Source organism: Lontra canadensis, unplaced genomic scaffold (assembly GCF_010015895.1).
Source record: "Lontra canadensis isolate GAN:19392208 unplaced genomic scaffold, GSC_riverotter_1.0 scaffold18, whole genome shotgun sequence".
NCBI lineage: Eukaryota > Metazoa > Chordata > Mammalia > Carnivora > Mustelidae > Lontra > Lontra canadensis.
This window is the reverse complement of record NW_022631012.1, coordinates 7945934-8006881: the sequence shown is the minus strand read 5'-3', so window position 1 is coordinate 8006881 and position 60948 is coordinate 7945934. Positions and strand designations below refer to the sequence as shown.

The window sequence follows — 60948 nt, the reverse complement described above, 5'->3', positions numbered from 1 at the left end:
TATCTGGTTTCTGCTGGTACATGATTGGCATATCGGATTCAAGGGGGAAGAAACAAGAAGCTTTGCTTGGGTTTCTTGGTCTGAGTCACATTTTCTAATCTAGCTCAGTTTTACCATGGAGAAGCCCTGTATGTGGAGGAGTGACCACCACCTGCCCAGCGATGTGTAGAGCACCACGTGACTTCCATCCAGTTAGTGTTCTCTGTGGCCATACTCCCTTGAGGATACCACAAGCAGAGGCAGGGGAAATGGTAGGATCAGGGCACAAAACCTTACCCAAAGTCCTTAACACCGACAGGTATTAAGTTTTCTTTACAATAACATCAAATGGGGAGCTGACTTTGGAAACAAGCAAGTTAGTAACAGTTTTGAACCATAATGGTGCAGAAGCAATGAAAGAGCATCTGAAAATTTCCTGAATTTTCAGAAAGTAATTTGTACTGTAAAAGCTATTTAAACTACAGAGAAAGCACAGAGATCAGCAGTTTTTAAAGCAACTCCTGGGCTCTCAAAAGTTCCTAATTGGCATTTGTAAAAGATTCTATTAGCTTGAAAATATATGAACATATTGGTTTGACTACTACTACTTTAATAAAGACTATAATTTTTACTTAAACTATATAATTATATGGTAAAAATATTATGCTTTCCTTTGAAAAATCCATTTATTCAGGCCACATCTGGTGTCAAGAAACAGAAACCTATTCCATCTGAGTTAAAGTAAAAGTGTGATTTATTATAAAGATAATTATCCCAAGTAAATCCTAGAAGAAAGAATACACAGCCAGACTTTATGAAACTGGTGAACCTGACCAGCTCTGAAGACCTCTCTGAAGAACTGTGTGGCTCTTTCTAAGTCACTGCCTTTACCATGATCCAGACACCAACTTATTCAGCCATTTTTCTCAGTGCAAGTTGTTTGACACCATGAGAGAAATCTAAATGGTTCCCCTTGAGTAAGGTGTGTTCATTCTAGCCCAATCAGTTGAAACCAAGGTGGTGAGAACAGCTGAGCAAAGATGGCCGCTCTTGTCCGTGCCTTAGGCATCACCTCTGGGGGGAAGGAGGCTGTCTTAGAACCATGTACAGGCAAGGATGCATTGACTGACCATTGTATTTTAATGTAGTTAAAAAAAAAAGACAATTGACACCAAACTATATGAGAAAATAGGACAATAAGCAAACCTGTGAATGGATTCAGGTAACACAAAATGATTGAACTCACTTTTTTGTGTGTGCACTGTCACTGTTATTGTCTAGCATAACATTATCTAAGGTGGAAGCCAATCTTTTAAACTATTCTTGCCTAAATACAGGCATTCATGGGTCTTTCCATATGTACTACAACACCGAATATCTTTATGGTTGGTCTAATTTATTTGTTACTCTTCCACACGTTTGTTTTCAGAATCTGTAAAAGGAGAAGAATGAAAAGGTGTAACTATTTAAAAATCCATTAGTAACCTATGTTTTTACTAGATTTACATTTGCTCTCCTCTTTCTCCTGTTTCCTGGTTTCCTGCTTTCAATCTGATTCAGCTGAGGGAGTGTGTGTGAGAGGGTTTCTATCTATGAGGGACATCAAACCACAAGACTATCGTTAGATCTTTTACATAAAGCAAAACTGAATTCTGGCCTCCCTCCTGTCCTTAATCTATTTCCACATGAAGTGTTGTTTGGTTCCTTTGTTTCCCATTCTGAATCTTGTAGCTACATATTTCCATTTGTTCTCTTGGCCCTGCTTCTTGCCTATGTACCAATTCTAATTCCCCATAGTTAGCCCCACGCCAAAGCCCATTATTCTATACATTTTCAGAATGGAAGGTACCACGGATTTGTTCATTTTATTGGATATTCAGATAAGAGTGTTGGAGCCGTGAGTGAATATCCTAAATGGGCAATCCCGAAGAAGTCTGTATCAGCCTGATTTTCCAAATATACCATGACAACGAAGCTATAGACTTTGAAAATCTAGAGTTGCAGATATATCTGTTTCCATTTCCTTACTTATTCATTCTGAAGGAAGGATTCAGTTGCCATTGACATAGCCCTGGTTATAAATGTAGAAAGGGAGGTTCCAAAAATGTCAGCAAGCAAAGCTGGGGATGAGGGTTGGGGGGGAGTCTAATTATATCTGGGGGACATTTGATCTCTTCTACCCAATTCTATTAATAGAATAAGAAAGGACTAGTTGATGTTTTGTTTCCCCACCTACCATTTATGGCTTCCGGACCAAATGGCTTTTCAGAAGTGGGCCGAGGAGTCAAATCTACAAGATTCACTGCTGTAAATAGAGTAAGGGCAGAACAGAGATTTTAGGATCTAAAGTACATTGATTTTTGAAGTTAGTGTCATTTTCTCCTATCCTGTTCCTTCCACGCCAAGTTCTTCTGAATGTCTTGTTCTTGGGGAGCTGCAAGAAGCCCGATCACTTGTATATGGAGTTTTGAAAACTGGACTATGTTCATCTGATGACAACATTATTCTCTAAGACTGGACAACATGAGTCATGACATTAGCACTACAGAGATGGTTTGTGATTCAAGTGACTTAGTGTCTGACATAACCAGGATCTTTTTCTGTCATCTTTGATTAGATCAGAACACATTCTATCTTTATATTCTGAAACCAAAATAAGCTAAAACATACTGGATTTAGAATATAACTAACAACCATGAAATGTTCTAGGTCAGTGTTTTTCAAACTTTACTGACCATAACTCACAGTAAAGAAATGCATTTTACGGGAGCACCCGTGTGGCTTAGTTGATTAAGCATCTGCTCAGGTCATGATCCCAGGGTCCTGGGATTGAGACCCACATTGTGCTCCCTGCTCAGTGGGGAGTCTGCTTCTCCTTTTTGTTCTCCCTCTGTTCTCTCCTTCTCTCAAGTGAATAAATAAGATCTTTTTAAAAATGCATTTTACATTATAGTCCAGTATGTGCACTTGTGTGCTTACAATAAAACAGAAGAAGTCACATGAAATAGAACTTACCCTTTTCTTATTTTTTCTACTCATCTTTGTTTTTCTATTGTATTTTAGTGCATTGGGAAAAAAAATCAGGTCTTCTCACTTTTTTCTTATCACTTTTATTCCAGTTCAAGGAAAAAATGCCAGTTGCTAAACTGATTTCATCACCTACAATTTTTTTTCTTTTGCTTTAATAGGCTCCATAACCAGCATAGAGCCCAACATGGGTCTTGAATTCACAACCCTGAGATCAAGACCTGAGCTGAGATCAAAAGTGAGATGCTCAACTGAGCCGCCAGCCGCCCCACCCACAAAATTCTTTTTATGACCCACTGAGCCAAGTGTGGAAAGCACTATCAAGTGATATTTGAGTCTAATGCTCATTCAACATGCAGCCTCTCAAACAACCTGAAATCAGCCCCATTTTCTTTACTTTATTACCACTAATGTTCTTGAGTCTGTGTAAGATTATGTCTTAGTAGAGGGTCTAAGAATCTAACATTTTAACTAACTACATGGATTGTTCTGATGCTAAACTCTGGAATACATACTCTACTTGGCTCTTTTTCAACCATGCTAGAAAGATGCCAGTCACCTTGGTCATGACAGATCTGACAGTTTTTTCTCAGTTCTCTCACCAGGGCCTTGGAGCCCTCAGTTGAGTATTGCTCAATACCAGCTGGGCCAACTGGAACAACAGTGCAGCCACCCAGATACCTAGAGATACTGTCTGACTGGACCTCTTTAAATACCTATTTTGTCTGGGACTGAGCTCAACACAGTCCTCCAAGCAGTGATTTGGGTGACTCCATCATCCTCTAGGGGGCCAACGAGAAAGCAAGATTAGTTCTCTAAGCCTGATGGCATCCATTTCATGCTTGTCTCACAACCTACCAGCCATTTTGTTGAGCTCTCAAGCAACCAAACTGGATGACCTCCCCATGCTTCTTCCAGTCCTAGTCATCCTTTCAGGATCCTCTGTTCTATCCCAGCTACTCCATTTATTGTCTTCTCAATACAACTTTAGATTGCCTCATGTTCACACCTCTGGCCACCTGAAATGCCTCCTCTGCCATGTCTCCTCCTGGTGGGGCACATTTCACAGCTTTTATGACTCCTCCACCTGTGGGCTTCTTTTCCACTATGACATGAGTAATTCCTACTCATCCTTCCAGACTCAGCTCCCATGTCTCTTGTACTTGAAAGCCTTTCCTAACCTTGCTGTCCCTGTCAGGAGAGCCCCAGTGTGGTTCAGTTATACCTGGACCTCTCTCTACATATCACTTCTTTCTCAACAGGGTAGGGGTTTTGTTTGTTTGTTTGTTTTTAAAGATTTTATTTATTTATTTGACAGACAGAGATCACAGGTAGGCAGAGAGGCAGGCAGAGATAGAGGAAGGGAAGCAGGCTCCCCACCGAGCAGAGAGCCCAATGTGAGGCTCGATCCCAGGACCCTGGGATCAGGACCTGAGCCGAAGGCAGAGGCTTTAACCCACTTAGCCACCCAGGCGCCCCTGTTTGTTTGTTTTTAAAGATTTTATTTATTTGTCAGAGAGAATGAGAGACAGAGAGAGAGAGAGAGGCAGGCAGAGGAAGAAGCAGGCTTCCCACTGAGCAAGAAGCCCTATGTGGAGCTTGACCCCAGCTCCCTGGGATCATGACCCAAGCTGAAGCAGATGCTTAACTGACAGAGCCATCCAGCATACCTTTAAGGAAAAAAAAAAAAAAAAGATTTTACTTATTTATTTGAAAGAGTGAGGGAGAGAGAGAGTGAGTGAGCCAGCATGAGTAGGGGGAGGAGGAGGGGGAAGGGGAGGGGTAGAGCGAGAAGCAGACTCCCTGCTAAGCAGGGCTCCTGATGTGGGCTTGATCCAGGACCTTGGGATCATGACCTGAGCCAAAGGCAGATGCTTAACTGACTGAGCCACCCAGGCACCCCTAAACAGGGTAGTTTTTGCTTGGCTTTGCTGTTTCCTATGCTAGATGGTGAGCACCTTGAGAGCAAGAACAATATTTGATTTCCATTCATGTCCCTAGGACCTAGTGCTGTTTCTTTCTTTCTTTCTTTCCATTGTGCTAAAACATATAACATGAAATCTACCTTTTAAACATGTTTTTTCAGTGTATAGTACAATACATTGTACTGTATATGTATGTATACATTGTTGTACAATAGATCTCTAGAATATTTTCACCTTGTGTGACAGAACCAGTAGTTTCTGAATAAATAAATGATCACTTGATTACCTTTAGCCATCTTACGTCCCAACTAGATCTGAAGATATGACTAAGTCTTCTCCTTCATATATTACAAGGAACTCTCTTTTCCTTATGCATTTCTGTATGATTTATTATATATTCTCTTTCCTTTTGATCTGTCTTGCTTTGTTTTATTGAACTTTTTAATTCATTGTACATCCTGGCATTTACTTCTTCGTATTCTCAGGGCTCCTTTCTCCAGACATGTCTTGTGGTTATAATTCTGTCATTGTGTCCCTAATGTCTCTCACAGTGATCAGCATACAGAAAGTACTCAACGAATATCTGGTAATTTCCTTCAAGATTTTAATAGATTTTAAATATGACCTGGTTGTTTAATATAGGATGAGAGTGATAAAAGACTTAATTCCTAACTTGTGGCTAATAGATGGTCAAATTCCTTTCTTTGAAACTTAGTGTTAAGCTTTGGATTAAAAAGGACATTTTTTTTTTCAATTGATATACCTACCATCTGAGACTCTTTGATTTTCCTGGTCATTGTATGAGGTAGGTAAGGTGGTCTTTTCATAGCTTTTGGCTAAGTCAGTCTCTTAAAGTCAAGAAATTAAGTATTAAATTAATCAAAAAGATTAAACAAACCTCATGCATGAATCATCTCATTGATATGCTAATAAGCAGAGATATCCAAACTGTGCAAAATTCTGATAATTTTCAATGCTGATCTTGGAATCTCTGGAACAGTGCTTGGGCAAGGTCTGAAGTTGACAGAATCAAGATCAATCGATCTATCTAGCTAGCTAGCTAGCTATGTAGGTATCTATACCTTGACCTTTGTTAATGAAAATAGCATAAAATCAGGTTATTCTTTTTCATCAAACCCTCGATAATGCAAGTATTATGGAAAATTTAGGATTAACTACCAGTCAAAGGAGTCAAATTTAGACTGACTGCTTTATAGCCCATTCTCAGAAAAAGGAATTTGCAGCTCTCCTCTGCAAAAGCAGGAAGCCACACAGAGGGCTTCTAAACTCTGGGGATAAGAGAGTTCCAGTGAAAAACAACTGCTCTTCAGACTTCTGTGTCTGTGCCCTTGGATTCCATGCTGCTTTGGACTTTATTTCCTTTGGCCCATTCCCAGTGAGTCGACCACTAGGCAGAACAAGATCTGAATTCCCAAAGCCCATCCTCTGCCTTAAACATCTTTTCCTCGAGGTCTGGTCTCTCTGCCCTCTCCACACTGCCATATTTGACCTCACTTAAACCCTCTCTGGTCTGGACCAAGGTCAGTCTGCTGTCTCCAGGTTCTTTTTACCAGTTAATTCATTCTGCAGCAACTTTTTGATGGAGTGGAATCTGTAACATACTTGTTAAATATTTTCAATATTTAGAGATTAAAGAAAGATGATAGCACTTCCTTATGAGTTTAGGATTAGAGAAAGTGCCAGTGAGAAAAATAAGCTTATTAAAATGTATTTTTTTAAGTGATCTAAAAGTAAATGGAATGTTGTGGGTTGCATTGTGTTCCCAGAAAGATGTGCTGGAGTCCCAATCCCTGATACCTATGAATTTGACCTTATTTGGAAATAGGGTTTTCGCAGATTTAACCAAGTTATGATGGGGTTGTACTGGATTGCGATGACTGGTGTCCTTTTAAGGAGAAGAAACAAGACACACACAGAGAGAAGACCGGCACATGAAGACAGAGGCAGAGACTGGAGTGATGCAGCCATAGCCCAGGACACCAAACACTACCAGCACAAGAGGCAGGGAAGGGTGCTTCCCTAGAGCCATCTGAGAGACCATGTCCCTGCCAACACTTTGATTTAGGTCTGCTAGTCGCACCTGTTCACTAGAGAGTAAGTTTCTGTTGTTGAAGCTACCCAGCTGGTAGTCATTTGTTACAGCAGGGCTGGGACATGAATACATATGTTACACATACATTTATAGGGTCATTGTGTTTTTAAGAAGGGATTTCTTTAGCATTCTTATGAGATGTTTTATTTTGAAGGACACATTGAACTTGGCAGTTTATTTTGTCAGTAATTTCATTTAAAAGTGGTAAAACGTGGATTATAGTTATCAATATTCAATAGCAATTCAGTTTTAACATTTTTTTAAATTTTTAAAATATTTTATTTACGTATTTGAGGGAAACAAGATCTTAAGAGCGAGAGAGAGCACAACATCGGGCGGGGGGGAGAGGGAGAGGGAGAGGGAGAAGCTGTCTCCCTGTCAGAGGAAGCCTGACACGAATCCCAGTACACTGGGATCATGACATGAGCCAAAGGCAGATGCTTAATCGACTGAGCCACCCAAGTGCCCCAACAAATATTTTAATAGTCTTTTAGTAGCAGCTCAATAAAATATCACATTGAAAAGGTTACCTGATTGATAGGGCTGAAAATTGATCAAATCTCCAAGTGCAACAAGTTTTTCCTGTTGAAAAATTTTAGAATCAGAGAAGTAAATGACCACAATTGCTAACTTAATCTATCTTCAATAGAAAAACATTTTGGGTCTTGATTTTTAAGTAACCAACAAATATTTTTAACATGCCACACATTATATAATGTAATGAGTAGGGTCTTCTGTTGATTTCTTCAAGCTCCTATTGCCTCCTGATTGTTTTTAGGAAGAGGATATAAATTGAACCCACAGAAATTCAGTGTATGCCTTAGCCCAGAGGAATCAGTTTATGGTCATTATCAAAGTCATCACTCTTGTATCTATTTGGACATTACCTGAATGAGATCACTTGTCATTCTGGTCATTATTGGTTCACTGATTTCAATATCTTTGAGATCTGTAAGAACTACCCAAGCTCCATTCTCAAATTTTACAGGCATAGAAAAGACGATCCCTTCAGGAATACCGAACTGGCCTATAGTGAGCAAATAGAAAGCAAAGCAAAACAGAAGCGCTCAGAACAATAAACCCGTCATGTAAAGCATTGTAGAAAAGGACAGAGATGATACATGATTTTTACTGGTAATGGTGAACTAAATTTTTGAGAATTCCTTTCCCAGGAGGATTGAAACATTTAACCTAGAAATATTGCCTGAGCATCTCTCCCAGTTCGGACAACTCTCTCCTTTGTTACTCTCTGAAAGAAGAACTACTGTTCCCTCTCGTTACCTCTTCTGCCCCCTCTCATTTGGTTCAGACCCCCTGCCTCTACCTCGGAGGCTCATGCAGTCTTTCTCTTCCATTTTGTCTGGACTCCTTTTGTCTGCTCCCTATGGCCTTTCTTTTCCCCCTCAGTAGCCTAAGACCCCAAGACATTTGTCCACCTGGCCCTGTGTTCTTCTAGCCCACTGTTGCGGTCCCATAGCTACAGTGTGAGGCTGGGGTGGGAGAGAGAAGGGGTTGGGGAAGTTGATGATTTCCCAGCAGCTTCCAGGGCCCAGTTTGGATGTGTTCCAAATAAAAAGATGGACAATACTTACTACTAACTATGTAAAATTCAGATAAAGTTGCCCCCCACCGCCTTTTGTGCCTCAATCAAACAAGAAAATTATTCTTGCCGTTTTAGTCATCTAAAATGCTGTCAGTAGAACAAAAATGTGAAGATAATGAACAAACCAGGACCTAAAAGGCCTTTCCTTAAAGGGCTTCTGTGGTTCTCTGCTCACTCTCTTTTTTATCTATAAAGAGCCAACTTTATGGGTGGACAGCATATGACAGTATAACTACACGGTTTCAGGGAGACAGGGATTACCTGCACTTCACCTCCAATATTGCATTGTTTATTGGTAAACTACTACAGAGATTAATTAAACTGTTAGCAAATAAAGATAAGGTTTTAAATGCCTATTACACTAAAAAGGTAACATACTAATTTGATTCACCTTATTTATTAAAAGCACACCCATATACCTTACTGCAACTGAAACAAGATTTGCTGAGTGTCTAACTGTGAAGGAAGACCCAGCCAAAGCCCTGGCCCCAGGGTGTATGCACTCTAACGGAGGGGACTTACACAAGGAACCACACCACCAATAAGAGGGCTGGAATGTGCTCCCTGACAGAGGAACAAAGTGCTATTCATGTACAGAGGAGAGACAGATGACTTCTGACTTGGGGATTTGGAGAGATTTCCTTGATCTGCACCGTTAGCCCTAGAATAAAAGGCAGGATGGTGGTTCCACTAATAACATAAGGAACACAAGAGGTGGATTGAATTGGAGAGGAAAGACAATGAGTTTGGTTTGGTGTATGTCAGTCTGAGGTGACCACATGATGTTCAGGTGGCAGTGTGAAGAGACGCTGAGGCGGGAAGCTTTAGTGGTGAATGAGTTTACACAGGGAGAGAGTAAAACATACTGGAAGAGATGTTTTAGATGGAACCCAGAACCCAGAACATCATCTCTTCTCGCATTCCTGCGCTTCAAAAACAGTTGAAGTCCCCTGTAATAGTTTTTAGCAGATGAAAGCAGTGAGGCTGTAAAAATACCTCTCCAATGAAGACATACAAATGACTATCAGACACATGAAAAAATGTTCATCATCACTAGCCATCAGGGAGATTCAAATTAAAACCACATTGAGATACCACCTTACACCAGTTAGAATGGCCCAAATTAGCAAGACAGGAAACAACGTGTGTTGGAGGGGATGTGGAGAAAGGGGAACCCTCTTACACTGTTGGTGGGAATGCAAGTTGGTGCAGCCACTTTGGAGAACAGTGTGGAGATTCCTTAAGAAATTAAAAATAGAGCTTCCCTATGACCCTGCAATTGCATTACTGGGTATTTACCCCAAAGATACAGATGTAGTGAAAAGAAGAGCCATCTGTACCCCAATGTTTATAGCAGCAATGGCCACAGTCGCCAAACTGTGGAAAGAACCAAGATGCCCTTCAATGGATGAATGGATAAGGAAGATGTGATCCATATACACTATGGAGTATTATGCCTCCATCAGAAAGGATGAGTACCCAACTTTTGTAGCAACATGGACGGGACTGGAAGAGATTATGCTGAGTGACATAAGTCAAGCAGAGAGAGTCAATTATCATATGGTTTCACTTATTTGTGGAGCATAAGAAATAACATGGAGGACATGGGGAGATGGAGAGGAGAAGGGATTTGAGGGGAATTGGTGAGGGAGATGAACCATGAGAGACTATAGACTCTGAAAGACAATCTGAGGGTTTTGAAGGGGTGGGGAGCGGGAGGTTGGGGGAGCCTGGTGGTGGGTATTATGGAGGGTGCATACTGCATGTGCACATACAGCACTGGGTGTGGTGCATAAACAATGAATTCTGTTATACTGAAATTAAATTAAAAAAAAAAAACATATACAGCATTTGAAGCTGGAGAGCAAGCTTTCCATGTTCCCACTGGTGCCCAAAGGTCTGCATCCTGATGTGCCCTTCACATCCTGACCCCACACCTTAGCCACAGTGGTCCCTGGGGTATGTTCTTCCCACACTAGTCTGTCAGGTGTGTGAATGAATGAATACGTGAATATATAACTGTGGAAATCCAACAGCTTACAGACCAGGTAAGGCAGAAGGCGGGGACACAGAAGCAGGAGCGTAGGTATACACGGAGGTCTGAAAGTAATACCAGATAAAAACAAACCAACCAACCCAGATTTACCTTCACTTAGTACTCCTAAAGACACAATCTCCCCAGGTGGTGAGCCATGGTACCAGTATTTCAATGTAGTAGCTATACTGTGTGCAGCTAAGATGGCTCCAAATTGTTTTCCTGTGGCTGTCAGCTTTTTAAGAGTTTCTACATATTGTCTGTTTACCCACTCACTGTAAGGAAAGAAAGAAATGATTTTACGATGGAGGGAGGGATGGGAATGAAACAATGCTCCTTGGGTCAATGGATCTCAGTATAAGAAATCATCTCCATAAAAGAGAAATATGACTTCCTGTGCACCTTCCTTCTTCAAGCTTCTTCAATCCTGTAAAAGGTCAATCGAAAAGTAATGAAATATCACAGAAAGGAATCCTAAAGTGCCAAATGATAAACAAATGAAATATAGGAACACAGAAAAAGTAGTCAGACTGCAAGAACAGTTACTCTCATTACAAAGAATTTATTTTATGCAGATGTTATCTTGGAACCAGTGGTATCCTTTATCCTAAAGAAAATGATATCCTAACACATTGAATTATGCACACTGAGAACTGGGGAAATAACTAAGTCTTTGTTATCATCTAAAGTTCAAATTCAGGGAGTAGTCCAGCTGATAAAGGGCTGTTCCTACTAAGCCAGCGCCTACAGCTCCAGGAGACACTGCCTTTACCCAAAGGAAACAGGCACCAGGAGGGTGGGCTTGGGGGCACACCATTTCCGAGCATGGATGAAGTATCTCTGGCCTGAGGCAGGGGCAATGGAAAGGAAGTGTTACAGCTGGAAAGGGGCTGCAAAGCTTAGAAAGAGGCTTCAGAGCCGCTCCTTCCCTTCTCTCCTCCCCAGGCCTGTCATAAAGATAGTGCTGACTGCAGTGGGGGGAGGGTTCTTGGGGCTGTACCAAGCCATTTCATCTCCCTAACGACCCTGTAAGACTCAGACTATGAGACCATTTCTATTTTGCAGATGAAAAACCTGAGGCACAGAGAGGTTACATAACATCTCTAAAGTCACACAGCTAGGAAGTAGCTGCTTGAGAATCCCAACCCAGGCGGCTTGGTTCTAGAGATCGTGCTTTTTCCCAGTCCTCGGTCCTGCCTCTCCTGGGACAGAACGTCCTATGGCCAGGGCCCGCTCACTGTCTTAATTCCTTATTCTTGAAAATGTTTCCACCAATTTCAATTTGGATACATGTCTCTGTGTGTGTGTGTGTTAAATAAGACTCATTTTGCATATGCTTGCTTTAGAGATAAATTTAAAGGGCTATGTGAGCTACTTTAGGGATACTCTGAAATATGCAAATTCATAATTGCAAAATCAAATAAATTGGGCGTGGGGATTGGCCAGTTGTGATTCCGTGGAATTTTCTGTATCTTCAATAGAGCACGTAAACAAAGGTGAGTATGAACAATGCCGGTGTCACATCATTGTTGTACAAAGACTTCTAAGATGATTTAAAGAATTATAACAACCATTATATCCAACATTGTCAGTATACCTCACTTAAAAATATACCTTACCTATCAAAAACCAAGCTCAAAACAGGGCGTGAGTAGTTAGGAGGTCCCCAAATAGCACTCTCATATCTGTAAATCCTGGCTTTTCTCAGATCAATGTAGTTGTTTCCACTAATATTACCCCAAACTATCACGTTTTTGATGCCTGTGAAGAAAAAGAAATTTAAAATTAACATAATAATGCGCATGAATAGAAACAAATGGCCTGTACTCTATTTTTTATTTGTTTTAGGGTTGATCTTTTTGCTATAAAATGATCTACGTTTATGTTTCCCCCGAATGTACAAATGACATGGATGATTTCTTGGATCATCAGGGTTTGGCAATTCCTAATCATGCTCATGTGTAGACCATATAAGTGAGTTCAAGAAATACTGAAATGCTCCCTGGAAGACATTGCTACTGAAAATTATACCACTGGTATGGTCCTAATGTAAACACTCTGCTTAGAGTGTTTAGAACTTTTTATCTGCTTTGGTTCTGACAAAGAGTTCTTGATTCTAGACTGGAATAGAAATTTGGGCAAATCGCTTAACACCTGGATGGGTTTCATTTCCTTGCAGAAGGAAGACGTTATAATGAGAGGACCCCAGGAACATTCTAATCAATAAGTAATTGAATTAGATTCTGTGTGTGAGGCATTTTAAGTGGAAGGTTTAGAAGGAAACACATCACCCCAAACCCTTGCAGCATTCTGGGGGTGGAGGGGAGCAGGTAAGAAAGCAACTACTATACAAAGTGATATGTACTGTGAAGGAAAATAAGAGGATAGGGGTTAGACAGAAATAGGGATTAAAATCTCTATGATTCTAAAGTTGTGGATCTTCTAGGAATGTTGTAACTGAAGTGAAAATAAGTAATTTTATTGGTTTATTAACTTATTTGCTTAAAGACTCTCCAAAGTCTAACCACTTCCTACGGTGGAGATTAAATTCTCTACTGTTATGCATGTGGTAAGATTGCTGTGTGGTTTCAAGTAATGAAATATCCTTTCTGACTTGGCTTATCTAGGAGTTCACTTTTCTCAGACAATAACAAGTTGAGGTAGGCAGTAACACTGGTGGTTGCTCAGCAGCTCAAAGATGCTATTCTCTTGGCCTGCCCCTCATGGTCCTAAAACAGCTGCAGCAGCTCCAAGTATCACATTCTCACATGGTTGTGTTCAAAGGCAGGCAGTAGGGAAAAGAATTTTTCTTATCAGACTTCAGGCTCTATATAGCTCTGCTAGAGAAAATCATAGTGGACATCTGCTGTTTTTCCTCCTAACATTGCTTCCTACTGTTTTTCTTTAACAGCATCCCGGTTTTCCTTTAAATAACTACCCTTTCTCAATTTCAGTCCATATGGCTTGGGTGGGGCTGTCCTTACCCCTCAGGTCTATCAATAGGCATGAGTCCCAGATTCCAGACTCCTGGCCATGATGGTTGATTTGGAGATGGGAAAATGGCCCAAGCCTGGCCAATGAGATATTATTTTGCTACTTTTGTACACTCGAAAGAGCAAGCCCTCTTTCTCCAGGGGTAAGCTCAGCTATGAATGTATGAGTCTGGAAACACCAGTGGCCACTTTGCCACTTTGTACAGAGAGCCCGACTGAGAATCAAACCAATGCTGAGGAAAGTAGAACAGAGCAATAGATCGAGAGCGCAAGTCAGTCCTGACATCGTCAATGGAGCCTCAGCATCCACCTATGCCTGAAAAAAAGCCTCTCTCTGACTAGCCTCTTTGAGTGGACTTGCTGTCACTCGAAACCAACCCAATGCACATGGTCTGATGTCACACATAACAGGGTTACGTGTGAACAAAACTCAAGGGATATCCTGGAAAGATCTGTTACCTTCTTGGGATCTGGGCTCTTCCCTGACTCTCCTTGATGTCAAGGAGACATCACTGGTGTTAGTTCCCCTTGCTCAACTGGCGGTGTTGGCTATACTCTGCAGACCATTCCCATTGACTGCTGTCCCTCCAAAGTCTCTCTTTTCTTTACCCAACATTTCTCCATTTCTCTTTCTTCTGCTTCTCATATGCTTATTGGCTTTAGGTATAGGAGAACATACAATTTATGGCACCACCAGGCCCATATGAGAGCAGCTTTCTGGTTGAAAGGCCCCACCTTGTTTTAAATTTTGTAACACTGCCTCTTCTTGGCACTTTGATGTCATATCAGACATATCAGAAATCTTTTGTCATAAAGCAGTGTCTACATACCTGTATGTAAGGTTGGCACAGAGATAAAATGATTAGAAAAAAAACTTTTTTTTTTCCTACTGAAAAATTTTATAGTAATTTGGCTAGGGTAATCACTGGTCCTGGGGGTGAGGCACTGAAGATCTGTATGTGGGAATACCAGAAGAGATGGTTCTTGGGCCTCACTGCAAAGCGATGGGTGAAACAGTTCTTGCTATATAATGTGTTAGGGGCTCCCTGAAGCCCTTTATAGCCCTGAATTAGAGCATGCCAGGCTTACATTTCATTGTCTCCCCACTGCCTGCATTCTCAATGGGCTTTTTTGCACCTGCTCCATCTCAAGGCACCGACACCTAACATCTTTGTTGAAGATGATAAATGTTTTCCAATACAGCACTCCCCTTTTAAATACAATAATCCATTTTCTGATCTAGTCTCATCCTCATGAGGTTCTGATGTCTTCCAGTTCCAAGACTAATTGGGGGCAGAGGCTGATCAGGTAGCAGGACCCTGCAGACAAGTTTAATAACCTTGCAGATGTTACATGGGTGGGGAGTGGGGTGGGGTCACTTAAACACATCCCTGATGATTTTTTTAAACACGGATTACCTTAGTTGATTATTGTTATGAAAAATTGAAATATTAGGTTTCAAATTATAACATGAAAAATAGAAATCTTATTATAGTAAACACTTGTTTAATTTTTTAAATGATGGACAAAGTCAGCCTGTCAGGAAAAACTGTAAGAAAAAAATGTTTGCACCGCAGGCAAATCACACAGTAGGGAGTTCTTTGTATCTGCTTCATAATTTCTATTCCAAATATCTAGAATAATCCTAAGGGGCATGGTATTCTTCCTAGCAGATTTGAAATCACATTGTTGAAAAATAGAAACAGGGGACACCTAGGTGGCTCAGTGGGTTAAAGCCTCTGTCTTCGGCTGAGGTCATGATCCCAGGGTCCTGGAATCGAGCCCCACATTGGGCTCTCTGCTCAGCAGGAAGCCTGCTTCCCCATCTCTCTCTGCCTGCCTCTCTGCCTATTTGTGATCTCTGTCTGTCAAATAAATAAATATAATCTTAAAAAAAAATAGAATCAGAAACAGAAGATCACTCACACGAGGGGGTTGTTTTCAGTTTTCTGGCCAGTGCAGCTCTAGCTTGGCCTTCCACACCCAGCGCCACGGCGATGATGTTGTGGGCCACATTTGGGGCGTATCTCATAAGCAGAAATGTTTTAAGATTCACAAATGTTTTTCCTCCCACAATAACTCTGACGGAATCGTGAGCATTTTTCTGGATCAGGTATCCATAGAGCCTACACAGAGGAAGCCGGCTTCGGATGCAGTCTTCTAGACTGTATACCTCCCGGTCAGTGTTCTCATCCAGGAGAATGATCACGTGGGCCTGGCGGAAGGCGTCCTCCACTTGGGTGCAGATGGAGATACTCTGGAGCAAGGGGGCCACCAGGTCCCGTGTCTCTGTCACAATAACGTGGAGATCTTCTACTGCCTGCTTATTGTCAAGTAGATTCAGGCTAATTTCCGTGTGCATTCCAAATACTTCGCCACTTGTCAAGATGGGAATTAGGTTGTAGCAGACACGACCAGATGCACTAATAAAAATGCAAAGCCGGATTATGAACAGTTAAATCTTTTGTTCCTGCTAAGCCTTTATTCTTTTTTTTTTTTTAAGGTTTTATTTATTTGACAGAGAGAGAGAGAGAGAGAGATCGCAAGTAGGCAGAGAGGCAGGCAGAGAGAGAGGAGGAAGCAGGCTCCCTGCTGAGCAGAGAGCCCGATGCAGGGCTCAATCCCAGGACCCTGAGATCATGACCTGAGCCGAAGGCAGCGGCTCAACCCACTGAGCCACCCAGGCGCCCAGGTTCATCATTCTTAATTCTTTTCTGTATTGAACTATTTCATAACAAATAATTTCCCAAAGAAGCATTATGTTAGGATACATGCAGGTGTAGTAAGAAAGAACGGCAGTGTGTGAGAGACACAATGAGGGCTGGGGAGGGAGAGAGAGAGCAAGAAGAACAGCAAAGGACACCGAGAGAGAGGGAGTGCAGAGACAAAAGGTGTTAACGGAGGTGTGCCCAAGACTGAATGCGGTGAGAAGCAAGAGATAAGGAAAAGGAAGAAGGAGCAAAACTGAGGTGTAGTAATAAACCCTGACAGGTTTGCCTTCTGTTTTTTATAAGTTTTGATTGCTGAGGAGGTATCTGCTTCAAAGATGTCTATGTGTCATAAATGCACTGCCAGCCACACCACTATGGAGCTAGGGGTCCTCCCACTCTGAGGCTCCATTGTTTTAGAGATCTCTGATGTCAATAACCAGACAGCTGGACACCTGTTTTTTCTCTTTCCAAGCTGTAAGTTTCCACTCCTAAGTTTTAAATTCAGCAATTTAAAATTTTTGAGTGAGCCCACAAAACCTAAGTCCCCCACTCTCAACCCCAATAAAAGCAAAGCCCCAGGCCCACATGGGCTCACATGTTCTCTCTCTCTTTCTCTCTCTCTCTCTCTCTCCCCACCAGTGACTTCACTGTGTGGCTTCAGGGGTGCCATGTCATTTCCACGATGTATAGGTAACAAACCCCTTTTCCCCAGGTTGCCTGATGGTTATTGCTAAGGGGGTCTTGAAAACATAATAAGAGCCACGGGCTGGTCCAGCCACACATTGGTTACTGAGGCCAGCACACAACAGGAGGATAGCCCTAGCAAGTGGGAAAGAGTGGGAGGGCAGCAGGCAGTGCGACCAGAGTGGAGAGAGGAGAAAGAAAGTGAGGGAATGGGAGGGAAGGGTGGCATGGCTAAGAGTAAGAAGGCAAGCAGCAGACAGCATGAGAGACACAGAATGAGGGGACGAGAGCTAAGGACAGGGTTATTGACGTAATGACCTTTGCTATATAGTTGCTCTTAGATTTCATATGTGTGTGTATATACACATACCTATAATCTAAAACTTAAATATGAAGCTATATTGGGGGCTATATATGTAGATATTCGCATATCTATACAGGTACATGTCTATACATATGGATCTCAAACTTGAGATTCAGATGATCTTCCACCATGGATTGAATCCCTTATTATTGTCCTTTCTAAATAACACCCAGTCTCATGAATCCTGGAGTTTGACTGTCCCACCTGGTGATCCAAACCTGCAAAGGGTGGATGAGATCTTTCCTGGTTTCTTCCTCCAGTTCTTTTTCCTTATGTGTCTCCAGGTTCTCTTGAGCAATTAACTTCATCAGCTCAGTGGTCATGCTAGAGGTGACACCATAGTAAAGCTAAATATTAGGAAAGAAAATGTCAACACTGACAACGATTATAATGGAAAGTTCTTGTTTAAAGCTAGAACAGAATACAGAGAACACTAGAGGGTACTATGCTAAGCAAAACAAATCAATCAGAGAAAGACAATTATCATATGATCTCTCTGATATGAGGAATTTGAGAGGTGGGGTGGGAGGGTCATGAGGGTTAGGGAGGGAAAAAATGAAACAATATGGGGCCAGGGAGGGAGACAAACCATAAGAGACTCTTAATGTCAGGAAACAAACCGAGGGTTGCTGGGGTGTGGGGGGAAGGAGAGGGTGGCTGAGTTATGGACGTTGGGGAGGGTGTGTGCTATGGTGTGTGCTGTGAAGTGTGTAAGACTGATGATTCACAGACCTGTACCCCCTGAAGCAAATAATACATTATATGTTAATTTAAAAAATGAAAAAAAAATAAAGAGAACAGAGAGAATACTTTGGAAAGCAAGACATTTGAAGAAGACATGAGAGAATGGTAATGTTTTGAGCAGACAAACAAAATTAATCCATATACCTGGGCATATTCCAGGAATTCATTATATCCTCCTAAAAGCAACCCCTTTCCTCCACGATCCAACAGCTCTCTCCAAATGATGGGGGACTTTTTGTGACTCCATTTATTCTTTTCACACAGATCTTTTAACCACTCCTATTGAATGATATTTCAAGAGAAGTCATCCATTGAATCTGTCTCAGAATTTGGTTCCATACTGCAGAATTCAAACACAAACTACCTTGCTTTTTCCCCCCACCACTGAATATACATAATAAAATTTAGATATCTTTACACTATAAAATATAAATAGAGAAATTAGTGGTGAGTGAAATAACTAATTAATCAATTACGAAAGACTTCTTCAAATTTGTTGACCAAGTAAAGGTACTTAAAGTTGCTCTCTTTGCCGAGGAGACCGGGAATGCAAGTGGTTAGCTTAAAAGAGAAGCCAAGTCTTCCAAGTTATCTGATTAAAAAAAAATTCAACTGGTTCTTCCATGTGAGATATTTCCAGTCTTAGGGCCACCTAAATTTGATATTACTGTTTAAATATGTGGGTATGAATTAATGAGTTAAAATTTATCTCTGGATTTATAATAGTATTCATTAGAGAAAGTTTAAATCATTAATATTTGGTTTGTGTAGACCAGGCCTTCCAATGACAAGATCTGAGTAGAGACAGAGAGCAACATTCTTGTGAGTAAAGTACATGACAACATTCTTGTCATTGGAGGCATGGATAATGAGGCTACCTTACACATAAAATCTTAGAAACTAATTTCTCTTGATGATGTTGAAGATCTCTCTTCTGCTTTTATCTTCCTTTAAAGCAAATAATGCTGCTGTGAGGATTCCCCACGGTTCCCCTAATCATTACATAGCCTGACCAGTGAAGTGCTGGGCCTCTGGAGGAAAGGGACTCTGCCCCAAAGGACCTTCAGCATGAAGTGGGGGCATGTTGACATCTTGGTAAGACTGGGGAAATAAGTACGGGACTGGACTCTGAAGGTGCCGAATCAAGAGTTGAATATAAAGTTGGACAAAGGAGAATTTATCAATGTAAATCACTCTTCCACAACCCAAGGCTGCACATCCCGGCAAGAGCTCAGAAGACAGTGGTAACACATTGCTAGGATGGCTCTCCAGAGCTTGGACAAAGTGATGGTTCATGTTAAATGAAACAGAAATGCCAGAACACCACAGAAGATAATGCGAGAAGGAATCAGAAAGCTTAGAAAAATAGGCATGCTGGAGTGGATATGCTACTATGGAAGATTAGAAACCTACTAGTCCATTATGTTCTCCAGAAGGGCCTGAAGGATGACCGCATTCATCAAAATGATAAAGACTGCTGTCCATCCTAGGACAGAGCTATTGAGGAACATGCTATTATAGAGCTGGACTCCCCAGCGGAATCAAGGAGGATAGAATCCTGAAATAAAAGAGGCTGGGGGCAGTGCCCACCAGAGGACATCTATTGTGATAAAAGCCGAGGAAAATCCAGCAGATAAAGTCACTTTGCTAAGGCACAATGGGCTCACAAAAGAGACAGAGGTTATGCCACAGCCCTAGAGAACAAGCCACCACTCACCAAAGCTGATTGAGCCACTGTTGCAGCTAAGTGTCCAATGTGCTGGCAACAGAGACCAACACTGACTCCCTGATAATGGCACTATCCCTCAAAGACACTAACCAGCCTCTTAGTGGCAAGCTGATTGCATTTCACCCCTTCCATCCTAGAAAGGGCAGTGACTCATCTTGACTGGAATCAACATAGATCCTGGGCAAAGAACTACTTTTTATGCTTATAGGGTTTGACTAGCACCCTGCCCAAGAGCTTACAAAATGTTCAACCTAGCAACATGGGATTCTGTATAACATCACTTTGAACCACTTTGAAGTAAAGCATGTGTGGGATTGGGCATGTAACCATGGGATGCACTGGCCCTATCATATATTACATCACCTTGTGGCCTGAGAGAGGGATAGGACTGTCCACTGAAGGTGCTTAGAGGTTGCTACCTTATAAGCATAAAGCCCTGTCTTTCGGGATGCAATATACACCATGATTCAGTATAGTGCTTTCTCCACTAGGTGAAACACATGAATCCAGGAACTGAGGGATGGAATTAAGAGTGATCCTGCTTACTATCACTCCCAGTGACCCACTTGGAGAATTTGTGCTTCCCCAAGCCCACTTAACTCTAGCTTCTATGGATCTGGAGGTTTTAAATTCCAGAGGTGCAAGGGTATTTCTATCAGGAAGAGTTCCTTCCATTAAACGCTAAGCTATGGCTACCGTTTGGTCACTTTGAGCTCCTACACCAAGAGATAATAGTCAAGGAAAGGAGTTAGCATCTTGGAAGGAGTACTTGGCCCTGCTGATCAGGGACATGTGGGCAGGCATCTGGGTGAGCCACTGGGGCATCCTTTGTACTGCCTTGCTCAATTTCGACAGCAAGTGTACACTTGCTGCAGTCACATCCAATCACATCCTGGGAAACTAGGACTCAGACCCCTGAAGATACAGGGGTACCTATACCTAGACCAGCAGAGGGGGAGGGGGATTGACACTAGATCATAGATAAGAACAGTGATGAGTGTCAGTTACAGCCCTAAAATGATATGCAGTAGAGACTATGGTTCCTTTCACTGACTATCCTCTTGTCAAGTTTCCCCAGGGAAAGACGCCAACCAGAACCTCAGAAGAGCTGTTCCCAGATGGTGTGAACTTATATGGAGCTTGTAGATCCAAAAGACACAACAACTGGTGAGCTGTAGCAGATCCTGTCATATGTCATTCAGATTCCCCCTTTATGACTGAGACACTCATTCCCTGGGTCACATGACGGCTCAGTGCTGAGTCTCTCTCCAGGAAATGACCTCAGAGAGGTTCCCTGACCTAGTGTTAAGTCCCTTGCCCAGAAGCAGCATCCAAGGACTGTTAGTTGTGTCAGTACAAAAGCCCTGCTCCCTTGTCTGTATTTGAGGTATCTGTGGAGGGCCACCCCAGCTTCACAGCACCACAGTGGTTCAACCTCTCCCACTGTACAGCTCTGCTGTCCTCATTCCTTCCCAGGGCATTGTTCCCAAGGGTACTCGCCCCCCGCCCCCATAAAGGAAACTCCTTCCCCCAAATCTCTGTCTGTTTGTGGGGAAACACAGTCCCAAAGAAGGGTATTTCAAATAAGCAAGTGCTTCATGTCAGAAATCAAATGGAGAATGAAATGTTAAAAAGGATAATATAGATTACCTGGATTCTTGGGAGAAAAAAACAGCTAAATTTATTCTGATTGGTTAGGGCCTCATTTGTTTTACCAGGTGTGAGGAAAAAAACACATAACGTTCTGAGACTGCTAAGTAAGAATTAATTTTATTATTGTTAAAATATCAGTCGAACATGAACATCCATCATTGGAGGTCCACCTGATACACTGGCTAATATCTCATTAAATCAAAACACATTTTTGTAGAGGGTGTGAGTTTAACAAACAACAAAGGCTTCTTACCTCCCAGACCTGAGGATGCTGTGTAATTTTATGTACCCGAAAATCAGGAAGATTCTTTTGTAAGTAGTCTGCTAGGAGTTCTGCTTTAGCATAGTATGGGCATTCTGCTCTACCTAAAAGAGTTCAAATTTGCAACATTTTCTTATATCACACAGAAACCATCATGTAGTTGTATTTGTCAAAGAATTATAGAACTAATCATATAGTTATGATACATTTTATAACATAGAATTATAGTATAAACTGCCACCATATAAACTTCTGATTTTTATAACAGTAGTAAAAATAAAATATCTCATAGGAGGTCAAAATCTTAAGTAATAAAATGTGGAAAGAAGAAAAGGCTATTGGATATTTACTCTCCTCCAGTAGTATGCTAGACCTCACATTCTCTAAGGGGCTGCCGTGCTACTAACTAAGCATGAACTATGAATAATGACCTACTCATTAGTAGCCACTAAAAGGCAAAGGGTGAAGTGAGGAGTGGTGGTAAAATCACATGTAGATTTGATATGTGTTGTGGGGAGTGGTACTGCGGGGGCGGGGAAGAGAAGCTGAGGGAGAGAAAAAAGTCTGGGATAACTCCTAATTTCTGGCTTGGGTAGATGATCCTGCACTTACTGGACAGAAGCCACGGGTAAGACGTTTAATTACAGACAAGTGCAGCTGGAGGTGTGTGCAGTCTATCTAAGTGGATATGATCAGCAGGTACCTAGAAGTTTGAAGTGCAGGCCCCATGCAAGGGCCTCAGAGACATATTTTGCAGCCATCAACACACAGGAAGATAAAGCCACCAGAGTAGATGGATTGGATATCTGATGGGAGTAGGGGGGACAGAACCCTTCTGCAACAGTCTTCCCCAGTTACTCCCAGTCATGAGTTCTTCCACTTCATAGCGACTTCTAAATCATCAGCCCTCTCAACCACTCCCCGTCTGTTGGCCTCCCTGTTCAGTTCAAATCCATGGTTCATGAATTCAAACCACACTCTGGCTCATGTTTTAAATTATCCTGCCCCACTATGTTTCTGGCAAATCAGCTTGGTAAAAGCCTCTCGCCCTGGATGAACACAGTTACCTGCCCTTTCTGTTTCTAGGCACCCCTGGAGAAACATGGTAGAAGCAAGCAGAGAGGTGCCATTATGAATTCATGGTCACCAGCCTCAACTGGCCTTCAACTCTGCCTGGAGATCCTTCTGTTTTCCTATCAGCACTCTCTTCTGTTCTCCACAATTTCCATTCCAAACGTGGCCCGCTTCTTGCAAACCTCTTCCTTCTCTCCGTTTTCCCACACTGTCGGAAGAGATAAACTTGCTTTCTGTTTTATAAAACCAAAACCAAATCAGGGATGTCTGGGTGGCTCAGTGGTTTAAGCGTCTGCCTTCGGCTTAGGTCATGACACCAGGGTTCTGGGATCAAGTTCTGCATTGGGCTCGTTGCTAAGTGGGGAGCCTGCTTCTCCCCTGCCTGCTGCTCTCCTTGCTTGTGCTCTCTTCCTCTCTCTAACATAATAAATAAATAAAAATCTTTAAAAAAAGAGTGATCTAAAAACAAAACCAAGTCATACAAAATGTCATCATTTGGGGAATCCCCTAACTTCCTGCTATCATACCTTCAAGCCTTTCTGCATCTGGACTCATCCTTTCCTTCTTTCTCCTATTCATGGAAGGCAGCTTCTACTTCCTGTTCAGCTCTAACCTCATCACATAGGCACTAAACACCACCCTCTTCCTCCCTCAGAACTGCCGCCAACTCTGCTTAATTGATTAACATCTCTTTTACCATCTTATCCCTATTCTTTTTTTTAAGATTTATTTATTTGTTTGTTTGACAGAGAGCTAGAGATCACAAGTAGGCAGAGAGGCAGGCAGAGAGAGAGGGGGAAGCAGGCTCCCTGCTGAGCAGTGAGCCCCATGAGGGGCTCGATCCCAGTACCTGAGATCACGACCTGAGCCGAAGGCAGAAGCTTAACCCACTGAGCCACTCAGGTACCCCCATCTTATCCCTATTCTTAATGGTCCTTTCCCTTCCTATTTAATACAGTCAAGTTACATTTATATTTTTCCTGTCTTAAGAAACATAAAGTGTATGTCCCTCTCTAGCTATTGTGTTCCACCTGTCTTCTTCTATTAAAACTTCTTGAGAAATTTCTCTGCACTCGCCATCCCCAGTTCTCAATTTCCATTTACTTCCCATCCCCCTGCAACCTGGCTTTCACCACAGTTCTCTAGAGGCTTATCGAGGACCTCCCTGTCACTCCATTCAATGGATACATTTTGACCCTTGTAGACATTTTCTTGTTAGCATTTGCCTTCTTCCACCTTTCTGAAACACCCACTATGTAGGGTTCATTCTTCAGGTTTTCATCCTACTTTTCTGGTCATTCTCACTATACTTTGTAGGTTCTTATTCTTTTATCGATCCACTAAGAGGTTAGCATTCCTCAAAGAATCTGCATACGCCCTGCATTCTTCCTGGCTGATCTCCATTTCCTGGGTTCAAGTAGCAATCTGCACAGCCAGTTTTGAGCTATCACCTTATTTAGATGTTTATACCTTCCTGTATTTCTCCATCTCCCTCTCAATGTCTCATAGGCCTCAGCATATCTAGGGTAGATTTTGCCACGGCTCCCCCACTAAATTTGTTCCTTCTCTTATGTTCTTTATGTTCAGTTATTTAAGAGAATTCGGAATATCCAGAGTATTAAGCCTACTTTTCCACTTTATTTTTTTTAATGACTCATCAGCCCATTTTCCCAAACCACTGATTGGAAATAATTTTAATTCTTTCTTTTCCCTTGCCTTCCTTCACCCAATCAGACATTTAGTTCTATGAATTCAGCCTCCCTAGTATCTCTCCAGTCCACTCAATTCCTTCCATTTTCATTGCCTACCATCCCAGGCCAGGACACCACTATCTCCTTTCTGGACTATTGCAACTAACTGGGGTCTTGGCATCTAATCTTTGTCTTTCCATAGAGAACACCATTCAAATAAAATGCAAATTTGATTATGTCCTCTCCTTCCAAAAAAAGCCTTCTATGTACTTTGGATGAAGTTTGGAACACTGAACATGGCTCATAAGAATCTATATCTAATTCTGGCTTCAGCCTATGATACTCTCTTTCTTGTACCCTTTGCTACAATCCTACTAAATCTATTTCCACTTTCTAGCTTTCCTCATTCCAACCCCAGTCCCTGCCACCTATCTGTTAATCACTCTCTTCTTCCCTACCTCCTTTCCAGTAGGTAACTCTGCTTGAAGATTACTCTTAAAAAACCACTCCCTCTGGGAAGGCTTTGCCTGACTAAAGGCCCCTGCTACTGCTCCTATAGAAACCTCTGCCGCTGGCCCCCACACAACGTTCTTTGTATGTATCTGTATCGCTGCCTTCCCAACATATAGTCAGTCAGGGCTCAAAAATGTTCTTCTGAATGAATAAAGATGCAAAGGAAATAGATTTCTAGGCAGAAGGGAGATGTCAATTGTGTTAATGCATCAGAAAGTTCCAGTAAGGACCAGACAGCTTCTGCAAAAGTCATTGGTGACTCTGGTGAAGGCCATTTCTGACAGGAGGCAGAAGTAGAAGCCAGATTCAGTGGAAGAAGGACCTGAAGATACGAAAGCAGTCTACTCTTTCAGGAAACTTGCTGAGAAGGGACGAAGGTACAATAGCCTGTTGTTTTTACTAAGACCCTTTAGTGGTTTTCGGGATGCCAGTGACATTTTCCATCCTTTTCCTCCACTTGCTGACAAAGATGGGCTTCCTAAAATGCAAACCCAATAAAGATATTCTCTTGCTTAAAGAATTTTTAAGACTCGTCATTGCTTTCAGTTAAAACACCTCCGTTTGGTGCACTTCAAGTGCAAGGATCTGGCTGCTTCTCCCACTCTGTCCCTAGATCCAGTCACTTCCTCCATATCTAGTTCCTCCATTAGGCTATGAGACTTATAGCCTCTGTGCCTTTCTCTGGAATGGTCTCCCCATCCCAAACCTTCAAAAATCAGCTCCCGAAACACCTCTCAGAGCCCTGTGCACATCTGCCTCATTTCATTAATTACAGTGAATCAAAATTACTTGTTTACATGCTTCTGTACTCCGTGAGACTGAAAGTTCCTCGAGGGCCCGGGTATATCTTTCCCCGCACTGTGTCCCCAGTGTCTGGGAGTGCTTTGCCCAGGACTCTGCCCAATAAACATCTTTAAATAAATGCATAAGAAGCCTGGGGTGGTCCATATAGAGGTTGGAGTTGCAAAACAAAAGGCAGTTAAGAAGATCACTGCCCAGAGACCACAGGGGGTGAGTAGTTGTCGATGTTTTGAGCGAACCACGGGCGGACGTGGGGACCACTCACCCGCAAGCACGAATTTGGCCATTTTAAATCCACGACCCGCGGGCCATGACCGCGGCTTGGCGGTTTCCTGGCAACCACGGCGTGGCGCAGGCGCACTTTGAAGCTGAGCGCAGGGTCTGGGACCCTGCCAGAGAGGCTAGGTGTTGGGGCACACGATCATACATTGTCTTTAAAAGCTTCATGCTTTTCCCTATCCCTGAACCCAAGGAAACTAGTCGCTCTCTTCGGTAAAACTTCTCACTGAGCAAACCTCTCCGACTACCGCGAACGTAAGCTTTTTGACCTAAGAGGGATCCGTAAAATCTCGCGATACGCCCCTCTCGCTGGAAAGCTGTCATGGCTGCGCCTATATAGACCACGGGGTTCTGACCTCAGGTGAGTGGGCAACGAGAATAGGCGGAGCACTTTGTTGTGCTACACCGTAGACTTCTTGCCTTTGGAGAAGAGTCTCAGGAGTTGCTTGGGCCTTAACTTTAGGGAGGTGGGTTAATACTGGGTGGCCCAGCTTGGGAAACATTATCTCCTGACACTTCAGGAGATCTGGCGATACTGGCCGATTGTGTCACCCTCCCAATCTCAGGCCGCGTGCAAGCGTCACTTTGGTTTGTTGCTTCCTCTCCTCAGCGGTTCTTCTTGTCCCAGTCCCTATTCTGAAAGTCCGGGTTTGCCGTTGCTAAATCTTCATGTTAAAAAGGATCCGTCAACGTTAAAACTTTTTCATTGAAGGCATCTCCAAAGCAATGGTAACATAAAATTCCTTTCTTTCTTCCTTTTTAAATTATTTTTACTAACACATAATGTATTATTTGCCCCAGGGGTACAGGTCTATGAATCATCAGGCTTACACATTTCACAGCACTCACCATATCACATACCCTCCCCGGTGTCCGAACCCCAACCACCCTCTCCCTACTCCCGTCACCCCCCAGCAACCCTCAGTTTGTTTCGGGAGATTAAGAGTCTGTTAAGGTGTTTCTCCCTCCCCATCCCACCTTGTTTCATTTTTTTTTCCTTCCCTACCCTCCACAACCTTACCCCCCTCTCAAATTCCTCATATCAAAGAGATCATATGTAAAATCCCTTTCTTAAGAAACTTTGTGGGAACACTTTTCACCAGTAATTTCACTTTATTTTTTAAACTCATTTTTACAACGACTACTTCCAAGGTAACCTGGCTTCTCTAAGACAGTTTACACATTGTAGGAGAAGTGGAGGAAGCCCATATTGGTAAAGTAGTTTTACTGATTTTTTTTTTTTTTGTCTGTTTGTTTTTTAAGATTTTATTTATTTGTTTGACAGAGATAGCACAAGTAAGCAGAGCGGCAGGCAGAGGGAGAGAGAGAAGCAGGCTCTCTGCTGAGCAGGGAGCCCTATGCCGGGCTCTATCCAGGACCCTGGAATCATGACCTGAGCCAAAGGTGCTTAACTGACTGAGCCACCCTGGTGCCCTGTAGTTGTTTTACCGTTTTAATCTTTAAAGTCTCCATAGGTTCCCACTTCGGTGTCTATTAAGTTCATTTCATTTCATTAAGTAAAAGTTTTGCTTTAATTTTTATTCCTCTTATAACTCCTTTCCCTACAGGAAAACAACGGCATTTCTTCTCTTTCACTCCTTCTTGAAGTGGTATTGCATCAGAGACTACTTTAAAGTGATTTGAAAGTGTTTAAGTGGATAGCACAATGAATAACAGAGCAGGTGTCATTTTTTGGAACCTCAGACAATTCAGTACTTTAGTTCCTATAAGCAGAACGATAAGGCTGTATCCTTTGGGATTTTCCAGACCAAAAGTTGTTTATTCAAACTGGAACCTAAGAAACCTTCTTTTAAGTGACTTTGGTAATGGAGTGCAGTCATCTGTTAGACATCTATTTCAGGATGCCTTAACTTTTAAATCAGGAGATAATTTTCAAACGAAGGGAGTAGGCACTGAAACAGTCCTTACAGTTGACGGACCGCTTTGTCCTAGAAGACTGTCATTTGATTCAAAACACTCTCTTGACCCTGATAATGCATTGAAGAAGGCAGCATTTCATCATAAGGCCTCCAGTGAAGATGTGCTCACCAAGGAAACAAAACCAACACCTGTCAACAATAAAAAACTGTCTGAGGAGTGTAGTTCTTTGAGTGATGTGTTAGATAAATTTTCAGAACGACCTACATTTCCCAGTAGTAACTATTTTTCAGCAATGTGGATAATTGCTAAGCGGATGTCTGATGACCAGAAGCGTGTTGAAAAGCAACTAATGTTTAACCACCCTGCATTTAATCAGCTGTGTGAACAAATGATGAGAGAATCCAAGATCATGCACTATGACCACCTGCTGTTCAGTCTTCATGCTATGGTGAAGCTTGGAATTCCTCAGAACACTCTGCTGGTACAGACTTTGCTGAGGGTGGTCCAGGTAAAATCAAAAGGAGATGTAAATATCACTTTACACGGCTGGCACATCTTAAAAAGAATGAGGGGGAAATAGAGATGTATCCTCCTTGGAAGAAATTATTAGTGGAATAGGTAGTTTATATTTATTTCTGCATATATATGATTTAGAGACCATAAGTTAACCAGGTCTTTCCTTCCTTTTGCTATGGAAATTTATGAAAGCTTGCACCATTTTTCTTTGCCAGAGGTGACTAATAGTAATAAACTAAAATGAGAAGAGATATCAAATATACAAGAAAAGGTTGGTTAGTTGAAGGTAAGAGAGAAGAGGGGAGAACTAATATTTATTGAGTACCTACACTTTTTACTTATTTAATCCTCTCAATAGCCCTGCCAGGTCAATGTTTACCTCAGTTTTGCAGATGAGGAAACAGATTTAGTGATGTTGGCTAAAGTCAAACAGCTAATGAGTTCATTTATTCATATGGTAAACATTTATTTGGTGTCAATTATGTGTCAGTTTACTACACATGTCACTAGAGAGATTTAGAAGACGTGATTCTTGTCCTTATAACATAAAGGAGAAGACATATTTTGTAGGCAATTGCAAAACTAACCAATGTCATCTAGTAAATCAGACATTTGCTACAGTATAGGAACTGAGCTGAGCTCAAGGGAATATACTTATGGACAAAATAATGGCCACAGGAGAGCTTCTAGCACAGTGAAAGAAAAATTCTGTCTTGTAGGAGTGTATAACAGACTTCTAACTTAGGAGAAGGCCTTTATGGTGGGAAGAGGAGACAGGAGGAGGATACAGGATTAGAGTTTGAGGCAGAGATATATGCATATAGTTTGAAAACAGAATTGCCTCATGTAATCCTCAGTGTACCTTTTAAAACAGTTGCTTTCATCTTACTAGTGATTAGAGAAATTTAGGCTTAGGTTAAATATCCTGCCCAAGTTTACCTTTCTGTTAATATCATATTTGTAGGTCTTAATTTGCTGAGTGAATTAACAAACCCCTAGTTCATGGTAGAACAAGGATTTAAGCTCAGTAGGAGATGATAGCCAGGTTGAATCCAAGGAATGAGCAGCAGTTTGTGAGTGAAAGATGGATAGTGAAGGAGGTGGTATTTGAAGAAGAGGATTGCCTCTCCATCCAGAAGAAAAGTTCAGCAGGTTTGGGGAGCTGAAAGTAGTTCAGTGGTGCTGAAGTATAAACTGCTGGGGTTATGTGTTTGAGGGAGTAGGGAAGAAATTGTGTAATTCTGACGGGAGTAGCAGTTACGGGTGTAAGAGCAAGTTGTGAGGCTGGAAACGGGAGGAGAGGGATTAAATCATAAAGAGCCTTTTCTGCCCGCATAAGGAGTTTGGAATTATCATATGGGCACTGGGGGATCCATTAAAGTATTTTAAGCAAAGTGTTTACATGTTCAACTTTATATTTTAGAAATGGACTGGAGGAAGGGTGAACTTGGTTAAAAGAGCCACTTTTAGTTTCAAACAAGGGAGTCAGTGTCCTCTTTGATCTCACTGAAGCACCAGATGTGATGAAGAAATGATAGTCCATTGAAGTAATAATTTACCTTTTAAGGGTGGACATCTCAGACTTCTAGACTCAGTGATCAGAATTAAATAATTTTTAAATTTCTTAAGGATGATCTCATATATAGTCCTATCCTTTTTTTTTTTTCCCCTAAGATTTTATTTATGTATTTACAGACAGAGATCACAAGTAGGCAGAGAGGCAGACAGAGAGCGGGAGGAAGCAGGCTCCCTGGTGAGCAGAGAGCCTGATATGGGGCTCAATCCCAGGACCCTGAGGTCATGACCTGAGCTGAAGGCAGAGGCTTTAACCCACTGAGCCACCCAGGTGCCCCTATAGTCCTATCCTATTATAAAATTAAGTTTTTAAGGATATGAGTTTTTAACTTTTTATGTTACTGTGATTTCTGTATGTCCTTCATTAAGAATGAATTTTTATGTGTGTGTGTGTTTAAACCATACAATATATCCATGTTTATTTGGTAGACTGTATTCCCTATGTAGTTATTTAAAAGTGATTATAATAAGTCACTACCCGGTTGGTAGTGCTTTTACTAGATTTTGGACAGGTATCCAAATCAGCATAGCATCTGCATTGGTCCAGTATGAGTGGATATTTGGAGTCAGAATAAATATATGTATGATTGTGTCTCATTGACTTGTTGGAATGTTGTAAAGACATTTTAGCTAAAGATGAAAGGTCAGTAAGTCATTAGTGAATTTGCCTTTTAGCCAAACAGTCTTTTCTTTCACAGCAGATATTGATGGAATGTTGTAAATTGCTCTGGAAACCCTCCTTTCTTTTTCTTTCAGCCGTTTCCATTTCTACTTCGTACCTGATTTTGACCTGAGACTTTGTGCCTTGTTAGTCATGCCATTTTAGCAAAAGAGCATACCTCTTTCAGCCCAAGTTTCCCACCTGTGATGACAACTACTCTTGTGAGGTGTATGAATTGGTTGTGATTAAATTGTAGAGCACTAAGTAAGCTGTGTCATTACTATTAACTTTCTGAATTATGCCCTCTGTCATTTCTAGAATCTAGATAAGTGCCTCAACCCAAGAGATCTGGAAGAAACCAGAGCCTGGGGCTCCCCTTGATATCCAGATAGTGGTGGTAAAATGTGATAGCAGATGTGGATGAGAAGATTCACAACTGAAGTTACAGTTTGATGCCAGGAAAGCATATAGAGAAGTTGTAAGAGGACAGCTGTCTAAGGTTCTTTAGGAATGGACCGATTGCCCCTTGTCTTCATGCTGAGCTTGAGTCCTAAGAAGAAGTAAAAATTGTGTTTGATAAAAGTTATTTCAGAAGCAGAGGAATGCAATCAATATCAAGTGGGTTTTCAGTAGTAATGGTAAATGCAAAAAATGTGTTGAGAGGTAAAAGTGTGTATTGGTTATTTGGAAAATTCACTACATATGACATTTTTTTCTCAAAGATGTTTATCGTGGGCTGACTATGAATTATTGGTTTGATACTTAATCACTTAATTGAAAGCTTCAGTGCTTTTGCTTAGGTGAGGTAGTCTCCAATAGGCTTATCTGCAGTGTTTTTGTAATTTTTTCAATAGGAACGTATCAATGAGTGTGATGAGAAATGTCTTTCAGTCTTGTCAGCTGTTTTAGAGGCAATGGAGCCATGTAAGAATGTGGACGTTCTTCGAGCAGGTTTGCGGTAAGCACTCTCCTATGCTTTCTTCATGTGGCATTCTCTACTCCGTGTATATCTCAGATCAAAACCACAATGAAAGTTGACTTGCCTTATTTGGGTGGGGAGGGACTTTAATATCTTATTAAACTTAAAATCCTGATTCTGGATCACTAGAAATAATGCTTCTTTTAGGGTCCACCATAAAAAAAGTATGGGGGACGTTGAATTCTAAATTGATCTTATAACTGATGTGGGCTGGGAGTACATGGACATGTATTCAGCTCCTAACAGTTACCTGGGTACTTTGTGGGATTACATGATAAGGACCTGGCCCAAAAAAGAGCTTGAGTTTTATAATTTATAAAATGAATGCAACTGATCTAATGTCATAGGTCAGTGAGAATAGGACTTAATTTCCTTTGTCTTTGCCTATGCATTGGGATATCTTACTATAATCTCCTGATGTGGTTTGTTTGTTCGTGATAGTAGAATAATGTGAGAGGAAATAGTGCTACGTTGGTCTTCAATCTTTACTTACATTCCCTTGGGCAGGTGGATTATTTCTGTAGGGTCCATCTTCCTCGCCTAGAAGTAGGAGCTCGACCGTATGACTTCTAAAATAATTCTTCTGGTTTTCAGAATTTAGGATTGTGGTATTTATTGTGTTTAATTACAGGATACTAGCTGATCAGCGAGTCTGGAAAATAGAACGTGTCTTTACATTACAAGCTCTGATAAGATGTGTTGGAAAAGATGCACCAATTGCTCTTAAAAGGAAACTGGAGGTAAACACATTTTGAATTTTCTTAAAGTGGGTAAGATTTGAAAAAAAAAAAATTTCTTATTATCTGCTCTTAGTTTCTAGACTTTGTTGTGCCTTTAGGTTCAATTTTGCTAGAGTGAAGTAATAGAAGTAGATTTGTATTTATTTGTATATATGAATATATACATATTTTTAAAGATTTATTTATTTATTTGAGAGAGAGAATACATGTGGGAGTGAGAGGAGGGACAGAGGGAGACAGTCTTCAAGCAGACTCCTCGTTGAGTGTTGAGCCCCAACACCAGGCCCACTCTCACCACCCATGAGATCATGACCTGAGCTGAAACCAAGAGTTGGATGCTTAACCCACTGAGCCTCCCAGGTGCCCCGTGTATATAAATGTATATATTTGACCTGTATATTTCTTTGAGTCCCTTTGCTCAAACTTTATCCTTTTTACTTAAAAATAAAAGTTTAAATTACTTTGCCAGAGATTATAAATTGAAGTTTGTTTTTCTTTAGATGAAAGCCTTGAGAGAATTAGACAGATTTTCTGATTTGAATGGCCAGTACATGTTTGAAGCATTAGCTGCCATGAATCACCGCTCTCTTGTTCTCCTGGATGAATGCAGTAAGATGGTCATAGGTAAGGGGAGTTTTTCTTTCATGATTTTTAGCATCTGACCTACTGTTCTGGACTACATTTGTTTTAAAAACTTTACTGTTATACAGACAATAACTGATGATATGATTAGATCTAAATTTAATTTTGCCTTTAGTTTTTTTGTGTTTGTCTTTTACAAAATACAGTGCTATATTTTTCTAAAGAAACAAACATTTTGAGTGTAGAGGATCTTGGATTTTACATTCAAAGCTATCTGGTAATTTTTGTTTGTTTATTTAACTCATTTTTAAAGGTAATATCCATGGGTGTCCTTTTAAAGTACTCATCAACATATTGCAGTCTTGCAGAGACCTCCGGTACCATAATTTAGATCTTTTTAAGGGAATAGCAGATTATGTGGCTACGACTATTGACATCTGGAAGTTAAAGCAAGTAAGTTTATTAACAGTTTAGAATAAGCCTCAGAAACTTTCAAGAAGCAGATCAATTCATTTAACATTCTGGGTATTTCTGTATCAGCTTTATAGCAGTTAAGAGACCAAAATATTCCTAGTTGAAATGACTTTTGAAAGAATCTCTTTATCATTCTGTCTAGGAGTTTCCTGTTAATATATTATTTAATCTTTTAACCATCTTTCTGAAAGAGAAACTGTGTTGTCCAAAGTTTGTTCCTCTCTTGGTTTTTAAAAAGATAGTATGATAATTTGGATAATTAGGATTATTTCTATCTTTCTATTTTTCTTTTTTAGACTTAGAATAGTAAAAACAGATGATGTGACAGACTTCTGCGTTTTGAAGGGTAAAATGTCATTACTTAGTGACCATGTCTATCTTCTGTTTATGGGAAGTTGTTTTGTTTCTTCCAGGGGCTGTATTAGTAATACAAACATCTAATGAAGCAGCTGGTAAAAGCTTCTTTTTATACTGAAACAGTGGAAATTGTGTTCAGTCCCTAGGTTCACTTTACTTTGGAGGGTAAGGTGCATACTGAGTTTGCCATGAAAATTGGTTTTGGAAAGAGAAATACTAATAGAATCTCCAAGAGGGACATGAGAAGTGAACTGGAAATTTTAATTTAATCACAGTATATTTAATGTCTGTTCTCATTTGTACAACTCAATGTTGAATATAGAAATTTTTGAGTTACCTCTTACATGTTTTGAATGTAGAAACGGTCTAGGTTTGGAAGAGGGAATAGTTCAAAATTGAGTTGGTCATTTGGAAAAACCTTAGAAGGGGTATATTTAAGGTATTTTTAATTATGATCTGTTAGTCACCATACAGTATATCATTAGTTTTTGATGTAGTGTTCCAAGGTTCATTGTTTGTGTATAGCACCCAGTGCTCCATGCAGTCCATGCCCTCCTTAATACCCACCACTGGGCTAACCCATCCCCCTCCCCTCTCCGCTGAAACCTTCAGTTTGTTTCTCATCTCCCCCTTGGATTTCCCTCCCTTCATTTCCCCCTTCCTTCTCCTAATGTCCTCCATGCTATTTGTGATGCTCCACAAATAAGTGAAACCATATGATAATTGACTCTCTCCGCTTGACGTATTTCACTCAGCATAATCTCCTCCAGTCCCGTCCATGTTGATGCAAAAGCTGGGTACTCATCCTTTCTGACGGCTGAGTAATACTCCATTGTATATTAAGGTAGTTTTTAGATCTGATGTTGTAAGAAAGGATTTATTTTTAAAGGAGATGGAATTATGGAAACCATTGTATGCTCTGGTTCTCATTTATGAAAAGGGGTTGCTTATTAACTTAATATCTAATTCAGGAATTGCTGGAATGGATTTTGTGAGGAAAAGAGAATTTTTCTTTTTAGGGAATATTCTCTTCAGCCAGTTCTATTGCTGTTTTAATTTTTTGAGCTCTAAAAAAAATTAGCATTCTATAATTATTAAAAAGTTTTCCTCAATTCATTCTTTTTTAAAGGTTATCTTTCTCCTCATTTTATTTGAAAACCTTGGCTTTCGACATACTGATCTGATGGACGTGTTCATGAAGAAAGTGATAGCTGATCCTGCGTCTTTAAACATGAAAAGCATTATCAGTATTCTTCATGTGTATTCTTCTCTCAATCACTTCTACAAATGCCAGACCTCAGAGTATGTACTGGTTCTTTTACAATTTTTTTTTATCGCCACATAACATACTTCAAGGAAATGTTACGTGTTATCATAAGCTTAATACATTGTTACAAGTGAGCACATCCGTGGCTGCCATCTGTATCAAGAAACAAGGCTTGGTAGTCTTTATTTGTGAAGTTTTTTTTGCTGTGTTTTTTTTTTTTTTTTTGTCGTCTTGCTTGTTTCTTTGTTCTTTATGGTTTTATTTGTTAATTCAGCGTAGGAGTCTTCATTTGAAACTCTCCTAGCTTATTCCCTCAGCCCCTGAGTTCATAGTTCAGTTTTGACCGTGACTATTCATTTGGTCCCAAATTACTGCTTTCTGTAATTTTCATTTTTAACCACAACCTTGCGTTTCTACTACGAAATACAGCAGTTCCTCAGACATACTGGGCTCTTTCCTACCTCTGCTTTCCACCCAGAACATCTTTTCTACCTCTCTGGATCAGTTAGAGTTCACTAAAAATGAAAGAAAATGTAAGATGCCATTTTTGTAGAAGCGCAGACTCTGGAGATGTATTACTCGGGTTTGAAGCCCGGCTCTGCCATTCATAAGCTACTTAACTTTTGGCAAGCCACTGATCTGTGTTTGGGTTTCTGCATCTGTTAAAATGGGGAGAAGACATAAGAGTTACTCCTGATCACATTGAGTCTTTAAGAGGATTAAGTGGGTGAATCTGTGTAAAAGAGTTGCAGGGTAGCCGCAGGATGGCAGGAGTAAACTAGACCAGTTCCGAGGGTCTCAGTGGCAGGAGTCACAGACCGTCTCCGCCATCAGGTGAGCGAGTTCAGCGGCTTTCTGTCCTTGGGGTTTCCGTCAGGATTCGGATTTCTAAAAGAGAAGATCCGATTGAGTTTGGGTCCCACACCCTCCCTTTGGAGTACATACCCAAAGAAGGGCTGGCCTCCAGCTGCCCGCCGTAGCCTGCACTGTACTGAAGAACTTGGCTCGTGCCACATTTCCTGTGCCTTCCCGGCTTGTTGCCGCCAGAGCCCCTGTGCTTGTCACACCTTATATGAATCTCTGGTTGAACCTTGACACAGAGCTGGGATTATTTGTCAGAAAGCCTGTGTCTGCTTCTCAGCTGGAAAGCTCTCCAGAGTCAGACCCAGGTTCTTGTTATTCTGAATTTAGCACAAGACCTGGCACAGAATAGGCATCTAATGAAGGTTTCCAAGTATCCCCCAAATTTCGTCGTCTTCTGTTCCCCTCGATTGGTTTTCTTCTGAGGCTGGCTCCCATGTACCTTTAGCACTTTCTTGACAGTGTCAAGCTGAGTGGTAAGTAGAACTCCAGGAACAGCCACACAGATTCCATGGTATTAGGAGAACAAACGCTGGGTGGTTAAGGAGTTTTTCAGTTCACTGTGGCCATCCCAAGAGACAGCTTGGTCCACGTTATTGCATCTTTTCTTCCAGACTACTTAAAGAGTCAAGCCTTGGATTTCCAGAGGAAGGCAGTAAATGGAGGTACCAAAGGAACACTTCAGGGGGGAGAGAGAGGATGATGGTGTCTTCGGCTGCGGTGGTGGATTTTTAGAAGCAGGCTAACTCAGAGCATTTGAGAAGTTTATTAGCAGAGAGTGGTAGAAAATTTGGCTTAGCACATTGTATATCCACATGTGGTACATTAATAATTTTATTTATGTGGTGGCTTCTGGGAGAGAGGGTCTATTAAATCCAGAGTGTGTTCCTGGGTTTAAAACCCAAGAAAGAAAACATTTAGCTTTTCAACTGTCACTTCAGTCCTTTTTTTTCTTCATGATCTGTACTTGCCACCCCGTAGATAATCCCAGATTTGCATCAGTGTGCTCCTGAACTCCAGAACGCCTGTGGCTTACTTGTGGTCACCATAGATCTTCTTCTTCTTTCTCTTTTCCTGCTTCCTCTTCCTTCTCCCTTCCCTCTCCTCTTCCTCCATCAGTTATTTACTAAAAACTGTATGAAATGATTTTTAAAACCACTTTTACTTATTCATCTCATGATAAACGTGTAAAAAGCTATAATATTTAATGGATACAACTTGTTGTACATCCTTATTCTTGATTCATCTTTTTCTACAAACATCTCTCCTTTGTGTCTTCCTTATCTAAATTGGTTTATTTAGCCAGAAAACCTATACCAAGTACTTGGGTACTCAGGACAAAGATGAGAAAGACACAATCCTTTTTTTTTTTTTTTTTTTTTTTTTTTTTTTTTAAGATATTTAAGTAATCTCTACACCCAGCATGGAACTTGAACTCACAACCCGGAGATCATGAGTCACATGCCCCACCAACCGAGCCAGCCAGGCTTCCCATGACATAGTCCTTTTTGCCAGGATTCTGTGTAATGGGTGAGGTTGACACAGATTTTGGCAGTTAAAGACAGCATGAAAATTGGAGTGATAGATTTTATGCAGAATATATGACAGTAGAGGAAGGATGCTGCAGGACGCTAGCCTGGTGATATGGGGCTACCTCCAAGCAGTGCTGCCTGGAGGAGGTGGTATCTGAGCAGATCCTCAAAGGTGGGGAGATAGGAGGCAACCATAGAAAGATAAGCAGGAAAGAAGATTCTGAGCAGAAGCGACACCATATTCATGTCAGGGAGGAAAGAACAACAGAGCATGTGTAAAGTTGGGTGTTAACTAAAGCAGGAGGTATAGAAGTGGGAGGAGAAGATCCAAGAGGTGATTACCCCCCCAGTCTCCAAATGCGGTCCTCTGCCGCCCACCCTTTCTTGCCTCACTGCTGTCTCTAGGACCTGTTCCCTTCTTCCCACCCCATAGTAACTCCCACAGTCCTCCCCTAGCCTGTCACAGCCTCCCACTCCGTTCCTCAGCCATCTGCTGCTACCCATGGGACCTCCCAGCTGATCTGAGGCCATTTCCTATACAGCCTTGTTGTGCGTAAGGGCTCACTGCATCTTTTCCACTTCCTGAAATTCTCCTTATCCGCAAAGCTGCTCTGTCTACTTCCTTTCCTGTGTGCCATCACCATTCTTTGCATGTCATTCATTTTTTTCTTACAGAACTTTAGATAGCTTATGTCCTAAGCCTAACCTGGGTGCAGAACCTGTCTGTGCCATTTATTATCCTGTCACCCTGAGCAAGAGACCCCACCTAATTTTTTTTTTTTAAAGATTTTATTTATTTATTTGACAGACGGATCTCAAGCAGGCAGAGAGGCAGAGAGGCAGAGAGAGAGGTAGAAGGGGAAGCAGGCTCCCCGCTGAGCAGAGAGCCCGATGCAGGGCTCGATCCCAGGACCCCGGGACCATGACCCGAGCTGAAGGTAGAGGCTTAACCACTGAGCCACCAGGCGCCCCGGGACCCCACCTAATTTGATCTTCGCTCTCTTCATCTGTGCTTAACTGCTTTGTCGTGCTGTAGAACATTAGTTCCACATGGTAGGGTTAGGCTGGAAGTTCTTTTAACTCAGAATATTGATCGCTAGAGAATTTTAATTGCTTGTAAAACTGGGAGTGTTCCAGACCTTACAGACATACTCATGGTAGAAATTCAGGAGAATGATTAGAAGGCTCTGGAGCCTGACAACTTGCATTCCAGTGCTGTCTCTGCTACTTCCTGCTGTTTGTTCTTGGACAAGTTCCTCAACCTCTCTGAACCTGTTTACTCCTCTTTATTGTGAGAAGAAGAAGAATACCTGCCCCATAAAGTGTTAATAGTAATTAAATGGGTCACAGCCTATGAAGTAAATACTTCTGTACAAGACATGTAGCAGTAGCCAACTAAGATTTATTGAGAATCTATATTTATTCTGAGATAGGCACCTGACCCGAAAGACATGCGGATACTGCCCGTCTGATTTTCTAACTTCCTTTCTTTGGATTCCTTAAAGCCGTTGGTTCTCTGACACCCCGCTTTCCCTACCACAACCTTGTTTTCTATTTATATTTGAAAGCTGACTTTTCTTTGTTACCTTGAAGGTTCCAAGAAGTTATGGCTAATTCTCTGACGGGTTATCTTCACAACATCTCTTCTGAAAATCTATTGAATGCTGTGTGTTCATTTTGCTTGATGAACCATTTCCCCATGGCCCTTATTAATCCACTTCTCCAAAAGGATGTCATCAAGGAGCTGCTGATACCAGGTGTGATGTCAGTATACGGTTGTGACAGAAATAAGGCAGTCCCACTCGCTAGCTACCTTGTGATTCTGAATGGGGTCATTGTTAGAGCAGAGTTAGTTAAAACATGCAGATGCTCCTGAGGAAAGGACCCAAAATGGTGAAGTCAGAGGTCGGTGCTTCAAGCCAGCAAACCTAGGCAGCCTCCTTTAATGACAGACTCTTACGTATAGAAGGCAAGGATCAGAAACACATCCCCATTATTGCTTTCATTTACACCGTCTGCACTTGTGCAAAGGCTGCATGTTCACCATGTTCTTTATGCCTTGATCGGAGGCGTTGGTATTTCCTAATCCTTACATACCACCTTTGGAGCTGAGTTCAAGTCAGCTTTTGCAGCCCTAATCACTTTGTCACTCCTGGCCTGTAATGAGGACACAAGCTTTTAGATCAAGCATTCAGATAGTTTCCAAAGTAGTGAACTTAACTTACTCTTGGAACGAAATTAATTTTTGACTTTGGATCTTTAGAAAGAAAAGCAGTATCTGGCTGGATGTACAAAATTCAGTAATGTGTCTGAAAATAGAGAAGTTTAAATTCTTTTAAGAACAATGTTAGAAAATCCCAAAGTCAAATTGTGAAGCAGGAATAGCACATGCTGATTTTTTAAGGCAGTGATAGTGGGGGGAAACATCCCTAAACCCAGGAAACATGGATTTGAGTCCCAGCTTGGCCTTTGGTTAATCATAAGGCATTTGAACTTTCCTGGGCATTGCTCATCATTCAGTGAAGAGTTTACACTAAGTCACCTACAAAGATCTTCTAAACTTTAAAGCATTATCAAATACCGGGCACTGATGTAGGCTCTGTGGGAACTAGGGAGACACAGAGGTTCCTCCTGATAAGAAACAGATCATTAGCAATATAGGTACATTAATACAATGTCTTAAGCTTGACGTTAATATTTCTTCTTAACTGTATATTTTTCTTTCTCCTTTTTTTAGGTGACGAGAGCAATGCTCACAAGCTTCGTATTTTGGCTGCTTGCCTAAAACTGGATGTACCTTGTCACAAGGCCGTAGACTTCGACCTGCCACCACGGTCATCCACGACATTATATCAAAATGTGAAGGTGGCAGACGCACTAAGTAGCCTTCTGGGAGAAGGATACTTCTCAAAAGACATACAGTTGCCACACAATTATCATATCGGTATGGGGGTCTCTGTGATTTTCCTCTGTTGTATTTTACTTCTTTTCCTTTATTTCGGGCAAAGATGAAGAGTTTTCCATGGTAGGTTAGTGGAGTGTTGGCTCCGGAGCTGGACTGCCAGGTTGGGAGTCTTGCTCTGTACGTGCCAGTGATGTGTTCGCGAGCTGCTCGCCTCCTTCCCCTTGTCCATAAAATGGCAGTAAGTGTAGTGGAACCTCATATGGTTCCCGTGATGAATAAATGAGATGAATGATGCGTGTAAATTCCAGACTGGAGTCTGGCACATCGTAAGCTCATCATACGTTGTGTCTGATGCCATTATCATTATTGGTAGTGTTAGTATATATTTTGAAACTGAATATCACTTTGAGCAATGTTTGAAAAATTAATTGTTTTCTTTCAGATTTTGAAGTCAGGATGGATATTAACAGGAGTCAAGTGCTTCCATTTTCCGACGCGGTAACTTCTGCAGATATTCAAAGGTTGCTGACATACATTCACTTGCTGAGCTTTCTGAATTTAATTCTCAAAGACTTCATATTAAATAGCAGTAACAATACTAAGACCTGTTTCTGCAAAGCCTGTGATATACCAAGAGACTCCTCCATTAATCTACTGCGTAGGTGTAAATGCAGACGTTCCTTAAAGACAGTGGACTGGAGTTGAGCCATGTAATGAACTAGGCAATTTTTACAGATTAGGTTTTAGCTGAGTACTACAGTAAAACAAGGTTAACGTGATTGAAACTATCCGTGCAGATGCTTCAGGTCCTGTTGCACCACACACCGCGTGTTCAGTCAGTCTTTGTGGAAAGGCGCTACTAGGCCCTGCGGGGCACACAAAGATGAGTCAGACATGGATTGTGACCCCAAGGAACTTCTGTCCTCATTGCTTCACAGGATGTGCACATAACTACCGTAGAGAGAGGCAGAGAACGTTGGAAACCTGTAGGGCTTCACACTCTGTCCGCTCATGCCTTTCCATTCTCTTCCAACTCTGTAACCTTTACCCCTTTTCTGAATCCATCTAGCTTGTTCCTCGGCCGTCTTTTTCACTGTGACCCTCCCTATACACGTTACCCATCTCCCCTGAAAGAAAGGCTTTCTCTCAGACCTCTGTGAAAGATTATTTTTCGTTTTCAGGTACTGCACTGTTTGGGCCTAATAATATAGTAGCTCTCAGCCTAAAGTACTGAGGAGAAGTAAGGAAATAATGAGCATTCCTTTAAAAAATAACATTTCTTTTATGCTATCTCAGATAACAGCCAAAGTATAATAGAAGACAGTAAGGATACAAAGGTCTTGTTTTCCCTCCAACCAACTTAATCTTTCCAAAAGGCCAAGAACAATGAAAAAAACAAATTACACCTTCCACGTTTCGTTACACGTACAGATTTTATCATTTTAACAGTCTGGCCTTTCTCTTCGTATTTTCTTCTTTGTATTTGCTCTCTCCTTTCTGGTTTTTAAATGCTGCTCTCTCTGGGAGACAATATGTACCACGAGAGCATTTGCCATTTGGTTTATTTACATCAGTACTTCTAGTAGCATAAATAATTATATTTAGAACAGAGATTAACGCTACACAGGAAGGCCATTAAATGCTTTCCTGTTTGGATATTTTGCTCATCAAGAATATAGCCATCCTTAAAGATGGTTGAGAGATAATCATGTAAAGCGTTATTATAAGCTTTTGGTTTCTGTAGCCTTCATATACTGGAGTATTTGCAGAGGCCAAGTAACAAGGAGGTGGAGAACAGTTGGGTAGGAGGGAACGGTGACAACTGTGGTCAGCAGAGAACTCGACTTTGAAATCTCCAAAGAGGAATGCAGCCCAATTGTAGATGTAATCTCATTACTAATGGGTCTTCCTTTGTGCATTTTCATTTTCAGAGTAGCTGTACTGTGTGTTCCTAGATCTACTTACTGTTTGGATTTAGCCCATCCCAGAGGATTCCTTGCTATGAAATTGCGACATTTGAAAATAATGGGTTTTCACATAATCTTGGTAAGAAAAAAATGCAAACGGAATACTTTTCCCTTACTGATGTCCATTCTGCTGGGGATTTTGTGGTTGAGCTTGGTTACGAGGACTCTAGGGGAATTGTCGGCAGTGTTGGAATAAGTACCTTAGTTATGTTTTCTTTGGAAAAGAACATTTCTGTGCATGATGTGGTTCCTGCTCAGCGGCAACTATTATTTACTAGGAGTTTTATAAGTGCTACGTTTGGTAAACTTTATTCCTTTTTGTTAAGAGGAAGATGTAAATAATTTGTTTTCTTATTTTACTTAAGGCCCATGACATGGTACTCAATTTCCAGAGTTTCTTGAACAAGGGAAGTAAAGATGTGAATTAAAGCTTTGTGTTATCATGGGCTGGTGTGAGGCTGTTGTCAGGTGTTTGTCACTGGAAAAAGCTAGATGGGTGTGAGAAGAGAGTTCTTTCTCCTCCTTCTCACACCTCATTTTGATTCTGAGCTCTGCAGCTTTGCTAGGCCAGCCTTTCCAGATGTCTCTGTATGGAGCAAGAACCTTATGAATGAATCTATCTACATATATATTTCTATATCTCTGTCTATATCTGTATCTGTCTAAATGCCACTCACTTGGTTTTGCACATAAGGTGAAGTGTGAAATTCTCATCTTCATTATGGTATTTCTGTATCCAAATGTGGATTATGTGCAGGTTATTGAGGTTAAGATGCCACGTTTCTCTTAATGGGCTACTATTTAAGACTTTCTCCCCCTAATGGATATTATAGGGATTCTCAGGAAGATTATTCCAAGAAAAGAGTTTTTGCACCCATTAGAGGGCCTTTAAAGTTTTTCGAATTTTCACTGGTAGAGCTTTCTTCAACCCTAGCACATAGTCTTACTAAACCTTTAAAATATGAGTAATTTATAACACTTGTTTTTTTAAATTAACGTATAATATATTATTTGTTTCAGCGGTACAGTTCTGTGATTCATTAGTCTTACACAATTCACAGCACTGACCATAGCACATGCCCTTTCCAATATCCATAATCCAGCCACCCATCCCTCTACCACCCTATCCCTCCTACTTCCCTTCCCTCCAGCAATCCTTAGTTTGTTTCCCGAGATTAAGAGTCTCTTATGGTTTGTCTCCCTCTCTGGTTTCATCTTGTTTCATTTTCCCCTCCCTTCCCCTATGATCCTCTGTCTTGTTTCCCAAATTCCTCATATCAGTGAGGTCATACGATAATTGTCTTTCTCTGATTGACTTATTTTGCTTAGCATAATATCCTCTAGTTCCATTCACATCATTGTAAATGGCAAGATTTGGGGTTTTTCTTTGATGGCTGCATAGTATTCCATTGTATATATATGCCACATATTCTTTATCCACTCATCTGTTGATAGACATCTAGGCTCTTTCCATAGTTTGCCTACTGGGGACATTGTTGCTGTAAACATGCGAGTGCACATAACATATCAGATAAAGGGCTTGTAACCAAAATCTATAAAGAACTTACCAAATTTAACACCCAAAGAACAAATAATCCAATCAGGAAATGGGCAGAGGACATGAACAGACATTTCTGCAAAGAAAACATCCAAATGGCCAACAGACACATGAAAAAGTGCTCCACATCACTCGGCATCAGGGAAATACAAATCAAAACCACAATGAGATACCATCTCACACCAGTCAGAATGGCTAAAATTAACCAGGTAGGAAAGGACAGTCGTTGGCGAGGACGAGGAGAAAGGGGAACCCTCCTACACTGTTGGTGGGAATGCAAGCTGGTGCAGCCACTCTGGAAAAGAGTGTGGAGGTTCCTCAAAAAGTTGAAAATAGAACTACCCTATGACCCAGCAATTGCACTACTGGGTATTTACCCTGAAGATACAAATGTAGTGATAACACTTGTTTTTTTGTTGTTTTCTTTTAAAGTTGGCTTGATGTTACTTTGATATGCTTGGATCTCAAAACTAGTTTTTATTTTACATGTCATTGTCTTCTTGCAAACTGATGATTTTCCCCTTTCTTTGGTAAGGTCCATAACTGGGAGGTGGAAAGGCTGGAGAAGAAGGATGTAATCACATTTTTGAAGACCAAACTCTACTCAACTGAAGCCTTTCTTACTGCTGATGTAAATCTGCAAAGCACGTGTTAAAAGTCAAAGCAGCCTTTTCGTATTAGCAGACATAAGTTTGTAAAAGAATTTTAATAAAGACTACAATTCAGTTGTCAATGGAATTCACCTGACTGCTCAACGTAGCAGAACGTGACGCTTCAGTTCACCATTAAAATCAGTTTTAAGAGTGGAAGAAATGTTCTTAGCATTTTCGAAGGTGACCCCAGAAGGGTCACTTTTCCAACCATACCTATTCTTTCTAGGTCCCAGATATTTGACAGATTCATGGGCTGTAGGTTTTACTTTTGCTTTTTAGCTTTCATGCATTAAACACTGGTTCCTTAGTTGTGATGGGCTGCTGCTGAGGTGGTTGGGCAGGTCTTGTGTTCAAAATCTGTACATCTGCACTCTTGCTATAAGCAGTTCTGGGACTCGGGCATTGACCACGTTTTCCAGTGTTGACCACGTGGCAGTTTAGCCGAGTGCTCGAACTGCAGCGCGTGTGAGAAGACATGGAAGTAGCATGTGCAGAACGGGTGCGGGTCGGGCGTCTGCATTCGCAACAGGCACTTGAGATGGAAGTGGTTCGTGGGCCACGCTGAGAGATGCGCGGAAGAGACCGTGCAGAGATGTCAAGGAGGCCAAATTTATTAGGCCTTGGATTGCTCACATCACTTTGGCCATTGCTGAGATCATTCCTTTCCCTCCTTTCCCCTTTCCATTTCCCACCATTTCATGAAGTCTTTGAGCTTAAATATATAGCTGAACTATGTTGGGAATCAGACCTGAGGACTGTTTTTCAATTGTTTGTTAATTCTTTTATTGAAATATTTGTTCAGATCTGCGGTATAGCTGTCTACCTAGTGTTTGACTCACTGTGGACACAGTGAGTTTCGCTTATGAATCCTGAGCGCCATATTAAGTTGGTCTGATTTTACCTCCTTGCAAGAGACTGGATGTGTATGTCCCCACCTCTGAATTCGTATGTTGAAACCTAAGCCCCATGTGATGGTATTTGAGGTAGAGCATTGGGGGGTGATTAGTCCATGAAGGTGGAGCCCTCATGAAATGTATTACTCCTCTTATAAAAGACCCCAGGGAGCTCCCTTGTTGCTTCTACCATGTGAGGACACAGTGAGATGACCACCAATGAGCCAGGAAGAGGGCCCCCACCAGACACTGAGTCTGCCAGAGCTTTGATCTTGGACTTCCCAGAGTCCAGAACTGTGAGAAATAAATTTTTGTTGATAAGCCACCGAGTTGATGGGATTCTGTTAACATCAGCCCAGATGAACTAAGATACCCCAAATACACAGACCTGGACACCTTGCTCTCCGCCAATCCCAGCGAAGTATTCACCTGTGCTCTCTTCGTTATCTTAATTAACTATTGAGGTGTAGCTGCTAGTAGGATCCTCTTGGGGGGCCCTCATTTCCTTATCTCTAATAGGATGAATTATTTGACACGACTACGCAGGTAATAGGGCAGGGCTGGAGTGGGAACCCGAGCTGAAACAGGCTTAGAGACTTGAACCCTGGGTCGGTCATAAAAAGTCTTCAGGATAGGACTATTTAACTGTCAGAGATTTTACCCGCTTATCCAGCCTGCATTTAGAAAAGGTTAGGGCCCACAGCATTCCATCCTCTACTGCCCTTTGGCTTGGGTCTCAGGAAATCTGGATTCCGGTTCCGTATTAGACAGCACTGAGCTTTGTGTCTTTGGTCAAATGATTTAATCCTTAGAAGCTTCAGAATGAGAATTGAAAATATTTTATTAAAGAAACAAAGATTCATTCTTTGAATATCGTGTATCTTGCTTCTAGTGGCTAATTATGGCTCATGGTCAAAAGGTTGGACAGTTTCAGGAAGACTTGTAACTAGCTTTTGGGGAAGTAGTTTCTTTGCATTGTATCAGTTGGCATGGCAGATAAAAAAACGCATTCCTCTTTTACACTAGTATTACTAGGATCAGTATTCTTTATTGGTTTGTAGTGTAAAAAAGTCTTGTGAGACTCCAGGTACAGCAAAGGTAAACAGCTTAATAATATATGTCTTATCAGAATAGAGAAATTTATTCCTCCAGGAGAATATTCATATATTTTCCTTTTCTGGTATTCATTCAGTTGACTTAAACAAAACAAAACAAAAAACCCAACCACACAGCCTCAGTTTGATTTCACAGACCTATTTCTCATACAGTGAGAGAGGATCAATAAAATGGGAGTTTATAAATCCAAATTCTGACAACTCTTGATCGTCACAACATATTTTGTATCTTAGTACCACTATCTCCACGCTGTAGAAATGATGAAATTAACCCATTTTACTGTATCAACCAAACAAAAGAGTGAATGTGAAAGATGGAAGTTGATGTGTTTATATACACAGCTTGCTTCTGATGCAGTATGTGGCAATAAGTGAGCCACCTTGTGAAAGAAATTAGGTATTTGGAAAAGACTTCAATTTCATTTATGTCTAAATCTGTGTTCTGACTGAGTCTTGTGTGTGTTTGGAGCAGTGTTAAAATTATTATTTTTTTTGTCTTGAACTTCTTTAAAATGTCTACATAGATTACAATTACATCAAGTATACACAAAGGTAAACATCAAGTCAAGGGGAAAAATAGATTTTTTTAAAGATATTTATTTATTTGACAGAGAGACAGGGAGAGAGGGAACACAAGCAGGAGGTGTGGGAGAGGGAGAAGCAGGCTTCCCACTGAGCAGGGAGCCTGATGTCATGTGAGGCTCAATCCAGGACCCTGAGATCATGACCTGAGCTGAAGGCAGACGCTTAACCTACTGAACCACTGAGGCACCCCAAGATGGTATATTTTTGACAAATATTTAAAGAGATCCTATAAGTTGATAAGAAACACTAATGTAACAAAAGAAAAATGAGCAGAGAACTGATCATCACAAATTTCAGTCTACTACTAATGAAAACCATGCACATTCAAAAAAATGAGATATGTTTGTCTTTTAAAATAGCAGTGTTTTTTTTTTTTTTCTTCCTTTTAAGAATTCCAGTACTGCTGAAGAATGTGTGATGAGGTAGGCACTTGCATATGCAGCTGGTAGAATGTAAACACCTTTCTGGAATACATTTTGTGACCCTTCCCCTCCCCCCATATTAAAAAAAATAGCTTTATTATATAACTGACAATGAACTGCATATATTTAAAGTGTAATTTGATACATTCTAACAGATTTTACATATAAAATATCCATGAAAACATCACCACAATCAAGATAATGAATATACCCACTACCCCTAAAAGTTACCTCCCTCTTTGCCTTTCCCTTTCTTCCCTGGAAACCATTGGTCTGTTTTTTTGTCACTATGGAATGTTCTTTGGCTGTATGCATCCAGAGTCTTGGAAATATTGATATCTATTGATACTGACCAGTAATTAGATTTTTAATGATCTTGTGCCTATATGCATACATAGTACATGCTTGATAAATATTTGTATCACTCCTGCATTGTAAGGATCCTTATCACTCCATTGGTGGGGTATTTCACTGCATATGAGCCAGACATTGAAAATTATGTGTGTTCATCATTACTGGAATATATATATTTTCTATGCCTTTGCTACTCTGAGTATGGTCCAAGACCAGGAGTGTCGGCATCATCTGGGAGGTTGTTAGAAATGTAGAATCTTGGGACCCATCTCAAGACCCATTGAACCAGAACCTGTATTGTAACAATCCCAGGTGATTTGTATGCTCATTAAAATTTGAGAAGCACTGTTCTAAGACATCATTTTAATATTTGTAAAATATCTGGGTGTGCCATAATGTACTTGATGGGATAACCCTACAATTATATTAAATGGAAAAACAAATACCAACTCCATATACTAGGATTTAAATTTTATTAAAAAAAATACAGCTTATATAATGCATAGATGTGCATAAAAAGACAGGAAAGAAAGGGATAAAGATGGAGAGAGTGATATTTCTGAATAGAATTGATTTTTATCCATATTTTTAATATTTTCAAAAGTGAATAATTAGAAAACAAATCATTAATTGATCTCAATTCATTCCTAATGCTTGATTCTCCAAACAGCATTGTAGTAATTAGTGATAACCATGAAGAGCTTACTTAATGTATTCCCAGAATCATGGGTGATATGAAGAAGTTAAGACAGCGATCCTCTCAAGTTGCTTACAAGATAAGACGCCATTATTGTTTGCCAAAAGATAACCTGATATGTGAAAAGGCTCCAAGCAAAAGGGAAGAGGAAGTCTGAGGGGAAATGGTCCCGGGGTTGGGTTTTCAGAGCTGGCTGTACAGAGGAGAGTGAGTTTGATTTGGTAACATACACAGGGAAACCATAAATAATCTGACCATTTCTTGCAGGTATTTTATGAGATGGAACAATAGCGGTGGTAGTACCTGTGACAAATTCTGATAACTAAATTTTAAAAGGGAAAGGAGCCAAGAACATTATCCTCTGCTTAGAATGTTAATGTGGTAAGTAAATAAATTTACTTTACTGTGAAATCTTGTTCTCCATGTGATAATGTGGCTCACACTACTCCATTCCAAGCCCGACCTTTACGTCATGATGCACATAGAAAATGAAATGTTTTCATAACACTAAACTAAAGAGTATTTTAAGTGTTTATTTGGCACTTAGTAGAACAAAATAGTCTTCATATGCTATAATAAGGATGAAAGTCAGTAAAACCCAAAGTATTAGAGAAGATTTTAAATATTGATATTGTGTAAAATTCCCAAATATTTTTAAAATACTTTACTGAGAAACTTGATCTTTCTTTCTAGATGTAATTGTTAAATATTAAGTTGAAGGCTTGAAATGGCTATATCCAGTTCCCGATCAAGGTATTTTAATGATGAGGTCTTCAAATTCTTGGTAGTCACCATTGACAAGAGTTTGTTTACATAAGTAGCTGATGAAACAATTTTAAACCATTTTTGAAACCATTTAAAAATTGAAAATTTCATTTAGCACCTAACAGCACTTCTTGTTCTGTCATTGACAAATACGATGTAGATTTTTTTGTGTGATAATACAAATGTGTTTGAAATGCAATGGAATTTTTCATCTCAAGTATTTCTAAATACTTGAGGTACATGTAAAACCAGCTGGCAGTGTACATGGATAGCCTTAGTGTGTCTTACTAACATGACGTAGGTCTCTAATTTTGAGTGGAAGTCTTTAGAGCAAAATTCAGAAAGTGTTTTAGAAAGGTATCCTGGGGCGCCTGGGTGGCTCAGTGGGTTAAAGCCTCTGTCTTCAGCTCAGGTCATGATCCCGGGATCCCTGGATCGAGCCCGCATCGGGCTCTCTGCTGCTCAGCAGGGCCTGCTTCCTCCTCTCTCTCTGCCTGCCTCTCTGCCTACTTGTGATCTCTGTCTGTCAAATAAAAAATCTTTAAAAAAATAAATAAAAAGGTATCCTATTTTTGGCTCCACGATAGTGAAGTTGTGATTGTGTGTGTGTGTGTGTGTGTGTGTGTGTGTGTGTTGTTACAGCAGTCACCCTGCAACTAGTTTGGATGCCTCTAAGCAAAAAGAGATAAGTCAACAGAAGAGATTTTAGGGTATATACCTGGAGCTGTTCTTATGAGGATGTGGCCTTCCCCAAACCCAGCTGTCTGCACCTCACCATTGAAACTATCCAGCAGCTGGAGTGTCCCTGGTCCATAATGGTCAGCAACTCAGCCAGCAGCAGGCTTTTTAAGTAACTGTCTGGGTAACTGGACACATTCTTGGCTTCACACAATACATCTCAGCACAACAGGGAAAGCCAATGCTTTTCATCTTTATTCGTGGGAACTGAGGGGTGGGCCATCACTCTGTCTAGACTGTCCCTTCAAGGGAGCGCTAGGTGAGGTGGTCAAAAGTTGCTTTGGCTGCCCAGCCCTTTGTGACTACCCAAAAGGCTTGGAGGACAGAATCTCTTGTGGTGCATGGGTGTGCTGTGGCTCACTGATGGACACAGGGACCGAAGTCTATACATTTCCCGACCTTCCTTACATCCTTGAGTTCCAGATGTGACCTGGCTTCCTCCAAGCAGATGTACCTGCTTGAGATTAAGAAGGCCAGATGAGGAGGAAATCATTCTTTCTGCCAACAACCGTGGAGCATTTGATTTTTCTGGAATAACAATAGCAGAGGTCCCAGGGTGTGGTGCAGCAGGATATGGGGCGCTGTTTTGCTGGTGGGAATTGTGACAAAGATGCTGGGTCTCCAGAACTAAGAACCAGGCAGCGTCTTCATGATTTTCCAGCCTCTGTGCAGTCAGCAGAGATAGGCGCTCTTCTGGACAGCCCGTTTTGTGCTGGTGGTCTGAGTGTCACGCCTGAAAGTGAGGCTGGAGGCTGCTCTTCTAGTTCTCCCTGTCACCTTGTAGGAGGAAGCAGGCTTCTGTGAATGGCCAGAAGTTAACATCTAAGCACATTGCATTTAAGCTGGATAGAGTAGTTTCTGGTAAAGACACTAGAACGTTATCTATCTATGTGTTTATCTATCTATCGTGGAGCCAAAAATAGGTTACCTTTTTAAAACACTTTCTGAATTTTGCTCTAAAGACTTCCACTCAAAATTAGAGACATCCATCATGTTAGTAAGACCCACTAAGGCTATCCGTGTTCACTGCCAGCTGGTTCTACATGTACCTCACCCTCAGGAAAGTCTTCCAGGCAGCGATAAATGTTCCCTGGCAGATGAAAGGCAAGACTTCTTCTCTTTATTTTCTACTTGTACACCCGATTTTCACCATACTTCTCCAGTTTTCAACTCTGGAAATCTGTCACTTCTATCTCAGGCAATCTCTATACACTAGGACCCACATCATCCCGAAGAGGGAGAGAATAGCAATCCATTCCTATTTTTGCAAAAAAAAAAAAAAAAAAAAAAAAAGGCAATGAACAGGGAAAGACATAGAATTTGTTAAATACATAAAACTTTCATCTTGTCATAACTTTTAAGTTAAATTAGACAAAAAAGCCAATGCTATCCTATTTCAGAAACTTTGAAGTCACTTAGACTCATCAGAAAATCCCCTGTCTTACCTTATTAAATGCTAGCCTCAAAGAAAATCAAAGATGAAGGAAACCGGGCAATGCCCTCTTCACCAGCTCGCGGTTCACATCAAGTTGCAGCCACTGCTAGTGCCTCTGCAGCTGCTGCAGGTTGTAGGCAAGAGGGGGGCCCACACAGTGCAACCCACAGAGCTGTGCCTTCGAAGGGCCCACTATCTACCCAGCCATGCCCCACCCCCAGGCAGGGCCCACCGCAGCCACAGGGCTGGGGTTGTAAGAGTGCTCCTCCGCTCTCTAGCTCCTTCCATGTTCTCTGCAGGGAGCACCAGCCTCCACAGCCGTTTTCCTCAAAGCCCCACCTCAGGTCAGGGCAGGGAGATCAGAACAGGGCTCACAGCCTCCTGCCTTGCCCAGCAATGTTTCTTGGCTGAGGTGGGTAAACACGTAGCCGCAAAGAAAGCCAGAGGCAAGCGAGGCAGTGCTGGTCACAATGTTGAGGATGTGGATGTCATAGTACTTGTGAATGGACGTGCTCACTTTTGTAAAAGGGCAGACTCTCTGCATTTCTCACCAGGTGCTTTAAGAAACACAAACCCACCAAGACTTGTCTAATGCGAATTTCATTTTGATTTTGAGAGCCATGTGGGGTTTGGGTTTTTTATTTTTTTATTTTTTTCATTGAAAATGTTCTCAGTTGTAAATACACATCTCCTGGAACTGTCTGTAGGCGCAGCTCAGGGGCACTGAGCCCGTACCCACTGAGGCACAGCCATCACCACCCTCCCTCTGCTGGATTCTATTCTGCTCGCAGAATGGACACTGTGCCCCTGAACAGTAACCTGCATTACCCTTCCTGCCAGCCCTTGGCAACCACCACTTTCTCCCCATCTGTATGAATGTGATCACTGTGGGTACCTCATATGAGTGGAATCATACAGCATTTGTCCTTTTGTGGGATGGCTTATTTCCCTCAACGTAGGGTCCTCTGGGTCCGTCCGTGTGAGAGCGGCTGTGAACATTTCCTTCCCTTCTAAGGCTGAGTAATGCCCTGCTGTCTGTATATGCCACATTTTATTTATTCATCCATCTATCCATGGACACTCGGGTTGTTTCCATCTCTAGTATCAGGGTGTTGCGGATTTTATTCCCCCCCAGAAACATGTTATTCTCTTGAGTGTCAAACTGTTTTAAATGTCGGTTTCTCATTTCTAGAGCATTTTCTTACTCTACGGATGATGTATTTGTCTCTATTTGTTATCTATCATCTCCTCTCCGTAGAGTCTTTAGTTGTTTATTTTTTTTATTTAAGCACATGTTACAGTAGGACATTTTATGTGGACTGATATCCCTTCACTGTGGATTTAATATTTGAAAATAGCAGAAAGTCACATAGGGCCAATCTGATGAACCGAGAGGCTGATGACATTGCAAGAGCAATGACCGTTTACGAGGTGACTCCTATAAGCCAGGCACTCACTGTGTGAGCCCTTCATCGGTAATCTCGGCCAGTCCATACCACAACCCTGTCTGGTGGCTATGAACACATTAATATCATTTTATAGAACAGAACTTGATACTCAAGGGCTTTCAAAGACCTTTTTAGGGGTGCACAATTAGAAAAAAGACAGAATGGGATGCCTGGGTGGCTCTGTCGATTAAGCGTCTGCCTTCAGCTCAGGTCATGATCCCAGTGATCATGGGACATGATCCCATGATCCTGGGATCAAGTCCCACATCAGGCTCCTTGCACAGCAGGGAGGATTCTTCTCCTTCTGCCTACTGCTCCCACTGCTTATGCTCTCTCTATTAAACAAACAAACAAACAAAAACAAATAAATAAATAGACAGAGCTAGATCCATAACCCAAGTCCTCCTGACCCCAAGGCACATGCATGTATCATTATGCCGGTGTTTCTGGAACTTTCCTGATGACTGCGTTTACTTGCATACTCGATGAAAACACAAATTGCCGCTCCCTTTCCCAGATGCACTGAATCAAAATCTACAGGGAATGGCCTGGAAAAGTTACATTGCTTGACATCATGGTATCTCCACCATATTTTGGTTAAACATGTAACATAACGTAACAGGAGATCGTGTTGTGCAGCTCAGGGCTCTGCAGGCAGTTCCCCAAACAGACACTCAGAAATGTTAGGAGCATTCGTCAGTGGCATGACAGTAGCGGCTTCAAAGTGACTTCTTTGGAAGACAATACTTATTTGAATGTTCTGCTGTAGAGTCCTTAAAATGAGCAGCCTCACTGCCATACAGCACCACTCACATTGGGATAAAGAGATTGCATTTCATAGTGGAAAGAGTAAGACAGCCCTGGTCTGGGATGCTGGGGAAGTTTCTTCGTCTGGCTGAGCCTTGATTTCTTCATATGTAAAATGGGGATGCAATGCCCAATTCGAAGGACTACTGTATCTATTAGAAACAAACATATATACCTTGTCATTATGGTAGGTGCTTAATCATTGTTAGTTCTGATAATAATAAAGCAAATTGTCCATGGCAATTGTAAATGTGAGCCACAGTCCTTCGCAGTGATCATCGTGTAATCAATTAGTCCACTGGGGTTTCCAGTTGACATAAATCTGTAGATGGATCTAGAAAAATGTGTGCAGAGAAGCTTCTGTGGCTTTCTCATGTAGATAAGAGGAGGGGTGGCTGCAATATTTTAAAAGGAATTTTATAGTGCATGAGCAAGAAATGAATGGCACTCTCCCCTAGGTGGTGCTGCATCATCGTGAAAAGGCAAGTGGGAAACTTGGTGTTTTTAGAGGTGACTTCCTTGTGGTTTGAATTTCAAATAAGAGCAGGACAGCTCCCTGGGACATCTGGGAAAAAATGACCAGGAAGAAAGAGTCTTTTTAGTAGGACTGAGTGTACAATACTCTGGCCTGTGAGGCCCCATCAGGTCCTGAGTTTGCTGTAGTTGGAAACAGGAAGCGTGGTCAGGCCAACTTCTATTCATTCCCTGTTGGAGCCGTGACTGATTTTGACAGATCGAAAACCATTTATAACACTGCTGTGGGGGATAGTTTAGCCTGGGATGTTAGGGCTGGCCCCTGCAGGGACCAAGTATGGGATTGGAGGGATGTGAAGATCCCTGGAATATTCCAAATATATATGCTAATGAATTTTCACAAGAATAGCCCTTTATTGTACTATGTGTATCACTGTGCATTTCTCAGATACCCTTGTCCTTTCCAACCTCAATTTCTGGGCAACCTATTTTTTATTCGGCATCAGAAGCGATAGCATCTGGGAAGTGAATCTGATGAATTCTGTCTGGCAACCAACATCCTTCAGACTGCCAGATCCTGGGGAAGAAAACCGAGATGCTCAGGAGTTGGTTTGGGGCCAGATATACCTGTCCTTGAGGTCCTGGTGATGGGGGAAGGAGGCTGGCCAAATGCGGAACTTCTGAAACTCCACTTCCTGAGTTCATTTCCATTTTGGCAAAGTGTGACTTTGGTTTCCAAGAGAAAGACTTCACATGTATTAAAATGTCTCAGTTGCTGAAGTTGCTTTGTGTCCTCTACTAAAGCCTTCTGCCATCAATCCCTATCTCCCAACACGTTTTCAAATGTGGTGTCTTTGGAAGGTAACCATAGCAACAGAGCTTATTCAGAAACGACTGAATCTAGGCAATAAGGAGAGAGGCAACCCCGTGGTATTCTTCCCTGGAAATTCACAGGACACTGTTGATTCTAATAGTTGCCTAGGCTGAGTATTATTAGCTACGTTCTAGGCACTGTGCTACTTTAAGACGTTTGATTCTTACCTCTGCTCTCTGGGGTAGTCATCATTATCCTTTTAAACAGCTGAGAGAACTGTAGCACAGAGATTTTGGTGGCTGGTCCGTGGTTGTACAGCTAGTGAGATCTCCTGGGGCCTGAAATCAAAGGGCCTCCTATATGCCCTGTGTGTGCTGCCTTGCAGGGAAAGCGGGAGAGAAGCCTTTCAATGTCTATTTTGCAGGTAGCAAAAGTGAGTCACAGAACCATGGAAATTGTTCGGGGCAGAACTTCTGCCCCCATCTCGCTAACATCCTTCTGTTAGCTCCCAGGATTATCTTATCTGATGCTCAGAGCAAGGCTTTGTGATGACCGTGTTTGTATCTATTTACAGACGAGGACATTGAGATGTGCAGAGGTTAAATGACATTTCTCAAGGTCACAGATATCATGCTGAAGAATAAGAAACCGAATCCATCTCTAATTTCCTGTTGACTTCCTAGTTTTGGTGCGTTAAAAATATTTCATCTCTCCATCTATCCACCTATTCATTCCTTTCATAAGAACTTATGAAAGAATTAAGTACCTGATATTTTGTATGTTTGACAAGGTTTTCAGGATTAACTTTAATTGAGCAGAGATGAACTTCAGTACAAGTATGAGACCATCCTTGACCTGAGTATTGTGGAAACACTGTTTATGAATATGAACTTTTGTATCTCAGAATTATATATCCTAATTAATCTAAAAATCCATATGTCATGTGTTATAGCTATGAAATCACATTTATCTCTGTAAGTTGACTAAATTGATAACATAGAAGGATATTATGCTTAAAATATTTGGTTAAGTCGGGCGCCTGGGTGGCTCAGTGGGTTAAAGCCTCTGCTTTCAGCTCAGGTCATGATCTCAGGGTCCTGGGATCGAGCCCTGTGTCGGGCTCTCTGCTTAGCAGGGAGCCTGCTTCCCTCTCTCTCTCTCTCTCTCTGCCTGCCTCTCTGCCTGCTTGTGATCTCTGTCAAAGAAATAAAATCTTAAAAAAAAATTTGGTTAAGTCAAAAAGTTGAGATATATTCTCAGAAGCATGATCTGTAATCCTGGCTAGAGCCACCTGCCATCTGGGGTGTATGGAAAGGAAGGGAGAAGGGATGGTTTTCATCCTGGAGGGCATGTTGGTGGCTTGGACTCACTGTTCACTCAGTGAGGTACAGCCATGACTCATGGAGTGACACTCCAGAGACCTTGACTCGGAATTCTTTTGAGATCTTGATGTGAATCCTTTGAGGATTGAGGGGTCTGGAGATAGGATCCTGACTCTAGCCTGCAAAAGCCTAAAGGGAGGTGACTGCCTGGATCTGCTTCTGTTGGCAGGGTCAATGTAGGGGGCCGCGTGACGGGGCTCTAGGCTTCCGGGCTGGGTTGGGGAGGGGCATGGCCTGGATGTGTAATATCTGCTTGAGTCATCCTGAAAGACATCGCCCTAGAGGACTTCCTGCCAGGGCACAGCAAACCCAGCAAAGAGAGTGCGTGTGGTGTATTCACTGTCAGCCTGAGAGAGCGCTGTGTGGGTCAGGGGAGGGACACTGTGGTGTCAGAGGGCAGCAGCCAGCAGAAAGGGGGGTGATCATGTCTCTTAAGAACCCCGCAACACCCTCCCCCCCATGTGAGGAGAAGCCAGCATCTATGCAGCCGACACACACAAGACATCTTCACAGAATACAAGGTCATCAGTTAACAGACCCTTTATCCCTTGTGCCTCATCTCCATCCTGCCCCTGTGGGAGCCACAAATTGCACAGCGGGTGGGGCAGGGGAACTGGGAGAAAGAACAGGATGGGCAAACAGCAGAAGCAGAGACTTGCTCACTACTGAGCAGGGAAAAGGAACCTTAAGTGGATGAGAGATTAGAAGGCTTTGAGAATAGGTCCGTGATGAAATTCTAATAGCTGAACGTGAGGCTATTCTACTATCCCAGGGTGGCCGAAACCACTCCAGGGTATGCCTGAGCTGTCCTTGTCCTTGCTGGGCGAGGTCGGAGAGCGGGCAGAGCAGCAATGGCGGGCCGGGGAGGCAGGAAAATGGAGGCGCCTCCAGCCCCACGCCCCATCTGGCCGGTACAAGGGGCTGGTTTCACGTCCCAATAGCCTTTCAGGGGCATGATCTATTTTCAAAGGAAAAGCTGCATTTCCTTTCCTTGCTCTCCCCTCCCCCCCTCCCCCAGCAGCTAGGCTCTCTCTAGAATCCATACCCTATGTATTTTTTTCTTTTAACTTCTGGCCAAAGAAGGAGCTCCAGCCCTCTTCTGCTTGGCTTCACGTTTTCCCCCTGAGGATTCTTCCCAGAGAGAAAGGGTCCTTCTTCCATCGCTTGCAGGCCAGAGCTGCAAACTCCCTCGCAGGAACTTTGCAGGGCCTTCAGGACGAGGCTGGAATCTGAAGGGAGTAAACACCACAGTTAGAAAAAACCATCCCTTGCCATAAAGCCGTCTCTGATGCTGCTTATCACGGCATAGAGCGCTACGTGGCGTGGCGCCCAAACACGGGGTATTCATCCGCAATTATTTATGCTCACCAGGGAGGGAAAGGATTTTTTTTTCTCTGTTTATTGTTTTATTCATGATTAACCAGCAGCATAATGATAGGGTTATAATGATAATAACACGAAGAATGAAAATGTTCGAGGTGCAATTTCCAAGCAAGATGCTAACCCTAGAATCCCTGAGAGTTTCAGAGGCGGGGAGTCTGTAATGGTGTGTGTGTGCGCGCGCGCGCGCGCGCGAGTGCTTGCACGGTCTGTCTGTCTGTCCTAGTGGAGAGGAGAGGGGATAAGTTTATCCCGAGTAAGGAGGAGGTAAGTGCAGCCCGGTGTCTTTCCATGCCTTCCTCAGGCTGCTTTGCTTTGCAAGTCAGGAGTGGCCCTCCCAGTCCTTCTCTTTCTTTCTATCCCTCACACAGAATGAGAATTAATCATTCCCGGAGCTAGAAGGATCTTTCCTGCTTGTGGAAATCCGCATGTAATTGTTTCTGAGAGGCAAGATTTCTACCTCAGAAGTTCCAGAAAATTCTAGTGTCCCAAGGGCCGAACTTGAGTCCCCAGTACCCTCTTTCCCACCTTCTCAACTCTGGAACGGGGTTTGGTTCCGTGACTTGTGACTTTCCCAAGGTTCCTGGGCCTGGTCCAGGAAATACAAATACAAAATGTATCCCATCTAGCTGAAGAAGCAAATTCTTTTGAGTATCCTCAGTCATGGCAAATCTTCATCTTTGCATTCGGCTGTAGTTTTCACAAATGGTTAAAACTCCCGCACAGCTAACATTGGTGAATGAAGTTGATAAAACTGAGTAAAACTCTTCTTGGCCAAAATGTAGGCTCAAAGGGATAATTTTCTTCTAAGATGTAAAAGCTAGCTCTGGCAGCAGTTCCAGAGGAAAAATGTACCAAATATTTTGAACAATGACAGCCTCATGGGAATGAATATATGGTGAGTTCCCAGGGAAACTATTTTAAGCTCAAACCCACATATATAATATAAAAATCACAATACTAGCCACTGTCTTTTAAGCTATTTTCTCAAAGGTTAATTAGATAAAACAATACAACTTTGATGTATGTTATCATGCCTATTTTACAGATGAAAAAACCCAGACTTAGACTCACCAGCCACGTGACTTAGAGCAGGTTATTTCATGTTTCAGATTTGATCCAAGAGCCATACATCACATATTCCATAACTTTATTCCAGTCAAACAGAGGGCAAGTCATTTCCAAAGAAATCTCATCAATTTTCTCTCATTTTTATACTATGATATGAATGTGTAGTACATTATCCATAGGTGATTTTTTTCATTTTTGAATTTCATCATAGTTAAGACTCTTCTTTCCCTTTCTTTTCCTTTTCCTTCTTCTCCTCCTCCTCCCCCTCCCTCTTCCTGCACCTCCTCCTTTTTCTTCTTCCCCTCCTTCTCCTCCTTCTCTTTCTCCTCCTTCTTCCTCTACTTATTCTTTTGTATTTTGAACTGTAGAGAGGCAGCGAACTAGAAGAAAGACCACTGGACTGCGAATCAAAAGACCTAAGTCCCAGCCTCTACCTCTGTCATTTAACTTCTTCAGGTGTTGGCTTCTTTGTCTGTATAATAAGGAGGTCACATAGAACTTCTCTAAGACCTGAAGCTCTCCGTTCTTGACAAATGATTAGCATAAGCCTAGACTTCCAATTCCAGCTCTTGGCTAAAGGTCCTCCCCATAGCCCCCAAACACGATTTCAGCTCCTAGGTGAGCAAGCTGTCCTCCCAGAAAGAAGAATACACAGGGTGCTGCATAAATCAAATTCAACATTCAATTGCACAGTGAATACAAAGTTTTACACAGTTAAAATGTTGGCGTGTGGGATCTAATGAGCTCCAGATGCCTGACCTCTGGAAAGAAATGATTTTGGGAACTGTAGCTATGGAAGAGTCTAAGGGCATCAGCATCTGGTGTGAGTTACTTGGAGTGAAGGGAATAGACCGCACTTTTGTCTTATTGCCAAGCTGGGGAAGGCAGGCAGAGATACTATGGAATCTGTGTTCTTCTCACCTTCTGAGATAACGTTGACACTCTTCCAAATTTTCTCTCATTCTTCAGGAAGTTGTGGAGTCCACTGGATCCTGACTTCCTTCCCTCAGTTTTCCCGGGCTTTTCATGCCCTCGAGACCATTGGACTTTAGGTCCGTTATGATGAAGCAGGCTCTCTTGGTGCACATGACAGTGACTTTGACCACTTGTACTTGTTTTGGTCAACTCTGCTACTCCTAAAGGGTCCTGCCCAAACCCCAGACCTGACAGTGTCATTCCCTTTCCTTATTTGAAGTATTCAGACTCCCTGTTGCTTCTGCACATACTGCATGCTGACGAGTTGGACCTGAACCTCTTCCTTGAGGTTCCTCTCTCATTATTCTCCCTCCTTGGCATCCTGTGCTCTAGCCTCGGGGACCTTCAACATTTCAATCTCATTTCCCCAAGCATTTCCACATGCCTTCTACTCTGCAGAATCTCTACCACAAATTCTCCACCTGGAAAACTCCTAAATCCATGCAGCTCAAACACACATTCCCTGGGACGTCTCTCCTCACTTGTTCCCGCCCCATTCATGCTAGTCTTGCCATTTCTCTGTCCTCACGGCCTTTCGATGCAGTTAGGGCTAGAAAAAAAATATCGCGTACTCCCCCCTCCCCCAATAAATCAGAGAACTCTTCATGAGTGCAGAAATGTGTTTGATTCTTCCCTTTATTTTCTGGAATAGAGTAGAATTGGCTTTCAGTCAATGTTTAAGTGAACAAATGAAGGAATGAACAGAAAGTTCCAGAAACCAGTGTCTCAGTCTTTTAAAGCTTCTCCACCACGTTTCTCTGATTGTCTTGTATACAATAACTTATGTCTAACAGGGGTTCCTTTTTGAAGGCTACTGTTCAAGGATAGGGAAACAACTGCATTCTTCCAACTTTAGGAAGTTGCTACAAAACAACACAGAGAGGAACAAACAGTAGACTCACTTG

The 60948-nt window shown here is 41.7% G+C and overlaps 2 protein-coding genes across 3 annotated transcripts; one reads left to right on the top strand and one right to left on the bottom strand.

The window, feature by feature from the left end:
• Positions 1-1093: 1093 nt before the first annotated feature.
• MDH1B (malate dehydrogenase 1B) lies at positions 1094-26198 on the bottom strand. Its single transcript, XM_032859974.1, has 11 exons — positions 26167-26198; positions 21814-21926; positions 18323-18457; positions 17639-17781; positions 15602-16098; positions 12302-12443; positions 10794-10957; positions 7932-8071; positions 7575-7626; positions 2216-2284; positions 1094-1411 (listed from the first exon to the last, which is right to left on the bottom strand). The coding sequence occupies exons 1-11, from the start codon at positions 26186-26188 to the stop codon at positions 1383-1385; spliced, it is 1506 nt and encodes a 501-aa protein (XP_032715865.1). The 5' UTR covers positions 26189-26198; the 3' UTR covers positions 1094-1382.
• A 92-nt stretch (positions 26199-26290) lies between these two features.
• On the top strand, positions 26291-44768 carry FASTKD2 (FAST kinase domains 2). Of its 2 annotated transcripts, XM_032859973.1 has the most exons (13): positions 26291-26541; positions 26791-26909; positions 27749-28569; positions 31668-31771; positions 32424-32532; positions 33033-33156; positions 33428-33567; positions 35075-35247; positions 39199-39362; positions 40343-40549; positions 40953-41031; positions 42442-42556; positions 44571-44768. In XM_032859973.1, exons 3-13 carry the CDS (start codon positions 27847-27849, stop codon positions 44688-44690), a joined length of 2058 nt encoding a protein of 685 aa, XP_032715864.1. In that variant the 5' UTR covers positions 26291-26541; positions 26791-26909; positions 27749-27846; the 3' UTR covers positions 44691-44768. The 2 variants fall into 2 exon arrangements, with proteins under 2 accessions (XP_032715864.1, XP_032715863.1); XM_032859972.1 differs by lacking the exon at positions 26791-26909.
• The last annotated feature ends 16180 nt before the right edge of the window (positions 44769-60948 follow it).

Bases quoted from the DNA above. Each gene is read 5' to 3' on its own strand.
- FASTKD2 (XM_032859972.1), top strand. From the start codon at position 27,847: ATGAATAACAGAGCAGGTGTCATTTTTTGGAACCTCAGACAATTCAGT. The intron at 31,772-32,423 runs GTAAGCACTCTC...GTTTAATTACAG, and splicing joins GTTCTTCGAGCAGGTTTGCG to GATACTAGCTGATCAGCGAG. The intron at 41,032-42,441 runs GTTGCTGACATA...TTTCATTTTCAG, and splicing joins ACTTCTGCAGATATTCAAAG to AGTAGCTGTACTGTGTGTTC.
- MDH1B (XM_032859974.1), bottom strand. From the start codon at position 26,188: ATGGCCAAATTCGTGCTTGCGG. The intron at 7,627-7,931 runs GTAATGTCCAAA...ATTTTTCAACAG, and splicing joins TGACAAGTGATCTCATTCAG to GAAAAACTTGTTGCACTTGG. The intron at 2,285-7,574 runs GTAACCTTTTCA...CTCTATTTACAG, and splicing joins TTTTCAGCCCTATCAATCAG to CAGTGAATCTTGTAGATTTG.